The sequence below is a fragment of the Symphalangus syndactylus genome, chromosome 21 (genome assembly GCF_028878055.3).
Source record: "Symphalangus syndactylus isolate Jambi chromosome 21, NHGRI_mSymSyn1-v2.1_pri, whole genome shotgun sequence".
NCBI lineage: Eukaryota > Metazoa > Chordata > Mammalia > Primates > Hylobatidae > Symphalangus > Symphalangus syndactylus.
In genome coordinates this window covers 52,593,959-52,653,933 of record NC_072443.2, presented here as the reverse complement: position 1 = coordinate 52,653,933, position 59,975 = coordinate 52,593,959, and the positions used below count along the sequence as shown (strand labels likewise).

The window sequence follows — 59,975 nt, the reverse complement described above, 5'->3', positions numbered from 1 at the left end:
CACCCAGCTCCTTCTGGCATCTCACTTGCTGCCTGCCTGCTCCACCCGAAAGGATGCAGAAGGCAGTGTCCGTGGAGGGCTGGCCTGGCACTCTGAGTCCTGCTTCTCTGCCGCAACTCCTGGGGCTTTTAGCAGGTCGTGCAGTTCCTGAGCCTGGGTTTCCTTTCCCACAAAATGAGCCGTGGAGATGGCAGAGTTGTTCACAGTTCTCTAGCTGGGCCAGGGTAGAAGTCTGTAAAAAAACTGGTGTGTTTGAGGGGCTGGGAAGTCAGGTGAGGGGCTGAGGGGAGATGTTGGGAGAAGAGGAACCTTAAACGTGCGCATGTTCCTGAGGGTCTGGGACTTGGCACTGAACTTGCTTGAGAAGGGGATGCCTTTGTAAGGTCCCTTCTAGCAGCAGATGGGGTGAGGGTAGGGGTTGTGCTGGGGGGACTAGAAACAGACCAGGGAGGAAGCCAATCTGATCCTCTAGGGGATGGCTGGGTCTGATCGGGGACTAGCAGTAGAGGTGTGAGTTGGGGTGCTGAGGTGCTGACCCCTATATTTAGAGTCAGATCCTCAAGTGTGAGACCATTGCCATCAACAGAAGCAGCGAGAGTGGAGATGCTCATTTGCCCGTGTTTATGACATTTTGGGATTCTGGGAGGAGAGAGAGTAGGTGCCCGCGTTTTCTCTGGTCACCAGGTGAGTGCAGAGGGCTGTTTATGGAGGAGCCTTTCCAGCTAGCAGTCAGCACCAGCCAGAGCACTGAAGTTTATGACTGCTGTAGCTGATTCTGCTTTATTCCTACTTTCAATTTTCAGAGTCCAGAGTGCTCACCATTACAACAGGGAACCTCACAATCCTACTTTTAATTTTGTAATATTTTGTAGCAAGCACCTCTCTGTATGAAAGACACAGGGTATTGTGGTTGGCATCTGGCCTTCATGGTGTTTTTTCACTTGGAGGCACATTTTCAGCACTAGCCTTGGCATCACCACATAAAGAAAATTTGGGGCCGAGTGTGGTGGCGCACATCTGTAATCCCAGCACTTTGGGAGGCCAAGGCAGGAGTATCATTTGCTTGAGCCCAGGAGTTCAAGACCAGCCTGGGCAACATAATAAGACCTCTACAAAAAAATCAAAAAATTAGCTGGATGTAGTCAGATTAGCACGTCTGTGGTCCCAGGCCTGTGTTCGATTACGAGGCTGAGTTGGGAGTATGGCTTGAGCCCTGGAGATTTGAGGCGGCAGTGCGCCGTGATTGTACCGCTGCACTCCAGCCTGGGCAACAGAGGAAGACGCTGTCTCCCCTGCACCCCTACCCCCCCAAAAAAGAAGAAAACTTGTCTGATAGTGTTGTAGGTTTATATTTTAATTATGGCAAGTGTAGAAAGAAAAAGATGAAAGGAGAAGGAAGGAGAAAACCAGGTACGAATGTCCCTTTAGCCACTTGGAGGAGGTCTGATCCAGGGAACATTGCCATTATGGGATACCCTCTTCATCATCTGAGATGGTGCCACTGTGTGGCAATGACACAAACAGTTAAAATGCATTCAGCTCACCCACCACTAGCTTTTTTTTTTTTTTTTTTTTGAGACGAAGTCTTTCTCTGTCCCCCAGGCTGGAGTGCAGTGGTGCGATCTCGGCTCACTGCAAGCTCCGCCTCCCGGGTTCACGCCATTCTCCTGCCTCAGCCTCCCAAGTAGCTGAGACTACAGGCGCCCGCCAACACGCCCGGCTAATTTTTTGTATTTTTAGTAGAGATGGGGTTTCACCGTGTTAGCCAGGATGGTCTCGATCTCCTGACCTTGTGATCCGCCCACCTCGGCCTCCCAAAGTGCTGGGATTACAGGCTTGAGCCACCGCGCCCGGCCAACTAGCTTTAAGAATGTTAAATTCTTGGCCGGGTGCAGTGGCTCACACCTCTAATCCCAGCACTTTGGGAGGCCAATGCGGGCGGATCACAAGGTCAGGAGATCGAGACCATCCTGGCTAACACGGTGAAACTCCGTCTCTACTAAAAATATAAAAAATTAGCTGGGTGTGGTGGCTGGCGCCTGTAGTCCCAGCTACTCGGGAGGCTGAGACAGGAGAATGGCATGAACCCAGGAGGCGGAGGTTGCAGTGTGGAGATCGTGCCACTGCACTCCAGCCTGGGCGACAGTGAGACTCTAAAGTCTCAAAAAAAAAAAAAAAATGTTTCTTGACCAGGCGCGGTGGCTCACGCCTGTAATCCCAGCACTTTGGGAGGCCGAGGTGGGCGAGTCACCTGAGGTCAGGAGTTCAAGACCAGCCTGGCCAACACAGCAAAACCCTGTCTCTACTAAAAACACAAAAATTAGTCGGGTGTGGTGGCACATGCCTGTAATCCCAGTTACTGGGGAGGCTGAGGCAGGAGAATTGCTTGAGGTTGCAGTGAGCCAAAATCACGCCATTGCACTCCATCCTGGGCAACAAGAGTGAAACTGCCTCAAAAAAAGTTAAATTCTTGACCAATTTTTTTTCTTTTTTTTTTTTTTTTTGAGACAGAGTCTCGCTCTGTCGCGCAGGCTGGAGTGCAGTGGCGCAATCTTGGCTCACTGCAAGTTCCGCCTCCCGGGTTCACGCCATTCTCCTGCCTCAGCCTCCGAGTAGCTGGGACTACAGGCGCCTGCCAACACACCTGGCTAATTTTTTGTATTTTTAGTAGAGACGGGTTTCACCATGTTAGCCAAGATGGTCACGATCTCCTGACCTCGTGATCCGCCCATCTTAGCCTCCCAAAGTGCTGGGATTACAGGCGTGAACTACCACGCCCGTAGACTAAATTCTTGACCTACTTAAAAAAATTTGCAATATAGGCTGGGTGTGGTGGCTCACGCCTGTAATCTCAGCACTTTGGGAGGCAGAGGTGGGCAGATCACGAGGTCAGAAGATCGAGACCATCCTGGCTAACACAGTGAAACCCTGTGTCTACTAAAAATACAAAAAATTAGCCGGACATGGTGGCAGGCGCCTGTAGTCCCAGCTACTCGGGAGGCTGAGGCGGGAGAATGGCGTGAATCCGGGAGGCGGAGCTTGCAGTGAGGCCGAGATCGCGCCACTGTACTCCAGCCTGGGCGACAGAGCGAGACTCTGTCTCAAAAAAAAATAAAAAATGTGCAATATACATTTTTTCAAATTTGGTGTATTAAATGAAACATATTTTTTAATTGCTGCATTTCAAATTAGCATGATTCCATTTCAAATAAAATTCCCCTGTGCTACTCAGGAATTTACCACCAAAAGAGGAAAGCAGATATTAGACAGCTTTATTGAGGTATAATTTATATACCATAAAACCCACCTGTTTTAAGTTTACATTGTAATGATTTTAATAAACTTGTGGAGTTGTGCAACCCTTACCACAGTCCAATTTTAGAATCACCCCAACAAAGGCAAGGGAGTGGTGCCTGGGTTTTCTGACAAAATCTGTACTCAGACCAACATGTCCCCTGCCCCAGCCCAACCAGTTCCAGGCTAGAGCAGTGGAAAGGCCAGTTAGCTATACAACCACCGTCTACCCCGACGCTTCATCCTGGCTCCTGGATTCCACACCATTTTGTGCTGTGGTAGCTGCTCTGAGCTGGGGGCAGGCCTTGTTTTCTGGAGTTCTGGACTTTGACCTGAGCTAGTCCCAGCATGCAGAAACCTTCCATCCCATCTCCTGTCTACTTTTACCCTGGAGTGGAGGTTATTTCCTGCCGCTCCAACTCTCTGCTCCCATCAGATGTACCAAAGCCGGGCTCTCAATTGCTTTTCAGTGGCACTTTGGGGTTTCCTGTCTGATTCTGTTGGGTATTTCCCATGGGAGTGGAGTTCAAACTTTCAGAAGAAACAACTCTTCTGCTTTCTCCATGGGGTCTGCCTTTGCAGACTGCTCATTCAGTCCCTTCCCATCTTGACCTGAAAGTTGGCCGGGGTCCTCACAGTGGCACTGGGGGACTTGCTCTCTGCGAAGTCTCCTTCAGCTTGAAGACTCTCCCCTTTTCTCCTGGATTTTTGTCTGCTTTGTCCACAGGTGCATTACAAGGCCCCAGGACAGTGCCCGCCTGTAGTAGGCATTCATTAAATGTGTTGAATACCTGGAATTAGAATGCCACAAGGGAGCTGTCTGGAGGGGTAAGGGGTGCTGTCAATTCCTTCCCATCTTCGGAGCTGGGAAGCCCAGTCCTATTGGATCTAGTATAAGCTTCTTACGGATGTTTGGGTCTCCTTTCTCTGAGGGGCCCTGGTTCACTGGGCCAACTCAGGAGTTGGTCTGCCCTTCCTCAGAAATCCCCAGAAGTTTCTCTGTTCCTTTTCCTAGACTGGTGCTTTTTGGCTGGGTCAGTTTCCCAAATGGGCCTGTAGCCGCTCTGAGCTGGGTCATCCAGCCGTTTGGCAGCTGCTTCAACCACTGCTAGGCTGCCTTTTGGAGACGAGAGCTCCCAGATCCTCCTTCTGGCCTAGCTTCCCATCAAATGGGGCCCTGGGTCCTCTCCTCACCAGGATTTTGGCCTCCTCTGCAGTTTTGTAGCCAGCCCGGATTCTGGCCTTCTGCAGCCTGCTCCCTCCCTTCCCTTCCGCCCCTGGGAAGAGCGACCCCCACCACTCTCGGAGCCTGCACTGCCCGCCTGTCAGAGTGGGCACTCAGGTGACACTGCTGTGGTCGTCCCCTTCCCCTGTGATCCATTCTGGAGAGGGTCATTCTTAGTCTAGGCCTGCAGGCCCGGAGCTCCCGCCATGGTCTCCGCCTGTCCCTGACCGGCGGTCTGGGAGGCAGCAGGTAGGGGATCCCGGGCAGGGGGACCAGGCCTGGGTAGGGGGCGGGCAGGAGGCGCGGGACAGCACCTGGGGGTCCCAGCTGATGAAGGGTCGGGGTGGGCAGTGGTTTGGGGGCCAGACGGATCCGCGGTGTGGGCGCGCCGGGGTGTTGATGGAGGAGGGGCCGAGGGTGCTGAGGGCGGGGTCGGGCTGGGGGCGGAGTCGGGTCGGGCGGAGTCAGAGCTGAGGTGAACCTGAGGGCGGAGTCGGGGCGGGCTGAGGTGGGCCTGTGGGCGGAGTCGGGGCGGTGTGCTGAGGTGGGTCTGAGGGCGGAGTCGAGCTCGGTCTGAGGGCGGAGTCGGGGCGCGCTGAGGTGGGCCTGGGGGCGGAGTCGAGGTCTGAGCTGAGGGCGGAGTCGGGGGCGGGGACGTAGGCGGAACCGGGGTCGGGCTGAGGTGGGCCCGAGGGTTGGACTGGAGGCGGAGTGGGTGCCAGCCTGAGGGCGGAGCCCGGGTGGGGCGGAGTCGGGGGCGGGCTGGGGCGGGCCTACAGGCCAGACTGGCCTGGCACTGAGCTGAGGGCCGGCCGGAGCTTTGCGGAGGGCCCGGCTTGGCGGGTCCCGGGCGGAGCCGAACCCGCGGGGCTCCGGGTCCGGGCGGGGCCGAGCCGGGCCGGGGCGGGACCCAGCCGGTGTGGGGCGGGGTTGAGGCCGAGGCAGGCGGTCGGCTGTGCTGGGGGTTCAGGTGTTGCGGCGGCTCCACGTAGCAAGGCGGCCCGTGGGCTGGAGCGGGCGGAGCTCGGCCCGCGGCTTGCGTGAGCTCAGGCCGGTCCCAGCGTCCAGAGCGCCGGCCCTTCGGCTCCCTCTAGGCCATGGCAGGGCCGGGCCCAGGCCCGGGGGACCCGGACGAGCAGTACGATTTCCTGTTCAAGCTGGTGCTGGTGGGCGACGCAAGCGTGGGCAAGACGTGCGTGGTGCAGCGCTTCAAGACCGGCGCCTTCTCGGAGCGCCAGGGAAGCACCATCGGCGTCGACTTCACCATGAAGACGCTGGAGATCCAGGGCAAGCGGGTCAAGGTGGGAGGCGGGCCAAGGCCCCTGGAAGGCGCTCCCTCGGAGGGTGGGGCTGGGGCAGCGGAGCCCCTGGCCGCGGCGAGCGCACCCCGCGTCCGTCTGAAGTTTCCTTTGGCTTCCCCTTTTTCCTTCCTCGGGTCGGAGCAGGCCTGGGCCCCGGGGTCTGGGCCGGGTTCAGGTCCTCAAAGCGCCGGCCATGGGTTGCGGGGAGGGGCGAGGGGGTGCAGAGGAGGCGGCCCTGCCCTCCGGAGCTCACACCCTGGTGGGGACTGTGCTCCAAAATAACTTTAGCCATTGGAAGGCAGGGGGTTAGACTCCCCTGTTCCAGGTACTAGCGGAGTGCTTCGGAGTACGGAGATCAGACCCCCCACCTTCATCCACCGCGGTGGCAGCCCCCAGTTCAGCCCACCGGCGGGGCACTCAGCCAGAGAACTGCATCCCCACCCCAGGACTAGGAGCGATCAGGAAGTAGTTGCTTCTAGGACCGGAGGGCCAAAACTTTTTGTCAGAATTTCCGGCCTGGCCACGCCTCCCTGCAGTCTCTTTGTGGACCTGGTGGTGGAACTTTACTCGACTAGGGCCAGCCCCGGTTCCCTCCCCCAGCTGGAGTTTGATAGAAACTGAAAACTTCACAGATACCGGAAGGTGGGGGAGAGAACCAAGCTTTGGCAATGGCTCCGAATAAAAACAGCAGGATGTGGTTGCCACAATGTCCTGGCAGTGGTTTGATAAATATTTGTGATGAATGAAATCAGAGTTTCTTAACCTAGGTGTTAGTACTCCCTAATCAACTAGGAGACCCCGGGCTGAAGGCACTCAGTAACTTTTCTGAACCGCACTGTACAGAAATGTTTGCTTGCTTTCATGGTTTCGAGCCCCCATGATCTTCAGGACACCTCTTAGGGCACAGGGCTAGGACGATCTCTGCCAGGGAGATGGGAGTCACTGGAGCCTTTCTGCTGCTGGGCTGTGCCTCTCTGGGTGGCTCTAGGCCTGCTCTTTGTTGCCTTTGGCTAGGATATGTAGCTCTTTGTCTTTGTTTCTATAAAATTGGGATAATTTCTGGGTGTTGCCTCCCTCCTGCCCCACGGTGGAGAAAAAAGTAAGTCAACAGTCTTTATGTGTCCACAGTGCCTCTCAGTAGATGTGACGGGGAAGCAGAAACTCCTGTCTGAGGGGTTTTATTATTATTTTTTAATCGTCTTCTGGGGTCTGTGTTTTGGTCTCCGTGGATGGAAAAGAGCGAGGTGCAGAAGGCAGCTTAGAGTCACTCGGGACCATCCTTTTGGAGCAGGTAGCCAGGGAAGGGCTGGAGTGGGTGGAGTGTCCATTAATGAGTGTGTGCCCAGTGATGATGCCAGCAGCTGCAGGGAAAGGGGAGTGTGAAAATACAGACTAAAGAGCAGTGGTGTCCTCCTCATGAGCTCTATCGGTCTGCGTCTGGAGTATCTGTGGTGGCCCGGTGCTGACGGTGGTCAGGGAGGGGGCAGGGTTCCTGTTTACCTGCCGAGATAACAGACTGTGTCCCAGCAGAGCTCCGGGTTTACTGCGCGGAGTTATGCAATGCAGGGCCAGGCAGTTCGTTATTTTCTTTCCTTATGGTTGCCTCCAGATTGTCCTTCCTAGGAAGCAGCCCGGGGCCCGGGGAGCAGAAGAGCTGTGTAGCTGTGGTAAAAACCTCTCCAAGTTATAGCCGCTGCCCTTCTTGAGAGGCTGTTGGGAATCAGCTGGGTTACAGGTGCATTCTCTGCTGACTGAGGGGAATTCTTACCCCCACTCACACAGGATGGAGCCTGGGCATACAGCTAAGAAGTGATAGAGGTGGGAATATTTTTCCCAGTTTTTCTGAGTCCAAAGCAGATTTCTCCCCCATAGTGGATAGCTTTTCAGAATCCCATTGCCTGTGGTGGAGAAGCCTCTGGCAATTGTTTACCACCTCATTTTGCCGGCAGGAAAACCTGAAGTCTAACTCACTGCTGAGGCTCCAAATTAAAGCTGGGCAGCTGTGAACTTGAGGGAACACTGTCCTTCGAGTCAGGATTCCTGGGGTCTGCTGCCGCAGCAGGAGCAAGCCGTTTTCCCTCCTCCATCTGTAAAGTGCCTCTGAGTAGTCTTTTGGCAATGTGATTTTAAGTCAAGTTTTTGAGGTCTGATTTACACACGGTAAACCTTCACCACTTGAGGTGCACAGGTCTATGAACTTGACAAACTTACACAGACAAGCAGCCACATCACTATCAAGATGGAGAATTTTTCCACCAACCCAGAAAGTTCTTTTGTTCCTCTGTAGTCAGTTCCTTTCACCCCATCCTCTGGCAACCCCCGATCTGTTTTTTGTCTCTGTAGTTTCAGCAGTGTGATTTTAACTGAAAGCCTTGATGAACCAGAGCTTATTGTTGTTTTTTCTGTGGAAAGCAAGTGCACATCAGGGATTCAGTGTAAAACCTTCCCAGGGGCCGGGTGCAGTGGCTCATGCCTGTAATCCCAGCACTTTGGGAGGCCGAGGCAGGAAGATTGCTTGCTGCCAAGAGTTCAAGATGAGCCCGGCCAGCATAGCGAGACGTGGTATCTATTTAAAATAAAATAAAATAAACCTTCTCAGGGCCTGTCTTGGGAAGCCTGAGATTCTTGTCCAGCAAGCATCCAATCTTATCTCCTAAAGCTTTCCCTGTGATTCTTTACAATGATGCTGGGTTTTATTAGAGCTTGAGGAAGCTTAGAGATGGATTACCTGGTGGTTTTCTAGCTTCTGTGAGCTTGGAGGTACCGAAAGGTAAGGAGAAAGGCCAAGAGGGCAGAGAGAGGGTCAGAAGGGCTTTAACTAGCTTCCCAACCAGTCAGAGCAATATCTTTATCTAGTCGTATGTTGAAATTCTTGTTATTTGACTAAAGAATTCTCCTGCTAAAAAAAAAGAAACATTTGAGAATCACAGATTTAATCAAATTACTTTATTTCTGTAGTTACTTCCCATTACAACCACAATAACCTCCAAACACCTTCCCCAAAGAGATGGACCTCTGGAAGGAGACAAAGTTGGAGAGGCAGACAGAGGCCCATCTCTACCCTTCGCTGCCTGCTCTCCAGCTTCACTAGCCCTTCCACATGGCGGGCTTACCCCTGCCTCGGAACCTTTGCATCTCTTCCCCTGCCCATCATACTCTGCCTCTAGATCCCCACATAACTGCTACTTCATCATTCAGGTCCCAACGCAAATGCCACATCTTCAGAGAGGCCTTGCCTGATCTCCCAGGTCCTCTATTCTGTAACTTTATTGTATCTGGTCATAACACTTAGCAGAGCTTCAAATTAACTGTTTTCTTGTGTCTCCCTCTATAGAAGGTAAGCTCCTTGAAGACACAGGGATCCAGTGGGCCAGTGTCAAACACATGGTGTCCAATATGTGCCTGTTAATTGGTTCCTTTATAGAGAGAAAGCTGAGGCCAAGGTCACTTACAACTCTGTGGCAAAACCAAGGGTTTGGCTGGCTCCTAAGCCCAGTCTTCATTTTTACTTGACCACCCTTCTGATTTGCTCTGAGTTCATAAAGATGACTGTGAGATTCATCTAATAAAAATGCAGTTGTGGCCATTGCATTCACTGAGAGAAGAATGTGGAATGGGGCATTTTAGAAAGATTGGGGTTGACAGTTAAAGAGTTTTAGGGTGTTTATCGATTATTAACCAAAACGTGTAGATATACCCAAACAGCTCAGAGACACTGCTGTACGAGTCAGTAAGGCTTTGTATATGGTGATCAGTTCCAGTGTTTTTGTGGATGCATTTGGCTGTAGCTATGAGAACTGGACTTATAAAGTGAATCTGAGTCTGCTTATCTTGTATACTGTGGAGTCTCTGACAGAGAGCACTGGACTAGGAGTCTGAAGTTCTGGGTCTTGCTTCAACCCTGCCACAGACTCGGGCAATTCATTTTTTTTCTCCTTGGAGCCTCAGGCTTCCTCATCTGTGAAATGGGACTAATGATCTTTGCTCTGCCTCTTTCTTAGGGTTGTCGGAAAACTTTGGACATGCTTAAAATAGTTTAAAGTTTCCATGACTTACTTTTGAATAGATAAACCATTCACATGGTTCAAATTTCAAAATTTTAAAAACTTCAAAGAGTATATAGTGAAAAGTCTCCCTTCCGTGTTTGTCCCGTAAGCCACCCAGTGTCCTCTAAGAAGAAGCCATCAGTGTGACTCATTTCTTATTTAAAAACAAGGATTTATAAATATAAATAAATATATATTTTATTATTGCTGCAGTTACTGTTCTCCTCCCTGGATGAGACAGATTAGGTCTGAATTTGCCCCCCCCCCCACCTCAGTGTCCTCAGGAAATCTCAGCTGGCTCTAAATCCTTAAAACATTCTGAAGCTCCTCTACTCACTCTTATCTGGGACAACACAAAGGCCTGTTATGTAAACTCGTTTTTGCAGATCACTAGGCACACCGGCCTCAAGTCCAGCTCAGAGGTCAGCCTTGTGGAACTGTACCCCTCTATTCAGCTCTCTCTCAGGCTCACTGTCTGCTCACTAGGGATGCTGCCAGATCTCTCCTTCATAGAGGTAAAGTCTGTGCCCTTGGGCCTGGACCTCCAGATTTCAGGACCTTTGGCCTTGACTCTCAAGCTTCCCCTGGCCCTAGGAGTCATCTTTGTTTTTGTAGCTGCTCCTGGCACTTCAAAAAGAGGGGGCAGGGCGGGATAAGAGGAAATGGTTTCTGGTTAAAGTTTGCATTCACAGTCCTTCCAATCAAGAGTCTAGTTCTGCTCATCTGTTCTTTTCCTATTTGGATAAAGTTTGTTTGACTTTTTCAGTTTTCATTAGAAATAGCAAAAGGACTGTTAGATAAGAAAGAAGTTCTAGGTCATGCTGATTTTCTGAAGAAATCTGTTCTTGATACCAGGGACAGCCATCCTAATTGCAAAATAAACCTTGCCTCTCGAGGTTTCTTAGAATCCTGAGACAACATGTCTGGTGGAGAGATAGTGGAAAGAGGGCCAGCTTTAGAATTGCAGAGCACCAGGTTAAATCTTATCCTCAGTGGATATGTTCCAAGACCCCCAGTGGACGCCTGAAACCTCAGATGGTACTGAACGCTATATAGGCTATGCTTTGTCTTATACTTACATCCCAGTGATAAGGTTTAATTTATGAATTAGGCACAGTACGAGATTAACAACAATAATTAATAACAAAATAGAACAGTTATAACAATATGCCAGCATCGCTATTCCTGCGCTTTGGGGCCATTAAGTAAAATAAGGATTCTTTGAACACGAGCACTGTGATACAGTACATGCTGGACAAAGGGATGATTCACATCCCAGGTGGGATGGAGCAGGATGGCGTGAGATTTCATCATGCTACTCAGAATGATGTGCAATCGAAACTTATGCATTATTTCTAGAATCTGCCATTTAATATTTGTATTTGTTTTTTTGAGACAGAATCTTGCTCTGTCGTCCAGGCGGGAGTGGAGTGGTGTGATCTCTGCTCACTGGAACCTCCACCTCCCAGGTTCAAGCGATTCTCCTGCCTCAGCCTCCCAAGTAGCTGAGATTACAGGTGCCCGCTACGACACCCAGCTAATTTTTGTATTTTTTGGTAGAGATGGGGTTTCACCATGTTGGCCAGGCTGGTCTCAAACTCCTGACCTCAAGTGATCCACCCACCTGGGTCTCCCAAAGTGCTGTGATTACAGGCGTGAGCCACCGTGCCTGGCCTACTTAATATTTTTTATTTTTTATTTTATTTTTTGAGACGGAGTTTCGCTCTTGTTGCCCAGGCTGGAGTGCAATGGCATGACCTCGGCTCACTGCAACCTCCGCCTCCTGGGCTCAAGTGATTCTCCTGCCTCAGCCTCCTTAGTAGCTGGGATTACAGGCATGCACCACTATGCCTGGCTGATTTTGTATTTTGTTTTTTTTTTTTTAGTAGAGACAAGCTTTCACCATGTTGGCCAGGCTGGTCTCTAACTCCCGACCTCAGGTGATCTGCCCTCCTCGGCCTCCCAAAGTGCTGGGATTACAGGCATGAGCCACCACGCCTGGCCCTACTTAATATATTTAGAGCAAAGTTGATGGCAGGTAGCTGAAACCTTGGAAAGTGAAACCATAGATAAGTGGGGGATACTGTACCATAGGCATGTGACTTCACCTCTTCAAATCTGTCTTACCTGCAAAACCCCTACCCTTAAGGACCTGGCCCATAGTGGATCATCCACAGATGGGAACTGATGTTGGTGTGTAACCACCTGATGAGAGAGAGTGGATTGTGGGGGGTGGGGGTCAGGAAGCTTGGTTTCTCAGCCTAGTTGCCCAGCTGACCGTAAACAAGTCACTTCATTTACCTGTTGGTCCTATCAGTAAAATGAAGACAATAATACCTATTTTACTGGCTCATGTGGGGTTTCTATAATGGCAAGAGACTGTCCCCTGTGGCTATGCTCGTACTAGAAATAGAGCTATACAGTGACCCCATACTGATCAGGGATTGCGGGAAGTAGAGGCACACAAGGCCTTTACCACCTTTTGTCTCCATGCTGTGACTCAGGATATCCACATGTCTGCTTTCCTTGTTTTCCTCTCGTTCGTTGTTTAGCCCTTGTAGGTTTCTTTACCTTGCACTGGCCTTTGTGTAGTGCTGGGGCTGTGATTGGCCTTTGCTGAGGCCTCATGCTAGGTGGTTTTCCTGGGTGCTTTGGGTATGAGGAATTCTCAGAGTTCAGTAATAAGAGGAGCAACTCTCCCGCAAATGTGCATGCATTTTATAAGTTTCCATCGCTTTTCTCATGAGTTGTTGTTGCATTTGATCCTCATAGCCACCCTGTGGCAGACTATGCCCATCTTACAGAAGAGGAAATGAAGGCCCATTTGTGGCAAAGTCTGAACCAGAGCCAAGCTTTTCAGCTCCTAGTCTGGTACTTTTCTCCTCATTGCCGTCTTGTGCCCTCTCCTACTACCGCAAACACACACAAACCCATAAATGAAAAAAGTTGGGACTGATTTAAAATCTAGGCCATCCTGTATTGCTTGCATTTTACACATTGATTAGCAGTATCACGTCAACATTCTAATGCCTGGTACTTATTAAATAAATGTTTATTAATTCAGATGAACTGGGGGTAGTGTTCGGAATGGCCAGTGTGAATGACAGAAAAATCCCGCTTTCTAGACTGGCCTGCGAAATGCTGTTTTATTGTTGATGTGGCAGCAGAAGCTAACCAAATGCTGTTACATACTGGATCTTTCTTTTTTTTTCTTTCGAGATGGAGTCTTGCTCTGTCACCAGGCTGGAGTGCAGTGGTGCGAGGCGCGATCCTGGCTTACTGCAACCTCCACCTCCCCGGTTCAAGCAGTTCTCCTGCCTCAGCCTCCCAAGTAGCTGGGACTACAGGCACACACCACCACGCCCAGCTAATTTTTGTATTTTTAGTAGAGACGGGGTGTCACCATGTTGGCCAGGATGGTCTCGATCCCTTGACCTCGTGATCCGCCTGCCTCAGCCTCCCAAAGTGCTGGGATTACAGGCGTGAGCCACTGCACCTGGCCACATACCAGATTTTTCTAACCTGCTTTGGGTTCATGAATAAGGACCGTTTGCTCCTATCCAGATACCATTAAAATCAGCTCTCCTCTACTTGCACCAGTTTGCCTCGCAAATCTCCCTTTTCTGAATTGGAAGAAGGCAAACTTAATCCCAGAAGCGGTGTATGAGCATTACTTGTTAGAGGTTTTCACCTGTGCTCGTGAATGACCACTCTGAAATCCCAAAAACAGAGTGTGGCTAGAGAGTAATGTGACTGGTGTTCAAAAATAACCTAGGGCCGAGTGTAGTGGCTCATGCCTGTAATCCCAGCACTTTGGGAGGCCGAGGCAGGCCGATCATGTGGTCAAGAGTTCAAGACCAGCCTGGCCAACATGGTGAAACCCCATCTCTACTAAGAATACAAAAATTAGGCTGGGCGCGGTGGCTCACGCCTGTAATCCCAGCACTTTGGGAGGCCGAAGCGGGCGGATCACGAGGTCAGGAGATCGAGACCATCCTGGCTAAAACAGTGAAACCCCGTCTCTACTAAAAATGCAAAAAATTAGCCGGGCGAGGTGGTGGGTGGCTGTAGTCTCAGCTACTCTGGAGGCTGAGGCAGCAGAATGGCGTGAACCCTGGGGGGCGGAGCCTGCAGTGAGCCGAGATCGAGCCATTGCACTCCAGCCTGGGCGACAGTGAGACTCTGTCTCAAAAAAAAAAAAAAAAGAATACAAAAATTAGATGGGCATGGTGGCGCATGCCTGTAATCCCAGCTACTCGGGAGTCTGAGGCAGGAGAACCACTTGAACCCGGGAGGCGGAGGTTGCAGTGAGCCAAGATCATGCCACTGCACTCCAGCCTGGGCGACAGAGCAAGACTCCATCTCAAAAAAAAAAATAATAATAATAAAAATAACCTAAAACTCAAACGTGTATATGAGTGCTATCCCTTTCAGAGTCATCTCTTTGAGTAATTGTATATGCATTTCCCAAAGGTTTCATCCGCTGTGATGCTGTGTTCAGAAACTTCTCTAGAACCCGCACCTGCTTTGTTGGGTATTCCAGAGGTGGGTTTGATGAATAAAAACAGTCAAAAGAAGCCTGGACAACATAGGGAGACCTCATCTCTACAAAAAAATTAATAATTAGCCAGGTGTGGTGATGCATGTCTGTAGTCCCAGCTACTGAGGAGGCTGAGGCGGGAGGATTGCTTAAGTCCCTGAGATCAAGTCTGCAGGTAACTATGACCATACCACTGCACTCCAGCCTGGGTGACAGAGTGAGACCCTGTCTCAAAAAAAAAAAAAAAAAAGCAACAAAAACCAGCCTGCCTACCATAATGTTAGCAGTTCTTCTGTTCAAAATGAGGTCTGGCTATAAAATAATTCTGGTTCACGTTAGGCAATTCCTCTATGTGCTGGGCAGTGGCAGCTGTTGGAGTAAGTGTACTGCCTTCTGAGGTGACGTCTCTTAAAGGGGACAAGGTGCATTTTGATTTGAGAGACCTAAAAGCCTGGCCTTCAGCTAACAGCATGAGGGCTGGGAGTCATTTCCCCTCCTTGCATCAGTTTCCTCACTGTTGCGTGATGAAGTCAGACTGGGTGATCTCAGAAGCCTCTCTAGGCTCTGTTATTCTTTGAAAAAAGGCCCTTGTCATTTCAAGCCAGATAACCTCCATGCCCACCATTTTTATGGCCATGAAGTATAAAAATTGGATATTTTTAAAATTAAAAAATTCTGTTTACCATTTCCAATTAAAAACTTTGATTTTGGGGGTTCTTTATTCTTGTTTTTTTTTTTTTTTTTTTTAAACAGTGTCTCAGGGTCTCACTCTGGTTGCCCAGAATGGAGTGCAGTGGCATGATCTCAGCTCACTGCAACCTCTGCCTCTTGGGCTCAGGTGATTCTCCCACCTTAGCCTCCTGAGTAGCTGGAACTACAGGGCATGCGCCACCACACCTGGCTAATTTTTTGTATTTTTAGTAGAGATGGATGGGGTTTCACATTGTTGCCCAGGCTGATCTTGAACTCCTGGACTCAAGAAATCCACCTGCCTCAGCCTCCCAGGAGTGCTGGGATTACAGGTGTGAGCTGCCGTGCCTGGCTTTATTCTTGGCTTTTAACTGTGTGTAGGTCCATAAATACTGGGTGATTTCGTGACCAAAAAAATGGATCTTAGTATCAGAGTAAACTTCAGTTTGCTAGTTAGGAATTGTTAATATCTGTCATGTTTATATTATTTTTTTCAATACTCCCAATAAGAATAGGACTCTCATGTTTATATAGAACAGAATCAATTTTATGAAATACATGAAAATTCTATGAAATATGTAGAAAAATCTCTTAGAAAAAAATCAATTTTATTATTGAAATCTCAGGGCCAATACTTCAGTGTAAACTCTGACCCTACAGTTTTCTTTGGGTTTCTTCCCCAGAATAAGCCCTCAACATGTGTTGGCTGCATGAGTCGTAGAGTGAGGAGCAGGATCCACATCTGACGGGAGGGTGCCGCTGGATCCCACGGCTGGCAGCACAGATCTCTCTCTTTTTTTTTTTTTTTTTTTTTTTGAGACAGAGTCTCTATCACCCAGGCGGAGTGCAGTAGTGCCATCTCAGCTCATTGCAACTTTGGCCTCGCAGGCTCAAGCGATTCTTCTGCCTCAGCCACCTGAGTAGCTGGGACTACAGGTGCACACCACTACGCCTGGCTAATTTTTATATTTTTAGTAGAGATGAGGTTTCACCATGTTGGCCAGGCTGGTCTCAAACTCCTGACATTAAGCGATCTGCCCACCTCGGCCTCCCAAAGTGTTGGGATTACAGGCATGAGCCACTGCGCCCAGCTATGGACTCTTGAAACTCTACTAGAAGCTCTACTAGAAGAGTTCAGGAAAGGGCTGGAGGGCACCCTCCACATTTTAACAACACATGGAGGGAGAAATGCATGTGAAGTGAAAAAAGGAGACCTCCTAGGAATTCAGGGAGTCCCCTACCCTTGGGAAGGCGCATGGTGATGGGTGGAAGGTGAGGTGTGTCCAGATAGGCTTGGGGCCAGTTTGCTGTGCATTTGTGGTACAAGTGCATACGTCAACAGATTGATATTTTGCTTTCCCTGAATTATCTTACCTTACTGTCCCGTCTAAAGTAGCACTCTCCCAAGTTCCTTAAAAAAAAAAAAAAATCTTTATGGAGATATAATCCACATATGATAAAAATTCCCCCACTTACAGTGCGTGATTCAGTGTTTTTTTTTTTTTTAATATACTCACAGAGTTGTGCAGTCATCACCACAGTTGATTTTAGGATATTTTTATCACCGCAAAAGAAGCCTCATCACCATAAGCAGCCACTCTCACTTCTCAATCCCCACCAACCCCTGGCAACAACTCAGCTACTTTTTCTCACTGTAGGTTTGCCTATTCTAGATATTATACATAAGTGGGACTGTGCAGAATGTTTTCTTTTTTCCTTTTTGTTTTTGAGACAGAGTCTTCGCTTTGTTGCCCAGGCTGGAGTGCAGTGGCACCATCTAGGCTCACTGTAAGCTCCGCCTCCCGGGTTCGCGTCATTCTCCTGGCTCAGCCTCCCGAGTAGCTGGGACTACAGGCGCCCACTACCACACCTGGCTAATTTTTTGTATTTTTAGTGGAGATGGGGTTTCACCATGTTAGTCAGGATCGTCTTGATCTCCTGACCTCTTGACCCGCCCACCTCAGCCTCCCACAGTGCTGGGATTACAGGCGTGAGCCACCGCGCCCAGCTGCAGAATGTTTTCAACATATGCCCTTACTTGCCTTGTTTTGTTTTTTTTTGTCCTAGTACTTTGCATTGCCCCAAGTCATACTTCACTTGTTTGTTACTGTTTGCTTCCTTCCACCCTCAGGCACTCAGCGCTGCTGGGCATGGACTTTGTCTTAGGTATCAAAGCACTTGGCACAGTGTACTTTACCTTTTGGTTGTTGAATGAATGAAGGCAGGCAAGAAGGAAGCACACTCTTTCCCCATTTATCCAGCTACCTCTTGGCTTGCTTTTGTAGAATTGATCAGTTCTCTTCTATGTTGCCTTCTAGTAAGTTGGAAATATAGTGCTGTTACTATCGATTTTATTAAGTTTTAAATTCATGTTTAAATTTATCTACCAGGATCTCGTTTTTTCACCTAAAGAAGACAAGAACCACCATAATCCCAACACTTTGGGAGGCAGAAGCAGGTGGATTGCTACAGCCCAGGAATTTGAGATTAGCCTGGGCAACATAGGGGAGACCCTGTCTCTGCAAAAAATAAAAAAATTAGCCAGATATGGTATTGTGTGTCTGTAGTCCCAGCTACTCAGGAGACTTAGGTGGGAGATCACTTGAGCCCAAGAGTTCGAGGCTGCAGTGAGCCAGGATCGCACCACTGCACTCCAGCCTAAGTGACAGAGTGAGAGTCTGTCTCACCAAAAAAAAAAAAAAAAGACAAAACCAAGCACACTTTTACTTTCTCCTCATTGCCCATTCCAAAATTTTTTTTACATTATGTACCAACAGTTACTTAGACTTAATTCTAACTTTTAATATTATTATTATTATTATTTTAGATGGAGTCTCTCACTGTCGCCTGGGCTAGAGTGCAGTGGTGCGATCTCGGCTCACTGCAGCCTCCACCTCCCAGGTTCAAGCACTTTTCCTTGCCTCAGCCTCCCAAGGACCTGGGATTACAGGCGCCCGCCACCATGCCTGGCTAATATTTTTTGTATTTTTAGTAGAGACGGGGTTTCACTGTGTTGGCTAGGCTGGTCCTGAACTCCTGACCTCGTGATCCACCTGCCTCGGCCTCCCAAAATGCTAGGATTACAGGGTGAGCCACCCTGCCCGACCTAAGTTTTGTTATTTTTAAATGTACTGTTCTTTATTTCTTTGATTCATTTTAGTTTTGTCTGAATTTTTTCTCAAATGATTCTTTTTTTTTTTTTTTTGAGACAGAGTCTTGCTCTGTCACCCAGGCTTGGAGTGCAGTGGCACGCTCTCAGCTCACTGCAAGCTCCACCTCCTGGGTTCACACCATTCTCCTGCCTCAGCCTCCCGAGTAGCTGGGACTACAGGCACCTGCCACCACACCCGGCTAATTTATTTTGTATTTTTATTAGAGATAGGGTTTCACCATGTTAGCCAGGATGGTCTCGATCTCCTGACCTTATGATCTGCCTGCCTTAGCCTCCCAAAGTGCTGGGATTACAGGCGTGAGCCACCGCACCAGCCTCTCAAATGATTCTTATAGAAAAAGTCTGTAGTTGATAAACTTTCAGTAATCACATAACCAAAATTATTTTTCCCTCACTTAAATGTTAGCTTGGCTAGATACAGAAATCTAAGTACAAAATAATCTTCCTGAGAACTTAAGATACTGAACTACAGTTGTGTGTTGCTTAAAGACAGGGATATGTTCTGAGAAGTGTGTCATTAGGCGAGTCCATCATGTGCCCATTGTAGAGTGCCCTTACACACCTTAGATGGCAGAGCCTCCTACACACCTAGGCTATATGGTATGGCCTATTGCTCCTAAGCTACAAACCCGTACTGAACACCGTAGACAGTTATAACACCATAGCAAGTGTTTGTGGATCTAGAGTAAACATAGCTAAACCTAGAAAAGAGACAGTAAAAAGACAGTATAAAAGATAAAAATCAGAATATTTGTATAGGGCCTTAACCATTAATGGAGCATGCAGGACTGGAAGTTGCTCTGCGTGAGTGAATAAGTGAAGGTGAGTGACTGTGAAGGCCTAGGGCATTAACATGCTCTACTGTAGACTTCATACACACTGGGCACTTAGGCTACACCAAGTTCACTTAAAAGTTTTCTTTCTTCGATAATAAATTAACCTTAGCTTACTGTAGCTTTTTTTTTTTGCTTTATAAACTTTTTTTCTTTTTTCTTTCTTTTTGTTATTTTTATTTTTGAGATGCAGTCTCACTCTTGTTTCCCAGGCTGGAGTGCAATGGTGCAATCTCGGCTCACCGTAACCTCTGCCTCCTGGGTTCAAAGAATTCTCCTGCCTCAGCCTCCCAAGTAGCTGAGATTACAGGCACTCGCCACCACTCTCAGCCAATTTTTGTATTTTTAGTAGAGATGGGATTTCACCATATTGGCCAGGCTGGTCTTGAACTCCTGACCTCAGGCAATCTGCCTGCCTCAGCCTCCCAAAGTGCTGGGATTACAAGTGTGAACCCCTGCGCCTGGCCCTTTTTTCTTTTTTCTTTTTGAGACGAGTCTTGCTCTGTCGCCCAGGCCGGAGTGCAGTGGTGCAATCTCGGCTCCCTGCAAGCTCCGCCTCCCGGGTTCATGCCATTCTCCTGCCTCAGCCTCCTGAGTAACTGGGACTACAGGCGCCCGCCACCACACCCGGCTAATTTTTTGTATTTTTAGTAGAGACGGGGTTTCATGGTGTTAGTCAGGATGGTCTCGATCTCCTGACCTCGTGATCCGCCTGCCTCGGCCTCCCGAAGTGCTGAGATTACAGGTGTGAGCCACCGTGCCTGGCCCCTTTTTTCTTTATAAACTGTTAAACCAGGGATGTCCAATCTTTTGGCTTCCCTGGGCTACATTGGAAGAATTGTCTTGGGCCACACATAAAATACACTAACGATAGCTGACGAGCTTAAAACAAAAAAATCTCACAGTGTTTTAAGAAAGTTTATGAATTTGTGTTTTGCTGCATTCAAAACTGTCCCGGGCCACGTGTGGCCTGGTGGGCCATGGGTTGGACAAGTAGAGACGGGGTTTCACCGTGTTAGCCAGGATGGTCTTGGTCTCCTGACCTCTTGATCCGCCTGCCTCGGCCTCCCAAAGTGCTGAGATTACAGGCGTGAGCCACCACGCCCAGCCTGGGAGGAGGCTTGTTTCTACCAGCATCACCACAAGCTCATGAGTAATATGTTGGGAGCCACCAACACATGATCAGCCTAATGCTGCAGCTGATGTGAAGTCTGATAGTAGTTGAATTATTGTTTGCTTGTTGTTAACTCATATTTTACTTTTGGAAATATTTAGGCTTTTTAAAACATTACTTCTGGCGTTCTGAAGTCTTACCACAGCCTGTTTACATGTGGGATTTTTTTCATTCATCCTGCTGTGAACTTGGTAGGTATAGCCAATGTGAAAATTCCTGTGTTTCTAGCCCTCTAGAGAATTTTCTTTTATTTCTTTGATAACTCCTTCTTGTCATCTCTCCATTCTCTTTTCTGGAGGTTGTATAGGACAGGAGCTAAAATTTAAGGTCTGTCTTCCAGGTCTCTTGTCTTTTCCTCTTTTTTTTTTTTTTTTTTTTTTTTTTTTTAGATGGAGTCTCGCTCTGTCGCCCAGGCTGGAATGCAGTGGCGCTATCTTGGCTCACTGCAACTTCCACCTCCCAGGTTCAAGCAGTTCTCCTGCCACAGCCTCTCGAGAATAGCTGGGATTACAGGCACATGCCACCACACCTGGCTAATTTTTGTATTTTTAGTAGAGGTAGGGTTTCGCCATGTTGGTCAGGCTGGTCTCGAACTCCTGACCTCAGGTCACCCACCCACCTCGGCCTCCCAAAGTATTAGGATTATAGGCGTGAGCTACCAGACCCGGCCATAATATACATTTTTTAAATTTTAAAGTAAGTTGTAGACATCATACTTCACCCCTGAATACCTTAACATGCAACTGTTTTTTATTTAGATGGAGTTTTGCTCTTGTTGCCCAGGCTGGAGTACAATGGCGCGATCTTGGCTACTGCAACCTCTGCCTCCCAGGTTCAAGCAGTTCTCCTGCCTCAGCCTCCCGAGTAGCTGGAATTACAGGCATGCACCACCACGCCCAGCTAATTTTGTATTTTTAGTAGAGACAGGGTTTCTCCATGTTGGTCAGGCTGGTCTCAAACTCCCGACCTCAAGTGATCCGCCTACCTTGGCCTCCCAAAGTGCTGGAATTACAGGCGTGAGCCACCACACCCGACTACATGCAACTTTTAAGAATAAGGATTGCAGGCCAGGTGCGGATTGTAGGATTGTAGGAGAATCACTTGAACCTGGAAGGTGGAGGGTGTGGTGAGCCGAGATTGTGCCACTGCACTCCAGCCTGGGCAACAGAGTGAGACTCGGTCTCAAAAAAAGAATAAGGATTGTAAAAATAAGCGCAATACTCATATCACACCTAGGCAAATAAATATTTTCATGATAGCATCTCCTGTCCAGTCCATTTTTAAGTTTCCCCAACTTGGCTGGGTGCAGTGGCTCAGGCCTATAAATCCCAGCACTTTGGGTGGCCAAGGCGGGCGATAGTGTGAGCCCAGGAGTTTGAGACCAGCCTGGGGAACATGGTGAAACCCTGTCTCTACTAAAAATACAAATACAAAAATTAGCTGGGTGTACTGGTGTGTGTCTATAGTCCCAGCTACTCAAGAGGCTGAAGTAGGAGGATCACCTGATCCCAGGAGGTCGAGGCTGCAGTGAGCTGTGATTGTACCACCATACTCCAACCTGGGCAACAGAGTGAAACCCTGTCTCAAAAAACCCCACAATAAGTTCCCCAACTCCCCCTGAAATGTCTTTTGTGGTGTTTCCGCCTTGCCCCCATGTGGAGTCCAATATGGGTCCACGCTTTGCACTGGTTTTGTGCCTCTTCAGTCTCTTAGTCCAGAGCAACACCTTTTTTTTTTTTACCTTGAGACGGAGTTTCGCTCTTATCACCCAGGCTGGAGTGCAGTGGCGCAATCTCAGCTCACTGCCACCTCCTTCTCCCAGGTTCAAGCGATTCTCCTGCTTCAGCCTCCTAAGTAGCTGGGATCACAGTCACCTGCCACCGTGCCCAGCTAATTTTTGTATTTTTTTTTTTTTTTTTTTTTTTAGTAGAGACAGAGTTTCACCATATTGACCAGGCTGGTCTTGAACTCCTGACTTCAGGTGGTCTGCCTGCCTCAGCCTCCCAAAGTGTTGGGATTACAGGCGTGAGCCACCGCGTCCGACAACACCTCCTTTTTTTTAAATGACGTTGATTTTTTTTTTTTTGAGACAGAGTCTCGTTCTGTCACCCAGGCTGGAGTGTAGTGGTGCAACCTCGGCTCACTGCAAGCTCCGCCTCCTGGGTTCACACCATTCTCCTGCCTCAGCCTCCCGCGTAGCTGGAAGTACAGGCACCCGCCACCACGCCTGGCTAATTTTTTGTATTTTTAGTAGAGATGGGGTTTCACCGTGTTAGCCAGGATGGTCTCTATCTCCTGACCTCATGATCCACCCACCTCGGCCTCCCAAAGTGCTGGGATTACAGGTGTGAGCCACCACGCCCGGCCAAATGACATTGATTTTTTAAATTAATTTACAGATCAATACAAGCCATGATTTTTTTTTTTTTTTTTTTGTAAGAGTCACCTTCTAGTTTTTTCTCATGGTTTCCTTATGTTGTCTTTTCACTTGTTTCTTTATTCCTTGTATTTCCTGTAAGCTGGAAATGTGGGGACTCGATGAGCCTAAAGTTAAACCATTCTGGCAAGAATGCGTCCTAGGGGATGTTGTGGGCTTCACCCTGCAGCACAGGAGGCAGCCCCCGGTGCCAGGTTCCACACTAGTAATGGGGCCTGTTTGATCACCTGGTTAGGGTGGTGTTTACCAGCTTTCTCCATTTCTGTTGATTTCTAAAGATTTCTCTTTGTTCTTTGGACTTGTTTCTTGATCGTTTAAGAGCCACAGCCTTCCATCTGGAGCACCAGACAAGTTGAAATGGGCCTAAAAGGGAAGAACCCTTGAAACCTGGAAGGTGGTACTCTGTCGAGCTTAGTTATGGTTGTGGGCTGAGAATTACCCATCTGACACCCTGTATGTAAATTACATAGCATGGCAACTTGTGCATGGTTTATTTGTTCATTCATTCGTTAGGTACCTGTTCTCTCCCAGGCACTGTTCTAGGTCCCAGAGAGAGAAAGGTGTAAGTAAGAGGCAGTCTCTGTTCAGGGACTCACCTCTGGTGGAGCAAATATATGTAGACAGGTAATTAGCATGCAATGCTATTAATGCTGTGGCTGTGGTAACTGAGGCTTCTGAATCAAGAGTTGGACTGCATGGCCTGACAAGTACTCATCTTTCACCTCCACACATTGTGGCGACAGCTGGCCAAACATGGACAGTCAGGGCTGTTCCCAGAAGGCAGGGCCATGTGGCTGCCGCGGCTGTCCTAGGGAGGCGTGCTGAGTTCTGCAGAGCTTGGTGGGGGGATTTAATCCACACTCCTCAGGGCCACAGAGGCGTGAAGGGGAGGGAGGCCCTGGAAGATTCGTGAGAGATTCCTAGGGAAGTGAGATGGGCAGGGCTTTGAACGCCATGGCCGCCTCTGTGCAGAGCTGTGGCCCTGGGAGGGAGGAGTGTGATGTTTGTCTAAGCTGCATGCAGCTGGAGAATGGGGGCAGATGAGAGCATGGCAAATATGAGGGCCAGCCTGGTGGCACTGGCAGGCTGGGGGCCTGGGGGCCATAGGCAGCGAAACAGCCAGCTGTGCCTGGGAGCCCAGGGAGGAGGGTTTGCTCTAGAGAGTTGATGAGGCGACCGAGTGGCTTGGAGGGTGAGAGTGACTGACACGTGAGGCCAGTCTGGGCCATCGTTGATGACCAAAGTAGCAGGGAACTGGAGGGATGGTTTGAGGGTTGGGGTTGTTCAGTGTGGGCCATAGGACAGCTGAATCCCTTGTGCCTGGGCCCTTGCAGCGGAGGAACTTGGGGAAAAGAGGTGTGGGGTTTATGGGAATTCTTGTGGAGGCTGTGAGGGCTCCAAGAGGCTGTCTACCAGGGACACTGGCGCTTGCAGCCCTGACTCTGAGGATGCTGTCAATGTTTGCTGAAAGCCCTTCCTGATGGGCCCCCCAGCTAAGCAGTGCCCACTTCGAGCTCCTGCACGCTGCCTTGGTTTCCTCATTACCCCAAATGTTTCCCTGGTGCCGAAAGGAGCCTGCAAGCAAGCAAGGTGTTTGGATGGCAGCAGGCTGGTCGTGGATGCCCTTAGCTTCCTGCGAGGAAGAGGAATACCCGGAAGAGGTGGTACTTGGCAAGCAGATGAGGCAGGACTTGTTGGCCAGAGGCCAGGGTCGTTTCCCACAGTGCACCTTTTTCTCATCCAAGCTGTTCAGGAAAGGGTTTGATTCCTGCAGGAGGTGCCAGTGGCAGTGAGATTTCTTGGAAGCAGTTTCTATGTGCTTGTGGAGGAGCCGTGTCCACGGTAAAGGACACCAGGCTTCAGAGTCAGACAGACCTCTGCTGATGCTTCATTCCTGTGACCACTCAGACATAAGGAGTAATGAGACCGACCTTCTAGGGCTGTCACGGGATGAAGTGGCCTGACACACAGGGAGCACTGACAGACGGTGCCAGGCGCCCACAGAACTCTGCCTTCCTGGCTTTCAGGGCCTTTGGCCCCTTGCTTTCACCGGCCCTACAAAACGTCATGGGTTACTGTGCTTCCTGGGTGACTGGGGAGGAAACTCGAACTGTGAGAAGCCGACAGGGCCATCCCTCATCACGTGCTGGTGGAGTACGGGAACAGGAACGCATATCCTGGATTTTTCTTCACTCTGCATCACCACCAAGCCTCCCAAGGAGAGCTGCATTGTAACAAGGGACAAAGAAAGCCATTTCTCATGCTGGGGCTTGAGGCACTCATTTCTCATTTTTAAGAGGCGGGAGGAATTTTGGGCATGAGAGTCTGTCCTGGTCCTCTGCTGCCCTACTGCAGAGGAGAATTTGTGCCCCCGACACCAGACTGCATGCATTGCAGTCTGCTCTGCCTGCTGCCAGCCTGTGTCGCTGGTCCAGCCCGGTCTTACCTTTCTTGTCCTTGCTTTGGTCTCTCTCCACCTGTCTGGCCAGATGGTGGCAGGCTGTGTCCTTAGCCGGTTAATATGCTAGAGGTTTTGCTGTCTTACTATGGCGCTTCACAGTGCTTCACTCCCTGGCCTGTGGCCTGCTTGCAAGCCCAGGGCCAAACCTTTCCCTGGAGGACCACAGCATGGTGGGAGGAGGGACAGCGGCAGTCAGGAGCTCGCGTGGCCCACAAACTCCCTCCTGGTTTGACTCACCACATCCCAAGACACAATGAAAAATAGCTCAGGAACTTGTATTTGGGTCAGTCTGACCAGTTTTCAGAGTTTGTCCTGAGAACTAACTTTTCCAAGGTCCCTCTCTAATATGAAGAAGCAAGGAACTTTCCACCGCCTGCTTCGTTACTCAGGAGAAAGTCTTGTCAAGTAAAACCTTCCTCTGTTTCCATTGGGAGGGACAGATGCTGGACACAGGTCCCAGAGCTGAACTTCAATGGTGCTTTTAACCTAGTAAGCAGGATTGATTTCCCACTGGGGCACATCTGAACTCACTCAGTGGGAACGTGAACCAGGAATCCCTGGAAAGCAGCTTTCAGCCCTGCTGCACGGGCCTGACTACTGGGAGCTGCCCACAGCGGACTGCTGATGTGTTGAGGCCCTTCTCTGTGCAGGCACTGTGCAAGTATTGATGGTGCCAAGGGGAATAAGACAGGGTCTTCCTCCTCAGGGAACCCATTCCTGATGGCAAGAGATGGACATAGGAACCAGGAGCCAAGCAGTAGCCCGAGGTCAATTTCTACTACAAAGCCTGCTTTTTGTTTTTTTAATGTTAAGTTGTTTTTTTTTTTTTTTTTTTTTTGAGATGGAGTTTCACTCTTGTTGCCCAGGCTAGAGTGCAATGGCATGGTCTCGGCTCACTGCAACCTCCGCCTCCCAGGTTCAAGTGATTCTCCTGCCTCAGCCTCCTGAGTAGATGGGATTATAGGCATCCACCACCATGCACGGCTAATTTTTGTATTTTTAGTAGAAACAGCGTTTCACTATGTTGGCCAGGCTGGTCTCGAACTCTTGACCTCCGGTGATTTGCCTGCCTTGGCCTCCCAAAGTGCTGGGATTACAGGCATGAGCCACTGCGCCTGGCTCTGTTTTTTTGTTTTGTTTTGTTTTGTTGTTGTTGTTGTTTGTTTTTTGAGATGGAGTTTCACTCTGTTGCCCAGGCTGGAGTGCAGTGGCACGATCTCGGCTCACTGCAACCTCCATCTCCCAGGTTCAAGCAGTTCTCATGCTTTAGCCTCCTGAGTAACCAGGCTGACAGACATGTACCACCATGTCCAGCTAATTTTTGTATTTTTAGTAGAGACAAGGTTTCGTCACGTTGGCCAGGCTGGTCTTGAACTGCTGGCCTGAGGTAATCTGCCCACCTCAGCCTCCCAAAGTGAGCCACCACGCCTGGCCTAAAGCCTGTTTTGTTTGGCTGGCAGAAGGGTGGTTGGCTGGTTTGTTACTATTGAACTTGTTTTAGATAGCATATCCTTTTCTGATTGCCAGCGAGTCCCACCAGTCCTGTCTTACTGCCTTTTATGTCTCTTGTCTGGCCCCAAAGCCCAATAGTGCGGGACATTTGACTTAGATGGATAACCCACTCTGTGATGTGTGTTGTTGTAGGGGCAAGAGTAAAGAGCTATGGGAACATGAAGGAAAGAAGAGTTAATTCTGCTCAGGGTTGGGCCACAGGCCCATGGTGTCAGGGAACATGAGAGACTTTTGAACTGGGGTCCTGAAGGGTAGGTAGGAGTGCACCAAAAAGTTAAGATGAATGCAGTTTATCCCAGAAAAGATAATGGTGAGAACAGCACTGCCTTGTCATGAGTGGAGACTCAGAGCGTAGTATAAACTGGGAGTCAGGTTTGGAGATTAGAAGAGGAAAGAAGCCTCATCCCTCACCCAACATGTGCTTCTTGACTGAGGCAGCGATGGGCAGGACTGAGCCCTTCTGTCACCAAGGTGAAAGAAAGGCCTGAAGCCCAGGACTGAAACCCTTGCAGCCTTGAAATCCCCACCCCATATGAAACTTACCTGCCAACGCTTGCTGAGTGGGAGAGGAGGGGGAGTGCTGCTTTTCTGAGCATACACACTCTGGGAGCCCTTTTCCTTCCTAATTAGGCCTTACCCATACCCTCTGGGTCCAGTAGATGCTTCTGGACTTCACCCTTCCCCGAAGGTCAATTATAAGACAAGCCTGCTGGGAAAAGTTCAAATAGCTGGTGATATGCTAGGTGAGAGGACTTGGAGCTCATTCACAGTTTAGAGTCCCTGTTGGCTGGTCAGGTTAGTGGCTGGTCAGGTGAGTGTGCAGGAGGAGAGCTTGGGGGTGGGGGATAGAGAAAGTGCGGTTCCCGCTCTCCACTTGGCAGATGTTTTCAGCAGTTTAAGTCTGTTTATGTCCTCTGGGCAGTGAAAAACACTCTTAGCCATAACAATGTGCAGCTCACTCAGCTGGCAGTGTAAAAGGTTCACAGGGCAAAATGGTCCTCAGTACTCTCCTCCAGATTATGTTTCTGTCGGGCACCTTCTACATGCCAGGCACTGTGCTAGGTGCTGTGCAGACTGCAGAAAACCAGACTGATGCAGCTCGTGCCCTTGTGGAACTCATGAGGCAGAGAAGGTAAACCTTTAAAAAGTGTGTGTGCATGTGTGTGTGTGTGTGTGTGTGCATGTCAGGCAGTGACATGCATTAAAGAAAAATAAATTGGGGTTGGGACAGGATGGGACTGCTCTTTTAAGAAAGGCCTCTTGGCCAGGTGCGGTGGCTCATGCCTGTAATCCCAGCACTTTGGGAGGCCAAGGCGGGCAGATCACCTGAGGTCAGGAGTTTGAGACCAGCCTGACAAACATGGTGAAACCCTGTCTCTACTAAAAAGAATTAGCCGGGCGTGGTGGCACACACCTGTAATCCCAGCTACTTGGGAGGCTGAGGCAGGAGAATCGCTTTAAGCTAGGAGGCGGAGGTTGCAGCGAGCCGAGATCGTGCCACTGCACTCCAGCCTGGGTGACAGAGTGAGACTTCATCTAAAAAAAAAAAGCATAGATGGGAATGAATGAGGAGGCCAGTCACATGGGCGTCTGGGAGAGCTTTTCAGTCAAGGAACACCAAGGGCAAGGGCCTTGGTGCAGAGGCCTTGGAGTACTCCAGGAACGCCAGCAGGCAGCTAGAGGCAGATCCTGGGGTTGCCACCTAAGGATTGAGAGCAGAGGAGTTACAAGATGCTAGCACTGTTTCAGAAGCTGCATTGTGCTGTGTGCAGAAAATGGACTGGGTGAATTGGAGGTGTGGCGACAGGCCTGAGGCCATTTGTGTAGACCCTGGTAAGAGGCTGGAGTGGTGGTAGGGAGGTGGGGATAAGTGGGCAGGAGGAGGGCACAGCTAGGGCAGATGCAGTGGGGACTCGGAGCCCACGTGTCCCTGCTGGTCCCAGCCTCTCCCAAGGCAGAGAGACAGCCAGCCTGGAGTCCAGGACTCTGCGTTGGGATGCCTTGGCTGAGTCCCGGCGCCCCTCAGAGCCTCCCTCTTTCCTCTATAATGTCAGCTCCTGGTCTCTGCCTGCAGGCAGTGGCAAGGACGAGTGAGATGGCCGGGACCCCCAGGAGTCCACAGGGTGGGTCTGTTGCCTTCTGAGACACTGAGCCTAGGCCTGGCCTCTCCAATAGATGGTATGATGGTTCCTGGTTGCTGTGTCTTATCACCTGCCTGTCTCAAAAGTAGCATAGCTAAAGTGACAGATCAGAGGCATTCAACTCTCATCCAGCCTCCCTTGGATACTGTCTAATGTCAGCTGGCTTGGTTGGGGTGGGGAGGGGTCTGGTCTGGGGAAGGGGCTCTCCTGGCTTGGCTTCCCCCTCCTCTTTTGGAATATAGTAGGCATGGGTGAAGTGATCAAGCTACCTGTTACACTAATCCCTCTCTGTGATCCCACGACAGGACTGCTCCACCCAGTGACCTGAGTGATTTTTTTTTTTTTTTTTTGAGATGGAGTCTCGCTGTCACCCAGGCCTGGAGTGCAGTGGCACTATCTCGGCTCACTGCAAGCTCTGCCTTCTGGGTTCACACCATTCTCCTGCCTCAGCCTCCTGAGTAGCTGGGACTATAGGCGACTGCCACCATGCCCAGCTAATTTTTTGTATTTTTAGTAGAGATGGAGTTTCACCATGTCACCAGGATGGTCTCAATCTCCTGACCTCGTGATCTGCCTGCCTCGGCCTTCCAAAGTGCTGGGATTACAGGTGTGAGCCACCGTGCCTGGCTGTGATATTTTAAAAACGAACCAGAGCACATCTTGTCTTAGCCTGGGCTTCCCCTGGAAAACAGAGCCAGAGAGAAGGGCTCACATGCTTAGCTTTTGTTTTGGAGACTGGCCTGGGGAAGGAGGCAAGGTTTAGATAGAGCTGCATCTTTCAATTAGCTGCCATGGGCAGTGGCCTTGACCCTGAGGACTTTACAAGGTGCATGAGGAATGTGTCTCACAGTGGTCCCTCTGAGAGGTGGGAGAAAAGAGCTTTATCCCTGTTCCCCGTTGGTCACAGGTGATCCTTAGGGTGCGGAGGCCTCTCTCTTCTGGGTCATGGAGGCATGAGCACACAGTGCTTTCCGGCAGGCCTCCCTGGCCACACTCAGAGATGCTCCCAGGCAGGGAGTGAGGGGCGCGGTGTGGGCAGGCCTTTGTGTGTGTGCAAAGCTGGTTGCTGCAGCAGTGGCTGGAGTGCAGGGTGCACCGATAAGATATGTGAGTGGGAGAAAAGAGGAGACTGGCTCATATTTCTCTGCCTGAGACAATCTCCAGTGGCTTTACATTGCAAGAAAAACGAAATCCACACTCTTGACTTTGGCCTGCAAGATCCTATATGCTCTGGCTCTGGCCCATGTCTCTGAACATGTCTCCTCCTAGTTTCCTTCTTCACGGCCATCTGGCCACACTGCCCTTTCCATGTCTCTAACACGGTAAGCATTCTCCTGCCTCTGAGCCTTTGCCCTGTTCCGCTGCCTGAACACCATCCATATGGTTGGCTCTTCATCACTCAGGCCTCAGCTCAGACACTTGCTCAGATCATCAAATAGGCTGGCACCCACACCCTGGGCTGTCTGCCTGACTTTCACATTCTGTAGCGTGCTCATGATCACCTTCTAAGAGGATCTGTGGCACATTCTGTCTCCTCTTACTAGGATGGAGCTGGTTTTGCTCCGTTCCCTGCTATACCCCCAGTTACCAGAGCAGAGGCTGAGACAAGGCAGGAGCTCAGCACACGTTGAATGAAAAATGAACGACTCACGTACACAGCCCAATATGTTTTTCTTTTGGTACTTTATATATTCTCCTTTGCATTTAAGTTCCTTTGTGTATATTAAAAACGTTTGCCACAAAATTATAATAGCTCAGTAAATATTGTTAAACGGGTGCATTTATCAGCACCTTCTCCATGCTAGCACTTGGGCACATGGGTTTGGTCATTTGACTCTGACAGCACCTTTTTGTACGGATGAAAAACAGAACGGCTGGGCACCGTGGCTCACGCCTGCAATCCCAGCACTTTGGGAGGCCAAGGCGGGCAGATCGCCTGAGGTCAGAAGTTCGAGACCAGCCAGGCCAACATGGCGAAACCCTGTTTCTACTAAAAATACAAAAATTAGCTGGGTGTGGTGGCGCATGCCTGTAATCCCAGCTACTCGGGAGGCTGAGGCAGGAGAATCGCTTCAACCTGGGAGACAGAGGTTGCGGTGAGCAGAGATCACCACGCTACTGCACTCCAGCCTGGGCGACAGAGCGAGACTCGTCTCAAAAAAAAAAAAAGAAAAACAGAATGAAGTTTTAGCCTAGAGACACAAAGCTGGTGACAGAGCATCAGGTCATGAGCTCAGGCTTGTTGGCCCCAGAGTACCGCCGCTGCCCTGTATCCTTCCCTTCCTCTAATTTGGGGGAATAGGATGGGAATACTACCAGCCATGGGAAGGGTCTACTTTCCCAAAATATCTTCTCCATTACTGCCCACAGTTCACCAGCTGGTTGGCCTACACACCTTAATCAGTAGTTATTTTGTTGGTTTTTCATTTAGTTTTCATTTTAAGCAAAATTAACTTGTGTATGGTTTGAGGAGTCATTTGGTTCTACAAGGATTGGTAGCGGAAGGTCTTAGGATACTGCCAACCCCCTGCCCTAGAGCAGCCACTTCCAACTCTTCTTTTGAAATAGGGTCTCAGTCTGTTGCTCAGGCTTGAGTGCGGTGGTACCATCTGGCATTTCTTTTTTTTTTTTTTTTTTTGAGACGGAGTCTCGCCGTAGCCCAGGTTGGAGTGCAGTGGTGCCATCTCGGCTCACTGCAGGCTCCGCCCCCCGGGGTTCACGCCATTCTCCTGCCTCAGCCTCCCGAGTAGCTGGGATTACAGGCGCCCGCCACCTCGCCCAGCTAATTTTTTGTATTTTTAGTAGAGACGGGGTTTCACAATGTTAGCCAGGATGATCTCGATCTCCTGACCTCGTGATCTGCCCACCTCGGCCTCCCAAAGTGCTGGGATTACAGGCGTGAGCTACTGCGCCCAGCCACCATCTGGCATTTCTTGCAGGGCAGCTTTTTTCCAAGGAGCTTCTCTCTGCTTCCATTTATCTGAAAATGTCTTGATTTCACCCTGTCTTATGAGGGAAAATTTTGTTTGACAAGGACTTCAGCGTTGAGAGTTTTTTCTTTCTGCACTTGTTTTTTTCTTTTTAGCATTTCTCAGCATTGTCTTCTGGCCTCCATTATTCTGAGAAGTGGTTGTCATTTGTATTGTTGTTCCCGTGTATGGAATATGTCTTTTATCAGACTGCTTTTCATATTTCTCCTTTATTCTTGTTTTCTGTCAGTTTGACTGTGATCTGCTTTGGTGTATTTTGTATTTTTTCTGCTTGGGGTTTGCTGAGCTTCTTGGATCTTTAAGCCAGGTGTGTTTCATCAGATTTGGAGATTTTTCAGTCATTAGTTCTTTGAGTATTTTTCCCCCATTATCACTGTCTTTTCCTGGAACTGCAATTATGTGAGTATGAGACAGTTTGGTATTATCTCACATATCCTTGCGATTTTATTCATTTTCTTCAATCTTTTTTCCCCTTCCTCATATTAACTCTTTATTGATCTTTCTTCAGGTTCACTCATTTTTTTTCTGCCATCTATAATCTGCTATTAAGCTCATCCAGTGAATTTTCCACTTATTATAATTTTTAGTTCTAGAATTTCCACTAATTTAAAAATTAAGTTTAGGCTGGGTGCAGTGGCTCATGCCTGTAATCCCAGCACTTTGGGAGGCCGAGGCGAGTGGATCACCTGAGGTCGGGAGTTCGAGACCAGCCTGACCAACATGGAGAAACCCTATCTTTACCAAAAATACAAAATTAGCCGGGTATGATGGCACATGCCCATAATTCCAGCTACTCAGGAGACTGAGGCAGGAGAATCACTTGAACTCAGGAGGCGGAGGTTGCGATGAGCCAAGATTGTGCCTTTGCACTCCAGCCTGGACAACAGAGTGAAACTCCATCTCAAAAAAAAAAAATTAAGGCTGGGTGCGGTGGCTCACGCCTGTAATCCCAGCAGTTTGGGAGGCCAAGGTGGGTGGATCACAAGGTCAGGAGATCAAGACCATCCTGGCTAACACTGTGAAACCCTGTCTCCATTAAAAGTACAAAAAATTAGCTGGGCATGGTGGTGGATGCCTGTAGTCCCAGCTGCTTGGGAGACTGAGGCAGGAGAATGGCATGAACCTGGGAGGTAGAGATTGCAATGAGCCAAGACTGTGCCACTGCACTCCAGCCTGGGTGACAGAGTGAGACTCCATCTCAAAAAAAAAAAAAAAATTAAGTTCAACATATATCTATTTTTTGAGACAGTCTTGCTCTGTTGTCCAGGCTGGAGTGCAGTAGCGTGATCTGGGCTCACTGCAACCTCTGCCTCTGAGATTCAAGGGATTCTCATGCCTCAGCCTCCCGAGTAGTTGGGATTACAGGAGCATATCACGATGCCTGGCTAATTTTTGTATTTTTAGTAGAGATGGGGTTTTACCATGTTGGCCAGGCTGGTCTTCAACTCCTGACCTCAAGTGATCCACCCGCCTTGGCCTCCCAAAGTGCTGGGATTATGGGCGTGAAGCACTGCACCCAGCCCATAATTTTAATAATAATAAATAGTTTAGTAAAACATTTTTTAATGTTTTAAGAAATAAATTTTCATTTATTTCCTTAAATCCCCTATTCGTCCACTCATTATGATGATATTTTTCTTTAATTCTTTGAACATACTTTCTTTGTAATTTTCTGAACATATTTAAAATAGCTGCTTTAAAGTCTCCCTACTAAATGCGGTATCTGGGCCATTTTGGCATCAGTGTCAATAGATTGTTTTTTCCCTTATCTGTGGTTCATATTTTCCTATTTCTTTGCATGTTTAGCAATTTTCAATAGTATATGGAAATTGTGGTTGATAACTTAACGAGACTCTGGATTCTGTTATCTTCTTTAGAAGAGTGTTGATTCTTGTTCTAGTAGTCAATTTAGTTACTGGCTGATCACTGTGAAGTTGTTTGTTTAGGCTTGTTTTTTATGTTTTGTCAGGGTGGATATGTGGAAAGACTAAGGTGTTTCTGAGCCTCGCTAATGTGGCAGAACTCAACCTCCAAACCTGGTGAGGGCAGGTCTATGGAGACCTATTCTTTAGGCATGGTCCTCACCCATAGTGACATTCTGATAGCTCATATACAGGGTGCTAATGAGACACTAATGAGGCCTCTTCACTGTGTCTGGCTTGGAGTTTCAGCATCCCCTAGCACTCCTGAACCTCTATCTCTGGTCTGTTCTCAACTCTGGAAGGGGCACTCTCTGGTCAAGAGCTCACTGGGACACCTCACATAGACTTTTGGGCTCCCCCTACTTATGTCTTCTCATTTCATCACATCATCTACTCCAGACCCTGATCTCTGCCTCCTTAGCTCAGTGGGACCACTGTGCTCTGCTTGGATTCTAGCCCCATGGTCAGGAAACTCCCAGGTAGAGCATCACGATGATCATGAGGCGCCTTTCATGAGTTTTTCCTCTTTTAGGCATTATGGTCTCAGGCTGCTTGTTGTCTACATTCCAAAAACGACAGCCTCATGTATTTTCTCCAGTCCTGTGGTGTGTGTGGAGGGAGGGCTACTCTGCCACCAGCGATGCTGCCATGGCTGGAAGCTGCTCCAGGAGCCCTCTGACTGGCTCCAGGTTGGCTGATGTCTAGGCTGCTGCTCAGGTATTATCCTGGGATCTATCTCTCTTTCCATCATCCTGGCATCTCCCTTTGCCTCCCTTTTCAGTTGAACTCTCTGTTTTCTGAATCCCACATTTTCTTATTTTTTGTTGACTTCTTTAGGTAGAGGAACTTTCAGTCACTCCCTGGGGAAGGGTGGCAGGAAGGTGAATTTTTCGAGGACTGTATGTCTGGGAATGCCTTTATTAAACCCTCACACTTGACTACTGGTTGGTTGGGTAGAGAATTCTAGGTTGGAAATAATTTTTCTCCTCATTTTAAGGCGTTGTTTTGTTGGCTGTCTAATGCCACATGGGTCTTTTGTGTTCTTTCTTCTTGCCTGTTGTTCTGGAATTTCCGCCCATGGATGCAGTGTGGTCTGCTCTGCTCCACTGTGTGTGTGCCTGGTGGGCACCTCAGTCAATTCTGGGTACTATTCTTGAAATACTTGATTTCCTCTCCTTGATTGTATTTCTCTCTTTTTCTGAAACTCTGATTATCCTGCTCTCCTAGGCTGGTTCTTAATTTTCTTTTCTTTTCTTTTCTTTTTTCTTTTTTTTTGAAACAGTCTCACTCACTCTGTCGTCCAGGCTGGAGTGCAGTGGCGCAATCTTGGCTCACTGGAACCCCTGCCTCCCAGGTTCAAGCGATTCTCCTGCCTCAGCCTTCCCAGTAACTGGGATTACAGGCGTGCACCACCACACCTGGTTAATTTTTGTATTTTTAGTAGAGATGGGGTTTCACCATGTTGGCCAGGCTGGTCTCGAGCTCTTGATCTCTTCTGCCTTGGCCTCCCAAAGTACTGGGATTACAGGCTTGAGCCACTGCACCTGGCTTTCAATTTTATTTTCTCTCTTTTCCATTTCTTTGTATTTTTTCTCTACTTTGGAGGGATTTCTTCAACTTTATCTTCCAACCCTGATGTTGCATTTTTCATGTATGTTATCATATTTTTAATTTAGCTCTTTTTTCTTTCTGAATGCGCCTCGCCAAAAAAGATACTATTCTTTCCTTGTTCCATGAGTCTTTCCCTATTTCTGAAACATTGACAATTGTTTGAGTACTTTGCCTCTGTGTTGTTTCTTCTGTGTTGCATTTTTGCTGTTGTTTGGCCGATGTCTTTCGTGTTATGTGTGGAGACGAGTTATCTCCACACCAGAGGTTATCTGGATCCCAGGCTTGTGTGGTGCACACATAAACCTTGCACTTCACCCCATGCTGCCATGCGTGAGGGGCAAGATGCATGAACTGTGGAACATAGGCCTGGTTTTCTTAGAGCCATTCACTGAGGAGTAAATGGGACAACTCAGGAAAGAGGAGGAGTCTTATTTGGCCCAGAGCTTTCACTCTCAGACTTCTCTGTGTTGGGGCTGGGGCAATGGTGGTCACCTCCACAGTGCCCGGGGCAGAGGCCCTGCCTTCAGGAACTGTCTGGGCCTCTGTAGCCTTTCCCCACCCCAGACAGACCTTGAGAGAAAGACCTTTCTCACATACCTTGAGAACTAGGTAAAGAGGCACCCCGAGTGTTTGTACCTGCAAAGGGGGCTGATGGACCTGCAGCTTGGCACGCGCCACAAGCTGGGTGTCAGTCTTCAGAGAGCCACGAGAACCTGTGATTGGTGGGGCAGAGAAGGCATGCCCAATCTCCGAGGTGTTTGGTCACCAAGATCCCTGGCATATGCCCCTTGGCTGGTAATCTCTGCCCAGAGTGGGCGGCCTCCTGGCCCCACACAGACTTCTGCCCCTGCCCGGCCTGTATCCATCCTGCCAGACTCTGCTTCTAAAAGATGCTAGGGAAGCTCCTCCCGCCCATGGGCACCTCTTCTCCACAGCCCACGTCTGGTGGGAGGTGGGGCAGAGTAGGTGTTAAATGAAGACATGGGTGGCCAAAGCTCCTTGCTTTGGCCAAGCTGGGTCAGCTGATGGAAACTGCCTTGTACTCAAAGGCCCCATGGGAGGACTCTGCCTGTTGCCACCACCAGTCACCCTTCCCACAGTCCTCATCACCAAGCTGTAGAGTCCTGAGGGAACCCTAATGCTGGAGGAGCCTCACACACAGCTGGGTACATGATGCTCTTGTAGGGGAGGGTACCTGGCCGTGTGAACTTCTGGCCGTGCAGTGCACCTGGAGCCAGCTTTCCAGCCGTCAGCCGCTTGAGCACTGGTGGTTCTGTGTTCACAGCAGTGGGCCCAGTGCTGAGGGGAGAGGGGCACACGGAGGGGCACATGGAGGACCTGGGCCAGCTCAGAGTATACCCCTTCCTCCACCTTTCCCTGGGGACCCTAGAGGGCCAGGACAGGGGCTGCTCACCTTCCCTTTGCTTCCCCATTTTTCCAACAAGGTTGAGCCATTGAGTTGCTTTCTAAGGACTCAGAAGGCCTCCTAGCCCAGTGGAACCACAGCTCTGGGTGTGGGTCTGTGGGGTCACTCTGCCTGTCCCCATGTTCAGCCTGTGCCACTGGGTTCACTGAGGAACCTTATTTCTTTAGCTGCAGATCTGGGACACGGCCGGCCAGGAGCGGTTCCGCACTATCACCCAGAGCTACTACCGCAGTGCCAATGGGGCCATCCTTGCCTACGACATTACCAAGAGGAGCTCCTTCCTGTCGGTGCCTCACTGGATTGAGGATGTGAGGAAGTACGCGGGCTCCAACATTGTGCAGCTGCTGATCGGTGAGTTGGGGGTTCCTCGGGACCACAAATCCCATCACTCTGCCTGTCCCTACCTCCCTCTGCTTTTTAAACACAGGGTAACCCTGAGTTCAGAGGGAGTCCCAGCCAGAGTTTGAGCCATGGTTTTGCAAATCCTGATCCCACTAATCACTTAGAAAGTTGCATTCAAGGCCGGGCGCAGTGGCTCACGTCTGTAGTCCCAGCACTTTGGGAGGCTGAGGCAGGCGGATCACGAGGTCAGGAGATCGAGATCATCCTGGCTAACACGGTGAAACCCCGTTTCTACTAAAAAAAATACAAAAAAATTAGCCGGTCGTGGTGGCAGGCGCCTGTAGTCCAAGCTACTAGGGAGGCTGATGCAGGAGAATGGCATGAACCCGGGAGGCAGAGCTTGCAGTGAGCTGAGATCACGCCACTGCACTCCAGCCTGGGTGACAGAACAAGACTCCGTCTCAAAAAAAAAAAAAAAGAAAATTACATTTAAAATTGGAATTAGAGGAAAGAAGAAAGGGAGCTGAAGTTTGCTCTGCAGTTCTTCACATGTGTCAAGGTTTAGCTCTTGTACCCCGGCTTCTCATTTGACAGGGGCTGGGGCTAGGCTCAGAAAAGTGGAGTGATTTATCCGGGTCCACATGGCCTGTGAGCATACACACGAGTAGGCTTTGAGTTTGCTTCTGCTGACCTCAAGTCTGTGGCTTTCTCTGTTGTGCCGCACACAGAGCAGGGACACTCGATGGCTTCCGTGCCTCAGAATGCCACAGAAGTCTTCTTCAAGTGCAGCTGCAGGGCCTCAACCTCCAGAGCATCTGATCCAGGCGGGCTGGCTGGGGCCCATGAATGTGCATTTCTAACAAATTGCCAAGTGACACCCACCTTTCTGGTCCAAGGACCCCACTTTGAGAACTGCTGCTGTGGAAGGATGCTGTTTACCTTTGTTTTCCTTCTATATAACCTTCCCAGACCTGGACTGGAGAAGCTCTCTAGCTCTTATGTTATCCCTGGGATCCTCACCCCAACAGGTTGATTCTTTTTTTTGAGACAGAGTCTCACTCAGTCACCCAGCCTGGAGTGCCGTGGCGTGATCTTGGTTCTGCAAGATCTGCAAAGCCACTGCAACCTCCGTCTCCCCGGTTCAAGTGATTCTCCTGCTTCAGCCTCCCGAGTAGCTGGGCGAACAGGTTGATTTTTCTGACTCAAATGTACAGACAGGGCCTGGACCTGACTCTAGCCAGGAAGAGGGTGGTGCCTGGTTCCATGTGGCCTGCCTTCCACAGCCTGTTCAGACTGGGACATGGAGTGCTTGGCATGAACAGAGCTTTCCTCACCTGGCCTAAACATTTCCCCCCCTTTTATTGCTGGGGGTGGGGGAAGGAGTCTCGCTCTGTCACCAGGCTGGAGTGCAGTGGCACAATCTTGGCTTACTGCAACATCCGCCTCTCGGGTTCAAGCGATTCTCCTGCCTCAGCCTCCTGAGTAGCTGAGACTACAGGCGCGCACCACCACACCTGGCTAACTTTTGTATTTTTAGTAAAGACGGGGTTTCACCATGTTGACCAGGATGGTCTCGATCTCCTGACCTTGTGATCCACCCGTCTCGACCTCTGAAAGTGCTGGGATTACAGGCCTGAGCCACCACACCCAGCCACCAATTCCCTTTTATCCAGGACATTTCTGAAAAACATTCCAGCCTGCTGTGGTGGCTCACACCTGTAATCCTAACACTGAGAGGCTGAGGTGGGTGGATTGCCTGAGTTCAGGAGTTCAAGACCAGCCTGGGCAACATGATGAAACCCTGTCTCTACTAAAAATACAAAAATTAGCCGGGCATGGTGGCGCGCACCTGTAATCCCAGCTACTGGGGAGGCCAAGGTAGGAGAATCGCTTGAACCTGGGAGGCGGAGATTGTAGTGAGCCCAGATCGCGCCACTGCCCTCCAGCCTATGCAACCGAGTAAGACTCTGTCTTCCAAAAAATAATTAATTGAAAAACATTCTATTATAGAACTTTTTTTTTTTTTGAGACAGAGTCTCACCCTGTCGCCCAGACTGGAGTGCAGTGGCGCAATCTCGGCTCATGGCAAGCTCTGCCTCCTGGGTTCACACCATTCTCCTGCCTCAGCCTCCCGAGTAGCTGGGACCACAGGCGCCCGCCACCATGCCCGGCTAATTTTTTGTATTTTTAGTAGAGACGGGGTTTCACCATGTTAGCCAGGATGGTCTGGATTTCCTGACCTTGTGATCCACCCGCCTCGGCCTCCCAAAGTGCTGGGATTACAGGCATGAGCCACCACGCCCAGCCTATAGAACATTTTATACAGCTATGAAAATAGTATTTTATCTATTTATTTATACATACTTATATACATACATATATTTTTAGAGATGCAGTCCTGCTATGTTGCCCAGGCTGATCTTGAACTCCTGGCCTCAAGCAATCCTCCTGCCTCAACCTCCAAGTAGTTGGAATTACAGGTGTGAGCCACTATATCTGGCTTAGAATAGTATAATAATGAGCCCCCAGGTACCCATTACCCTGCTTCAGCAATTAGCAACTGAAGTCCAACCTCCTCTCATCTGTACCATGTCACCTCCCCTCCCTTGGATTATTGAGACAAATTCACATCAAACCATTTCACCTGGCAGTATTCCAGCATGAACCTACAAAATATGTAAACACTTAAAAACAGCAATATTATTTTCTCATCTAAAAATACTGACATTTCCTTAATAATATCAAATAGCCAGTCTGTATTCAGATTTATAATTGCTCATAAAATTCATATGTGTTTTATTTTTTCCAGTTTGTTGAGATCAGGATCCAAATAAGTTTCACACTTTGAAATTGGTTGCTACATCAATTAAGGTTACCAAGGAAATTTCAGATCTTTACAGACTCTTTTTTTTTTTTTTGAGATGGAGTTTCGCTCTTGTTGCCCAGGCCGGAGTACAGTGGCGCAATCTCGGCTCACTGCAACCTCTGCCTGCCACTCCTACCTCAGGCACCCGAGTAGCTGGGATTACAGGCCCCCTACACCACGCCTGGCTAATTTTTTGTATTTTTTTTAAGTAGAGACGGGGTTTCATCATGTTGGCCAGGCTGGTCTTGAACTTCGAACCTCAGGTGATCCACCCACCTCAGCCTTCCCAAATGCTGAGATTACAAGTATGAGCCACTGCGCCTGGCCCAGACTTTTTTTTTTGTCTTCCTTACAACCACATTACAAAAGTCAACCATGTAGAGACTTTTAAAAAATTATTCTAGAAATTGGGTCAAGAAGCAATTTAACAGATTGTTTGGAACATAATGAAGTCATCTCATACCATCTAGGAGGATCTGGGTAAATTGAGACGGGGTCTCACTGTGTTGCCCAGGCTGGTCTTGAATTCCTGGGCTCAAGCAATCCTCCTGCCTTAGCTTCCCAAAGTGTTGGGATTACAGGCGTGAGCCACTGCACCCGGCCTAAAAAAGGTTTTTTAAAGAAAGACAGATGACCATGCCAGGGGTGTCCATTTGTAGTGGTGGAAGGGAGTGGCATGGGGCTGTCAGCGTGACCCTCCCAGGTGGGACTGGGCTTGCCCAGCCCCCATGGCCTCATGCTGCCCCTGGCTTTCCTCTGCAGGGAACAAGTCAGACCTCAGCGAGCTTCGGGAGGTCTCCCTGGCTGAGGCACAGAGCCTGGCTGAGCACTATGACATCCTGTGTGCCATTGAGACGTCTGCCAAGGACTCGAGCAACGTGGAGGAGGCCTTTCTGAGGGTGGCCACGGAGCTCATCATGCGGCACGGGGGCCCCCTGTTCAGCGAGAAGAGCCCCGACCACATCCAGCTGAATAGCAAGGACATCGGAGAAGGCTGGGGCTGCGGGTGCTGACCAGGGGCTCCCCACCTCCTTGCTCTCCCCAGCCTGCCAAGCCCAGCCCTCCAGAGCCAGCCCTCCTGGGCACTGGCAACTGCAGCAGCCGGGTGAAGCTCTGGAGCTCTGCATCCTGTGGCCTGGCTGCGGGATGGAGGCTCTCCTTGAGGAAGGGGAAGCAGGATACCCTGGTGGGCCACCCTGCCAGCCAGCAGCTGGCCCTCCACGATCTTCACATTCCAAGACTGGCCTGAGCCCGCCGGTGTGGGCCACAGTAGGAGGGGCCGGCGGTCCTCCCTGTCCCATGCCTGCTGGCTCTGACCGTTTCCTCTCATGAGTTGGCTTAACCTGTGGCAGCAGGTTGCTGCTTTCCAGGGATGTGCCCAGTGCCCTGGGTTCTTCCCGGTCATCCTGGGGCTCTGCGCAGAGCAGCAGAGCAAGAGCCATGAGACCCACAGGCTCGGTGCCTGAGTGCAGCTCCAGGGAAGCCCCAGCCCCTTCCAGGCGGGGAACCTGCTTCCTGCCTTCACTGCCCCCGCAGCACTCACAGACATCTCCCTGGGGTCTGGCTCACTGCCTTATCAGGACCTCTGAGTTTTCTGACTTTCCGTGTGGCTTCTCATTTTCATCAGCACAGCATGGGGTCACGGCCCACAGCTAGGTGGGGACTGTCTGCTGGCTCGGTGCCCAGTGTTTTGCCACTCAGGTTGCAAAATTAGCTAATCCTTCAGTGCCAGCACTCAGAAGTCTGGTGGGTGGGGGATTGAGATGGGAAAGTGGACATTTAAGGTCCAAGTAGAAGCTTACATCCTTGACGCTCAGGGATGAGAGGGCACCGCAAGGCACCCAGCCTTACCCCACAAGCAGAAATCCTGCCAGCCGAGCGTGGGTCCCAGTCTAGTTTATGGAATCGAGTCTCCCAGACCAAAAAGGAGAGGCCCTGGCGGTCCTTGGCCTGGCCCATTTTATTCCCTGGGCCCTTAACTGCCTCACCCTGAGCTGGGCACCAAGGTTAGAAGGCAAAAGTGAGGTGGGGGGATGTGGGAAGCAGCATTGTCCTCTGGGCATGTGGCTCAGAGGTATCACAGTGACAGGAGAGCCAGGGCTAGGGCTGGAGGGGCCAAGTGATCTTCTCTAGCCAATCCTAGTCCGTCTGTGTCAGCCCAGCTCTGCCTCGCAGCCCCCTCAGCATGGTGCCCCCAGAAGTAAGCAGCTCTTGGACCCATGAGCAGGGCTGCGTCGGGTTGTGGTCTAGCTCCCAGGGCCAGGCCAGGCATGGCTCAGTGCAGTTCCTGGGCCAGTGAGAGGCCTCCCCCATGCCTCCCTGCCCTCTGCACTAAGCACTTTACAGGCAGGCCTGGCCATAGGGCAAGAGCAGGCCTTACAGCAGTGCCACGGTGACCCAAGAGGCAGGGTTGGGGCCTGGACAGGGGTTCCTCCACTGAGACTGAGACAAGCAGGGCCTGATGCTTGTGGTGGAGCCAGCATCTCACCTGCCAGGCTTCCTTTTGGGCAGGTAGTTCTCCCCTGCAGAACTTCCTCCCCAGTTCTGCAGGGGAGGAAGGTTGCCAGGAGCTGGGGGGCTGGCACCTGCACTGAGGGGAGTCTGGGTGCATCAGATTGGGGGGCGCCAGAGGTGAGGCTGCCCGGCTCCCTTTCTCAGCAGCTTTGCTTGTGGCAGGGGTGAGAGTGGAGCTGAGTGGGGTCTGGGCTCTGCCCCTGCACCTCCACTGCAGTGCCTGGGCTCCACTTGCAGGGCAGACAGTGCCTGGCACTGAGGGGTGCCCCCAAACCCTGCTGGGACTGGATGTGCCGTGGGCAGTGCCTTCCTCCAGCCTCACAACCTTTCTGCTGGGGCCGATGTTTCTGGGGTCACATGGTCAGAAGGGGCTGAGCTGGTCTTTCACTGCAGGCCCACGCTGGAAGAGAAGTCCCATGAAGCCTGTCCTTGCAGAGCCCCTATGTTTTTGGGGGAACAGGGAGCATGCATGGGGTCCTGGGAGCAAAGGTCTGGGCCTCCCTGTTTGAATTTCAGCCCCAGTTCCAGGGCAAGTCCCAGCCACCCAAGCATACTTACCGGCACTGCCCACCACCACCCACTGCCCACCTCTGAGAAGCCCGGCTCTCCTACTCTGCTTCCAGGCTGGGGCCTCACAGGTGGGGCTGTTACCTTCCTCAGGGCTTAGGAAGGGAGGGAGGACATGGACAGGGCCCTCAACCCTGGCTCCTTCACAGGGATGGTAGCTGACCGGTGATGGGTTCATTTGTCACCTTGGACTGTGAGCCACTTCCATTTCTCGCCCCCCAGGCAGGAGCAGCCTCACTCCAAGGGCTTGGCCTGGAAAGGCAGGCTCACCTGGGACTCCACGTTCCTTCCCCCGCCACCACTGTGCCCCCTGTCCCTCCACCCCAGAAGCCCTGACCACTCATTTGGGCACCTTGCTGTCCTCTGGGCTTCTCCTCTGCCCAGGTCACCCCGTGGCAGGCCTGGGCCCTCAGGATGTTTCAAAGGCTCCACAGCTCCACCTGGCTTCACTCCAGCACCCTGTCCCTGGAGCACCTCTGTCCTGTCTGGGCCAACCTGGTCTCCCTGCCCCATGCCCTCCCCTGGCTCTTACCAACCTGCCCTTTTATTCATGCCATTTGGGGTCACAGATGGCCTAGCTGGACACAGCTCCCAGAACTGGCTCCACCCTGGGGCCTTGCCCCTAGTACCCCCTGGCAGGAGCAACCCACCCCATGGTCGAGGTTCCCCTACCCCTGGATCCTGGACTGAAGCAATTTCCTACAGAGAAGCGTTCCCACCCCCTCAGGCACAAAAGCCGGTGTCCAGGGGCTCAAGACCTGCACCTGGGGTTGCAGGGGCTCCTGCCCTGCTGTATCCCACCAGGAGGGGGCCCCACTGCCCTTCCGGCCCTTAAAACTGGGCTGGGAGAGAAGATGGGGAAGTGTGTGAGACAAAACAAAGCAGGCTTGTTTCCTCCCCTTGGCAGGCTAAGCTCTCCCGGCAGCCCGGGCTCTGGGGCGGAAGGAGAACAGTGTGTCATCTCTTCCTTTGTTGATAAATTGCCAAAGAGTGGGAGCAGGTGGGGTCAGGGGCTAGAGTGCATGGGAGGGGGCAATGGTGGAGGTGGTGGGGGGAAGCAGAGGGAGGTGGGCTGAGGCCTGGGTGGGGCCAGTGTGATGCTGGCTTAAGGAGCTGGAGGGGTTCCTAATACACATTTAATTCAGTTTCTCTTCCCTAAGAGGCTGCCGGAGTTGGGGCCTCCTCCGGCAGGGACCCTCTGACCCCTGCAGGGCCTGGACTTGGGGTGAACAGGGCTTCAGTCAGCGCAAGTATGCCATTTGCATTTGGTAATTTTTCATGTCACCTATTTATGAATATATAAATCTTTATACCAAATCTATTTTTTAAAACATGGAAAAGTTGCCTTTATGGAAACTTGGCAGAGCCAGAGTGTACACATTCCTAAACCATTAAACAGATTTCTATAACAAGCCACTGCACCCAGGTCTGGTTCTCTCACCTTTGAGCCCAGAGGCGGCCCAGGTGGCCACGTGCCTCAACTAGTCTCCAGGCCCAGGGTGGTAGACATGCTGCCCCCCTGCCAGTCTGCAGCCCAGAGCCCTGCGAGACCTTCCCTCTGTCCCTAAATCCTTGGGGGACCCCCTGAGCAAGAAGCAGTTGATGCCTGGGGGCAGAGGAAGCTTGGGTTGAGTCCCTTTTCTGCCAGGGACACCCCAGGTTCCCCTCATTGGGTTTGTGTTGGAGAGGGCTCTTTGGTGATTGGCAGGGGCACCCTCACCCCGACCTCCCCATGAGGGAAGCGTCACTCTCCTGAGCACACAGGCCTGGGTGAGAAGTCCCTTGCCCGGGTCTGGTAGCCACATTGATCCCACAATGGCAGGAACAACCCACCCCATGGTCAAGGTTCCCCCCACCCCTGGATCCTGGGCTGAAGACATTTCCTACAGAGAAGTGTTCTCACCCCCTCTCAGACACAAACGCCAGTGTCCAGGGGCTCAGGGCCTATGCCTGGGGGTTGGGGGACTCTGACCTGTTGTTATTCCGAGTTAGGACTTGACACCACGAGGGGCTCCTGCTCCTGTGATGTGACCAGCACAGAGATGTTACCAGGCACACAGTAGATGCTCAGGTTAGATAAGTGCCTGAATCAGGTCTCTGACACTGGGAAGCCCATGAAATCCATAGCCCGCCCACCAATATAATTAGGGGTCAATTCCTGGTCACTCAAATAAGGGGTTCTCTGCTGAAAGGGACTCTCAAACAGCAGGGCTGCTGGTCGGTCACCCTGAGGAGGAAGAGGGGGGCCTAGCAGTGCTGCACCACCTTGCCAAGCCTGACTCTGAGACAAACTGACATGATGGGGCTCAGAGCAGCCTGCCGTTGAAAGCCAGGTGTGCCCTGACTGTCCTGTGGCTCTGGGCAGGTCATTTCTCCTCTCTGGGCCTTGGTTTCCTCAAACCTGGGATCCTATTCCCTGTCCCATTTGCATCCCGGGGAGCCCTGAAGAGACCCCAGGAGGGGAGTGCTTTGTGCACTGAAGGCCTAGAACAGGGCACTGGAGGAGGAGGGCCCAGAGCCCTGGCTCTCAAGACAGGCCTGGCTCCAGGCACCTGCCATCCTTCCCAGGGAGAAGGAAGGCCTGATGTCTGAATTCCCCATTCTCTTCTGAATGCCAGGAAGCACCAGAGTGCACGTGTGCCCCTTGGAAGACAAACCCACAACCAGGCCTGTCTGAGCCCGGCCATCCCCACGCTCCCCCGAGGCTCAAGACCTGGGTCAGTCTGTCCCTAGGACCCTCTGAGGCCTCTGCCCAAACCACACAACTGCCCAGACCCCAGAGCAAACTGAGACAGCACAGGTCCACTCCTTGACTTCAAAGTATGGAAGGTGAGGCTGGGCCCAGAGGGTCTTGCTCAAAGCCCCCACGATGTTCACTCCTGAGCCCCCACCTGCAAGTCCAAGCTGGGTGCTGGGTGCTGGGTCCCAGAGGCGAGTCTGCTTTGCTGCCTCCAAGGGCTCCCAAAGCTCCAACCTGGACGCCTCTCCTCCCTGCACACATTTGCCTCTGGGCTCGACTGAGGGCTGGGATTGGCCAGCCCCGCCCTCAGGGAAGCCAGGAGGCAGGGGGGCCCCTTCCCCGTCCTCACCTACACCCTGGCTACTCCCATCCCCACCAAGCCCACCCACCTCCTGCCTGGGCCTCTGCCCCAGCGTCCTCCTGACCTGGTCCTGCCTGGGCCTCTCCTTGTGGCTGCAGAGAGCATCCTCAAGCAAGACCCCTAGCCACTAGGTCCCGACTCCCTCACTCAAGACCTTTTCCATGGTCCTCGTGGCCCTCGGGCTCCTTAGGGCCCAGCATTGGCCGCTCTCCCCTGACCTGGCCACACACAGCCACACGCTGCTCTGCCACCCCTAGTCTGAGCTGCTCCCTGCAGACTGACCATCTCAGGCCTCCTGCGGTGTAATGGGCTTCTCCAAGCCAAGAGTTCCTGTTCCGAAACATCCTGAGCTGGAGCCCCAGGCCCCAGGAACAGCCATCTGGCCCTGACCCTGAGCTCCCAGACACTCCCATGACCCTGCAGAGGGCAGGAGGCCAGGCCCCCTACTCCCCAGGGGTTGCAGCCGCTGACCATGGTTCCGCACTGGAGGGCTAAGCCCCAGCTCAGAGAAAGCTCTGGACTCAGCTCGTGTCCACTGTGTGCTTTCAACAGGCCATTGCAAGCAGCCCTGTCTACAGCTCTGGCTACGGAGGCCACGGTGGGTCGGGCTCATCCCCACCTAGGCTCCTGGGATCTGGTCCTGTCCTTGCCACACTTGGGGCTGGGGCTTCAGGGACTCCCCTGCAGGAAGGCAGTGCCCCTCAGTGACTGGCCACACATATAATGCCACTGTCACCTCAGAGCAGTCGGCCCAGGGAACAAGCTGTAGACATGGAGGTTTCCCTTTCATATCAGATTTTAAAAGATTTGTTTCGTCCGGGCGCAGTGGCTCACGCCTGTAATACCAGCACTTTGGGAGGCCAAGGCGGGCGGATCACAAGGTCAGGAGATTGAAACCATCCTGACTAACATGGTGAAACCCTGTCTCTACTAAAAACACAAAAAATTAGCCGGGCGTGGTGGCGGGCGCCTGTAGTCCCAGCTATTTGGGAGGCTGAGGCAGGAGAATGGTATGAACCCAGGAGGTGGAGCTTGCAGTGAGCTGAGATGGCGCCACTGCACTCCAGCCTGGGCGACAGAGTGAGACTCTGTCTCAAAAAAAAAAAAACAAAAAGATTTGTTTCTTAGCACAGCAATTGGGTCTGCTGTATTCTGGCCCTTCACTCTGCCAGGAAGCTCCACGGTCTGTGCTGGTTGGTGGGAAGCAGGAGAGGTGTGGCCCATTGAGAAGCCAGCACATGGCAGAGGAGGCTGGGAGAGGGGAGAGTGTGGCCAGGTGGCCCCAGGGAGCTCCCTGGAGCCAGGTGAGTAGGGCCCGCCTGCTCTTGCCTTGCTCCACTTGTGGTCCGTGGGCCAACGGCGTGGGCATCATCCAGGAGCCTATACAAAAATGCAGAACCTCAGCCTGTACTCCAGACCTCCTGAGTCAGAATCTGAATTTTAAGAAGATTCCCAGGGGGATCCTCATTGTGTGCACATAACTGAGGAACTCTGGTCAACACAGCCTGCTCCCTGCACAAGCATGGCCCAGGGTCAGGCCCTGACATCCTAGAATTTTCAGGTTCTTCCATTGGCCTGAAGGATCTTATCCATTTATGTCTTGGTCAAGTGTCTTTTCCTTCCTTCCTACAAGTGCCAACTTCATCTGCAGACTTCAAGCTCAACGGGCTCACAGCAGCCGGGCGCCGTGGCTCATGCCTGTAATCCCAGCACTTTGGGAGGCCGAGGCGGGCAGATCATGAGGTCAGGAGATCAAGACCATCCTGGCTAACATGGTGAAACCCCGTCTCTACTAAAAAAAATACAAAAAAATTAGCCGGGCCTGGTGGCAGGCACCTGTAGTCCCAGCTACTTGGGAGGCTGAGGCAAGAAAATGGAGTAAATCCGGGGGACAGAGCTTGCAGTGAGCCGAGATCACGCCACTGCACTTTAGCCTGGGCGACAGAGCGAGACTCTGTCTCAAAAAAAAAAAAAAAAGGCCGGGCGCAGTGGCTCACGCTTGTAATCCCAGCACTTTGGGAGGCCGAGGCGGGTGGATCACGAGGTCAGGAGATCGACACCATGGTGAAACCCCGTCTCTACTAAAAAATACAAAAAATTAGCCGAGCATGGTGGCGGGCGCCTATAGTCCCAGCTACTCCGAGAGGCTGAGGCAGGAGAATGGCGTGAGCCCGGGAGGCGAAGCTTGCAGTGAGCCGAGATTGCGCCACTGCACTCCAGCCTGGGCGACAGAGCGAGACTCCGTCTCAAAAAAAAAAAAAAAAAAGGCTCACGGCTCGCTCCTCAGCAAGGCTCATACTCCATCCCATAGCCAGAGACAGCGCCATGAATGGAGTCAGCAGGACCCCTGCATCACCCTGACACCCAGACACTCTCCCCAGGGCACTTTCATCATCCAAGCGCTACTCTGCCTGGAAACATGCAAGCTTGTCATCCCTAATAGTGTTTTTGTTGTTGTTGTTGTTTATTTTCTTCATGTTACCTTGTCTAAGACCTAATATGGTCCTTGATCTCTTCTTGATCCTTGACCAACTTGACGCTGTAGACTCTCTGGGCAGAAAAGACATAAATTCACATATAGATGCCAAATATGGTGCATTTTCAGGTGTGAGTAGATGTTTGGCTGAAGGCTGCTCAATTTCCATGTCTAGAATCTTCAAACTTCTATCAGATCGGCGGCTACAGCCACCCAAGGGGATGGGGGCTGGTATTTATTGCGAGGTTTCTGTAAACTTGTATTGTTCTCAGCATTGTACAAGAATTCATAAGACAGTTTAGGTGCTTTGCCTCAAATTGCACATCTAGTCAGTGGCAGAGGTAAGATTTGAACCTTGCACATCTGGGCTCCAGGGACTGGACCTTAACCCTGGAAATCCTGAGAGTGGACATTGGGTATTTGAGGGCGAGACAGTGGCTGCAGCGACAGCTACCACATAATCAGGATTAGATTCAACAACATGGACATAATTCTAAATGAACATTTCTAAAAGTAACACCCCTTATAGGGATCTCCCTGAAGGAAATTTTTTTTTTTTGAAAGAGGGTCTAGCTCTGTCACCCAAACTGGAGTGCAGTGGCACCATCTCAGCTCATTGCCACTTGCGCCTCCCGGGATCAAGCCATCCTCCCACCTCAGCCTCCTGAGTAGCTGGGGCCACAGGTATGTGCCACCACATCTGGCTAATTTTTATATTTTTTGTAGAGATGGGGTCTTGCTATGTTGCCCAGGCTGGTCTTGAACTCCAGGGCTCAAGTGATCCTTTCACCTCAGTCTCCCACAGTGCTGGGTTCCAGCCATGAGCCACTGGGCCTGGTCTAAACTTTACAATTTTCTGTAAGAAGTATATATTATGTTAACTCTGAAAGAAACTCTGAAAGAGTCATGAAAACAATATAACATTTAAAAATGCTTATGATGCAGTATTCACTGAACGACTCAGAACACCAAAATATAGAAATTTGAAATGTTATGACTGATGTAAAAACTAGAGTCTGGGACTGGCATGGTGGCTCATGCCTGTAATCCCAGCACTTTGGGAGGCCGAGGCAGGCGGATCACCTGAGGTCAGGAGTTCGAGACCAGTCTGACCAATATGGTGAAACCCCATCTCTACTAAAAATACAAAATTAGCTGGTGTGGTGGTGGGTGCCTATAATCCCCGCTACTTGGGAGGCTGAGGCAGGAGAATTGCTTGAATCCAGGAGGCAGAGATTGCAGTGAGCCTAAATCGTGCCACTGCACTCCAGCCTGGGCAACAGAGTGAGACTCCATTTCAAAAAACAAACAAACAAAAAAACTAGAGTGTGGATATGAGAAGGTTAAGGGACCCTTAAGGTGGTTAAAGGACCCTTAAGGTGGTTAAGGTAAGAGGATTTAAACCCCAACAGGCAGAAACTTTCTTCCCTTTCTTCTTCCTCTCCTCTTCCTCTTCCTCCTCTCTTTTCTTCTCCTCCTCCCACCTTCCTCCTTCCTGGGCAGGGTGTGGGTCATCGTGGCTTTCTACATGTGCACTGAAGCTGTTACCTGTGTGATGCCAGTGAGCCCGCTGGGGCCCTCTGGCCGCTGAGTCCTTTCCAGATGGCACCGAGTCCCTGGACGAGATCCTCGAGTCCCGCACACCCCTCTGCTTCCTGGCACATGTTATACGTTCTCCGCTGCAGACCTGGAGTCAGTCATTACTCCAAGGAGCCCTTGAGGGTTGTGTTGTTCTTAAAACAAACTTCTAAGTTCTGTCCTGTACTTTGCCTGGTGTTCCTTTCTCCTGTTGTTTTAAACATTGTCTTCCATGTGAGAGCTGTTCCTCAGGTCTAGGGATTCCTGGAAGCCTAAGTGCCCAGATAGGGCTTATCAATGGGTGGGCTCCTCCCTGTTGGGTGATTTTGGGCCAAGCTGCTCTTTCACTGGGGAGGGGTCCCCTAATGTCTGTAGCCAGAGAGAAGAGTTCTTTTCCCTGAAGCATTTCCATTTCTCCAGCACAGGATCTTCTAATCTCCTTCCTGGGGGTGGTGGGGATGGGAGAAACCCCATTGCCTGCGCTGGGTAGCCAGTCAGGAAGGAAGCCAGGATCCTGCGGCAGGAACTGTGGACGTTCCTGTCTATTTTTGGCCCTGTACCAAATTTTTGCCCTCCACTCTGCCTGCTGTCCCAAGGCTGGGGTTCTGTTTTCAATTTCTTAAAAAATGAACCCCTGCCCCCCACATTTCCATTTGGACGGGGTGAAGTGGTGGTCCCTAGATGCAGAAATCAGGGAGGGGCCTGAGGGTTACAAATGCTGGGAGCTAGACTTCCAGGCAAGCCCTGATTTTCAGGCCTCTCTCGTGATCTGTGGTGATCTGTGGTGATCTGCAGCATCTGAGTGCTGACCCCTGGGGATCCTGGGGGCACAGTGGCTGCTTCTCGTCAGGTTTCCCCCTGCCAGCCCCACTGTGATCTGTGGAAGCGGCCACTGCCTCCGTCCACTCTCCGCCTCACAGAAGCATGTTGGCCTCTCTTCCCCGTAGTCACTTCCCCTCATTCCCTTTGTCCTTGTGGATTTATCTCTTTTTAAAAATAGGCCGGGCCGGGCGCGGTGGCTCACGCCTGTAATCCCAGCACTTTCGGAGGCCGAGGCGGGCGGATCACGAGGTCAGGAGATCGAGACCATCCTGGCTAACACGGTGAAACCCCGTCTCTACTAAAAATACAAAAAATTAGCCGGGCGAGGTGGCAGGCGCCTGTAGTCCCAGCTACAAGGGAGGCTGAGGCAGGAGAATGGCGTGAACCCCGGGGGGCGGAGCCTGCAGTGAGCCGAGATCGCGCCACTGCACTCCAGCCTGGGTGAAAGAGCGAGACTCCGTCTCAAAAAAAAAAAAAAAAAAAAATAGGCCAGGTGCGGTGGCTCATGCCTGTAATCCCAGCACTTTGGAAGGCCAAGGTGGGCAGGTCACCTGAAGTCAGGAGTTCAAGACCAGCCTGGCCAACATGGCGAAACCCTGACTCTACTAGAAATACAGAAATTAGCCAGGCATGGTGGTGCACATCTGTAATCCCAGCTACTCGGGGGACTAAGGCAGGAGAATCGCTTGAACCCGGGAATCAGAGGTTGCAGTGAGCCCAGATCGTGCCACTACACTCTAGCCTGGGTGACAGAATGAGACTGTGTCTCAAAAATAAATAAATAAATAAATATAAATTAAATTGAATTAAATTTAAAAAATAAAAATAACCGCCAAGGAATACTGGTGGGGTGTGCGTAGGGACAGGAGACCCCTTCTCCCCCATGTGGTCAATATGCCAAGTGTAGCTGGAAGCCTAGGGCAGGCTCCAGAGGCGTCCCCACAGCACAGGTTGTCTGTGATGGTTGTCTCTTGTGACAGATGACCATATGAATTGGGTCACTCTTGTCACACCCAAATAAAACAGAGTCCAGAGGCGGGTGTCAGGAGGGTGGCACATAACACCGCTCCAGGAATGTCATTCTCTGCAGCCTGACTTCTGAGGCTGCCTGCTCCAACCTGAAACCAGTTTTTTGTTTTGTTTTGTTTTGTTTTTTTGAGATGGAGTTTTTGCTCTTGTTGCCCAGGCTGGAGTGCAATGGCGTGACCTCAGCTCACTGCAACCTCCGTCTCCTGGGTTCAAGCAATTCTCCTGCCTCAGCCACCCAAGTAGCTGGGAGATTACAGGCATGAGCCACCATGCCCGGCTAATTTTTTGTATTTAGTAGAAATAGGGTTTCACCATGTTAGTCAGGCTGGTCTCGAACTCCTGACCTCAGGTGATCCATCCGCCTTGGCCTCCCAAAGTGCTGGGATTACAGGCGTGAGCCACCGCACTCAGCCGAAGCCAGCCTTATCTGATAGGTACTGATACCACCCGTTGCGACTCTAAGATGAGTTTCACTCGCTGTCACTCACCAGTTAAGAGCTGGCCAGCATCCCCAAATTTTACTGGTGCCAATGAACTTTCCGAAAAACAGTATGTACCATTTCTCCTTTTTATAACACCTCCAACCTCCTCTTTGTTCTTCAGACATATTGAAGACCACTTACTTGGTCTGTGTGTAAGACCCAAATTGCTTCCCACATAAAATGTTAAATTTAGAGATTTGTCTCTATATTTTAATCCTTGATTTTTACACTCTGGAAGGTGCTCCTCTGGCTGTACCCAGCCTTCTGCTGAAATCGCTCATAAGGAGTTTCAGGTGGTGTCAGCCTCATCTCTTCCTTTGTTAAGTTCCTCAGAAAGAAATTTACCAAGATATTCGCAGGATGAACTGAATTTAGAGGTTCATCTGGGAGACTTGAATTTTGCTGTCATGAACGGGTACATTTTTTGTTTATTCAAACCTTTCTGTTCTCAACAACATTTTGCTATCATTGTTTTTTAACAAACTAAATTTAAAAAACTTCTTTTAGAGATGGAGTCTCACTATGTCGCCCAGGCCGCTCTCAAACTCCTGGCCTCAAGAGACCCTCCCGCCTCAGCCTTCCAAAGTGCTAGGGTTAGAGGTGTGAGCCACTGCACCTGGCCAATAAACCAAATTTTAGTACCCCACGAAAGCTCTGGATCTATGTGGTACAAACAGGCTTTTTAGAAGTCCTCAGGCTTGTCAAAAGCCCACGGGGAAGGGACAGAGAAGCCAGGAGGATTCTGTTAGGCTGATTTATCTTATATACGAGGTATTGCCTAGAAGCTTGAAAAAAGGGCTTAGTGCTAAAAATGTTGGAGAATCATTACTCAACTTTTAAAAAACTTGTGGTACAATATACAAACATAAAACTTACCATCTTTGTTATTTTTTAAGAGCACAGTTCAGTAGCATTAAGTCTGTTCCCATTGTTATGCAAGCCAGGCTCCAGAGCATTCTCACCTGAGAACTGAAACTCCATACCCACTTAACAGCTCCACACGCCTCCTCCTCGAGTCTGCACTCTAGACTTTTTAAAGGCAACTGAATGAGTGACTTCAGTCACAAAATAAAATTACCCACGTTTGCTGAAGGATACAACATGAATATATAAATTTTCTAAAGGCCTTTCTGTGAGATAATTCAACTTTCTATTTTTTTTTTTTTTTTTTTTTGAGATGGAATCTCAATCTGTTGCCCAGGCTGGAGTACAGTGGCACGATGTCGGCTCACTGCAACCTCTGCCTCCCGGGTTCAAGTGATTCTCCTGCCTCAGCCTCCCGAGTAGCTGGGATTAGAAGCACCTGCCACCACACCCAGCTAATTTTTGTATTTTTAGTAGAGACGGGGTTTCACCATGTTGGCCAGGCTGGTCTCGATCTCCTGACCTCATGATCCTCCCGCCTCGGCCCCCCAAAGTGCTGGATTACAGGCGTTGGCCACTGTGCCCCGCCAATTCAACTTTCTAAACTCAATGGAAGGAATGATTCTTCAGGTTATGATGGGGGTCCATGGAGCTTTTCTGAAATGGAGGACATCAGATGAAGAGTGTATTCCAGGCTCTGGCCTTGGTCGTATTGACTGACAGGTAGGTGCAAATCCAACAGCCCGGGTGAAGCGCAGAAGCTGCTTTCCCTTTTTATTATGGAATCTTTGTAAACCGAAAGCCTCAAAGTTGCCTCCCCTCCCCTCCTTTGCCCTGCCCTCCCCTCCCCTCCCCTCCCCGGCTCTCCCCTGCCCTCCCCTCCCTTCCCTTCTCTTGTCTCTTTTCTCTTTTCTTCTCTTTTCTTTTTCTTTTCTTTTTTTTTTGAGACAGGATCTCACTCTCTTGCTCAGGCTAGAGTGCAGTGGTGCAATCTTGGGTCTCAGCAACTTTTGCCTCCCGGGTTCAAGCGATTCTCCTGCCTCAGCCTCCTGAGTAGGTGGGACTACAAATGTGCACCACCATGCCCAGCTAATTTTTGGATTTTTTTGTAGAGATGAGGTTTTGTCTTGTTGCCCAGGCTGGTCTTGAACTCCTTACCTCAAGTGATCCACCAGCCTTGGCCGCTCAAATTGCTGGGATTACAGGCATGAGTCACTGCACTGGGCCCCAAAGTTGTTTTCTAATTAGCAGGGATACAAAGATCCCAAATAGCAGCATAAAATTGTATCTATATCCCTATAAATGTCTGAACAAAAAACAATAGGATATCTGTGCGGTTGCACTGATGCCCTGAGGTGCTGCCTGGCTCCAGTCTTTGCTTCCTACCCCACAGCAAGGGGAAAGGGAGGACCAGTCACCCCTTTCCTTAAGGGCACGGCCCAAAGCACCTGCCTGCACCGCCTTGGCTAGGACTTGGTCCCGTGGGCGCAGCTCACTGAGGGCATCTGGGAAATGTCTGTATTCTGCACGGCCCTGTGCCTGGCTAAAATTCCATTCCCGTGGAAGAAGGGGAGTACAATTCAGAGGCCAAGCAAGCAATCCTTGCCACACTGAGTGATCCCTGCCCAGCTTGAAGGGGTGGCTGGAAAAGGCCTGGTGCTTTGGGTTAACTAAAGATGCCTTTCAGTTCCATCTCCCTCAAATGCAGCTGTGTTGCCTTTGGAGGCTTTCTTCCTCTAACCATAGGTTTTCTCATTTGAAAAAATGAGGATAATTCTTCTTAGCTTGCAGGGTTTTCTGAAGATTAGAAACGATATATATGGCTGAGTGCAGTGGCTCATGCCTATAATCCCAGCACTTTGGGAGGCTGAGGAAGGAGGGTTGCTTGACGCCAGGAGTTCAAGACCAGCCAGGGCAACACTGTGAGATCCCATCTCTACCAAAAAAAAAAAAAATTAGCTGGGCATGGTGGCACATGCCTGTGGTTCCAGCTACTCGGGAGGCTGAGGTGGAAGGATTGCTTGAGTAGGAGAGGTAGAGGCTGCAGTGAGCCATGATTGTGGCACTGCACTCCAGCCTGGGCAACAGAGTAGGAACTTGTCTCAAAAAAAAAAAAAAGAAAAGAAATGATATGTAATGCATATATAATAATGATATATGTGAAACAAATAGCTGCTGCTCACCAAAGAGATGTTTCCACTGTAATTAGTAGTGCCAAGTATATGTTTTTTTTTTTTTTTTGAGACAGAGTCTTGCTCTTTCACCAAGGCTGGAGTGCAGTGGCGTGATCTCGGCTTACAGCAACCTCCGCCTCCTGGGTTCAAACGATTCTCCTGTCTCAGCCTCCCAAGTAGCTGGGACCACAGGCGTGCGCCACCACACTCAGATAATTTTTGTATTTTTAGTAGAGATGGAGTTTCACCCTCTTGGCCAGGCTTGTCTCGAACTCCTGACCTCAAGCCTCCCAAAGAGCTGGGATTACATGAGTGAGCCACTGCGCCCGGCCCTGCCAAGTATATGATTAAGCAAACAAACATTACAGACTGTGATGGTTATTTTATGTGCCAACTTTGCTGGGCCCTGGTATTGAGATATGTGGTCAAATATTATTCTGGGTGTTTCTGTGAGGGTGTTTTGGATGAGATTAGCATTTGAACAGTGGACTTTGAGAAAAGCAGATTGCCCTCTGTAATCATGTGGGCCTCATCCAGTCAGTTGAAGGCCTGAAAAGAACAAAAACACTGACCTCCCCTGAGCAAGAGGGGATCTGCAGTAACAGCCTTTGGACTTGACCTGTGATTCTGTGTCCCTGGGTCTCCAGACTGCGGGTCCAGCATGCAGGTTTTTGACTTGCCAACCTTCATCATCATATGAACCATTTCCTTCAACTCTCTCTCTGTACACACTTCCTATTGGTCATTTCTCTGGAGAACCCTGACTAATACACGGATGCTAATGTTTATTTTCCAGGGGACATTCAGACACAGGGTCAATCCTTTGCACTCCAGAGTATTTGTAATGATGATTTCTGCCCTGCTTTTTTCCTTTCTTCATCCAGCATTTTAGGGCCAACTTTATTTTAAGTGGAGTGCGGAGAAGAATGACAAGGAAGAGGGAAAATTCTTGCTATTGAAAATTCATCTGGGGGCCAGGCGAGGTGGCTCACACCTGTAATCCAGCACTTTGGGAGACCAAAGCAGGTGGATCACCCGACGTCAGGAGTTCGAGACCAGCCTGGCCAACATGGTGAAACCCTGTCTCTACCAAAAATACAAAAATCAGCCAGCATGGTGGCAGGTGCCTGTAATCCCAGCTACTCGGGAGACTGAGGCAGGAGAATCACTTGAACCCGGGAGGCAGAGGTTGCAGTGAGCTGAGATCACGCACTGCACTCCAGCATAGGCAACAGAGCAAGACTCTATCTAAAAAAAAAAAAAAAAAAGAAAGAAAAAAGAAAAGAAAATGCATCTGGGGCTGAGCATGGTGGGTCACGCCTGTAATCCCAGCACTTTGGGAGGCAAACATGGGTGGATCACTTGAGCCCAGGAGTTCGAGACCAGCCTGGCCAACATGGTGAAACCCCATCTCTACTAAGAATACAAAAATTAGCTGGGTATGGTGGCGCACACCTGTAGTCCCAGCTACTGAGGAGGCTGAGGCAAGAGAATCGCTTGAACTTGGGAGGCAGAGGTTGCAGTGAACCGAGATTGCTCCACTGCACTCCAGCCTGGGCAACACAGCAAAACTCTGTCTCAGAAAAACAAACAAACAAACAAACAAACAAACAAACAAAAGAAAATGCATCTTAACTTTGACCCTCCAAATGCACTTACTTTATTTTATTTATTTATTTTTTTTGAGACAGGGTCTCACTCTGTCGTTCAGGCTGGAGTGCAATGGTGCAATCTTTTTTTTTTTTTTGTGAGCAACAAGGCTGTTTATTCACTTGGGTGCAAGTGGGCTGAGTCTGAATAGAGAGTCAGCGAAGGGAGATGGGAGAGGGGCAGCTTTATAGGACTGAGGTAGGCAGTGGAATGTTACAGTTAGAGGTGGTTATCTATTGTCAGCAGAGGAGGGGGTCACAAGGTCCATGGTGGGGAGATCATAAGATTCATTGTCCGGAAGAAGAATGTCACAAGGTTGATTGATCAGTTGGGGCAGGGCAGGAACAAATCTTAATGGTGGAATGTCGTAAGGCTGGTCAATCAGCTAAGGCAGGAGCTTCTTTTGTTTCACTTCTGTTGTGTTTTTTTGGCTGCTCCAGACTTCTTGGCTCCTGCAGGCAATGGTGCAATCTTGACTCACTGCAACCTCCCTCCGCCTCGTGCCTCAGCCTCTCGAGTAGCTGGGACTACAGGCGCCTGCCACCACCCCCAGCTAATTTTTTGTATTTTTAGTAGAGACAGGGTTTCACCGTGTTAGCCAGGATGGTCTCGATCTCCTGACCTCGTGATCCGCCCGTCTCAGCCTCCCAAAGTGTTGGGATTACATGCGTGAGCCACCGCGCACGGCCTAGGCCTTTTATTATTATTTTTCATGTCTGGTAGGTAATGTGCTGACATCATAACAAGGTTTGAGAAAAGAACTTCTCACTCACACAAGAATGAGAAAAGCCAGTTATCACACTTATAAACTACAAAAGGCTCCTAATTTTCTTTGTAGTTTTAGAGAAAAGTTTTTGGTTATGATCATGAATTAGTTATATATAGCCAGGAAAATCAATAAAGCTATTTCCATTTTTTAAAGAAGGGAAAAATTTGGGCTAGATAATTTGTGTGGTTATGATCTCAACTATACACAACTGTTTGGAGAAGGACACCAGAAGGAAATACCGCAATGGCGAGCCCCATTATTCCCTCCGTGCCTTCACGCTGGTGTGTTTACTTTCTAAGAATGTATCTTTTCCAGAGGTAGAAAAGAGAAAAGCTGGGATGCTTAGACTAACTGTGTGTTAATAGTGACTGTCTTTGGATAAAGAGCTTACAGAGATTGCTGTATTACTTAAAACAAAATTATTACTATGTATTGTGGTAAAACATACATGGCATGGACCGGGCATGGTGGCTTATGCCTGTAATCCCAGCAGTTTGGGAGAGAAAGGTGGGTGGATCACTTGAGGTCAGGAGTTCAAGACCAGCCTCGTCAATATGGCAAAACCCCATCTCTACTAAAAAAATCCAAAAATTAGCTGGGCAAGGTGGTGCATGCCTGTAATCCCCACTACTGAGGGGGCAGAAGAATCGCTTGAACCCAGGACCCAGAGGCTGCAGAGAGCCAAGATCGGCCTGGGTGGCAAAGCGAGACCCTGTCTCAAGAATAAACCCCCAAAACAAACCATACATGGCATAGTATTTACGAGATAACATAGCATATTGAGAGAAGCACATCTCACTCACACAAGAGCAAGAAAAGCCAATCATCACACTTTTAAACTACAAAAGGCTCCTAATTTTCCTAATTTTAAGCATCCATAAAATCTGTAAAGTGCAGAGTGCAGGGACCTTAGGCACATTCACACTGTTGTGCCACCGTCAACACCATCCATCTCAGAATGCTTCCATCTTCCCAAACTGAAACTCTGTCCCCACCAAACTCCCTGTGCGCCCCCTCCCCCCGCCTTGACGGCACCACTGCACTCCAGCCTGGGCGACAGAGCGAGACTCCGTCTCAAAAAATAAAAAAATTTAAAAAAAAATACATTTTATGATCATTTTCCTTCCCTGTCATTATAATACGGGAAATCCACAGGGATTTTCTATTTTGCCACCATTGTATCGGTCTTCTCCTTTCCTTCGGTCTAGGGCAAGCTTGTCCAACATGTGCCCCAGGATGGCTTTGAATGCTGCTCAACACAAATTTGTAAACGTTCTTAAAACATTATGAGGATTTTTGCAATATTTTTTTTTTTAGCTTGTCAGCTATCATTAGTGCTAGTGTATTTTTTTTCTGTTTATGGTGTGAGATATAAATTAAATTTTATTTCTTCCAACTTGAAAGTCAATTGTATACCTGCCTTTTATTGTATCCTATTTTTAAATTACAATTTCTTTCTTTCTTTTTTAGAGACAGAGTATCATTCTGTCACTCAGGCTGGAGTGCAGTGCTGTGATCATAGCTCACTGCAGCCTCCACCTTTTGGGCTCAAGTGATCCTTCCGTCTCAGCTTCCCAGGTAACTGGCACTACAAGTGTGTGCCACCATACCCAGCTAATTTTCTTATTTTTATTTTTTGTAGAGATGGGGTCTTGCTATGTTGCCCAGGCTGGCCTTAAACTCCAGGGCTCAAGTGATCCTCCCTCTTCGGCTCCCCAAAGTGGTGGGATTACAGGCATGAGCCACCACACCCAGCTAAAATTATAATTTCTAATTGTCTAAAAATGCAATAGATTTTTGTGCATTGATCTAATATTAAGTAACATTTCCAAAATCCCCTACTAATTAGTGTTAGTGTATTTTATGTGTGGCCCAAGACAATTCTTCTTCTTCCAATGTGGCACAGGGAAGCCAAAAGATTGGACACCCCTGGTCTAGCGTAAAATTCCAGAAAGGTTGGTTTCTA

At 50.0% G+C, this 59,975-nt stretch overlaps 1 protein-coding gene, 1 non-coding gene and 1 pseudogene across 5 annotated transcripts; 1 reads left to right on the top strand and 2 right to left on the bottom strand.

Moving 5' to 3' along the window:
* The first annotated feature begins 5,300 nt into the window (after positions 1–5,300).
* RAB43 (RAB43, member RAS oncogene family) lies at positions 5,301–44,476 on the top strand. 4 transcript variants are annotated; one of them, XM_055259178.2, is made up of 3 exons: positions 5,301–5,820; positions 36,943–37,126; positions 40,746–44,476. In XM_055259178.2, the coding sequence occupies exons 1-3, from the start codon at positions 5,617–5,619 to the stop codon at positions 40,994–40,996; spliced, it is 639 nt and encodes a 212-aa protein (XP_055115153.1). In that variant the 5' UTR covers positions 5,301–5,616; the 3' UTR covers positions 40,997–44,476. The 4 variants fall into 4 exon arrangements, with proteins under 4 accessions (XP_055115153.1, XP_063486317.1, XP_063486316.1 ...); XM_063630247.1 differs by lacking the exon at positions 40,746–44,476 and adding an exon at positions 39,506–39,600; XM_063630246.1 differs by having other exon boundaries at positions 5,335–5,820; positions 36,949–37,126.
* A 13,477-nt stretch (positions 44,477–57,953) lies between these two features.
* On the bottom strand, positions 57,954–58,061 carry LOC129471772 (small nucleolar RNA U13). Its single transcript, XR_008653728.1, has one exon. It is a non-coding gene; the product is annotated as a small nucleolar RNA U13 (small nucleolar RNA).
* Positions 58,062–58,748: 687 nt separating this feature from the next.
* LOC129471773 (uncharacterized) lies at positions 58,749–58,860 on the bottom strand (annotated as a pseudogene).
* Positions 58,861–59,975: the final 1,115 nt, after the last annotated feature.

Coding starts and splice junctions, on each gene's coding strand:
- RAB43 (XM_055259178.2), top strand. CDS start 5,617: ATGGCAGGGCCGGGCCCAGGCCCGGGGGACCCGGACGAGCAGTACGAT. Junction 5,821..36,942: donor TCCAGGGCAAGCGGGTCAAG/GTGGGAGGCGGG, acceptor TTATTTCTTTAG/CTGCAGATCTGGGACACGGC. Junction 37,127..40,745: donor CATTGTGCAGCTGCTGATCG/GTGAGTTGGGGG, acceptor TTTCCTCTGCAG/GGAACAAGTCAGACCTCAGC.